The 63319-nt window shown below is 35.3% G+C and overlaps 4 protein-coding genes and 1 pseudogene across 5 annotated transcripts in view; 2 read left to right on the top strand and 3 right to left on the bottom strand.

Moving 5' to 3' along the window:
- Positions 1 to 3887: 3887 nt before the first annotated feature.
- On the bottom strand, positions 3888 to 6875 carry LOC143565019 (monothiol glutaredoxin-S10-like). The gene is made up of 5 exons (XM_077052128.1): positions 6609 to 6875; positions 6450 to 6523; positions 4939 to 5013; positions 4253 to 4279; positions 3888 to 4089 (listed from the first exon to the last, which is right to left on the bottom strand). The coding sequence occupies exons 1-5, from the start codon at positions 6860 to 6862 to the stop codon at positions 4025 to 4027; spliced, it is 495 nt and encodes a 164-aa protein (XP_076908243.1). The 5' UTR covers positions 6863 to 6875; the 3' UTR covers positions 3888 to 4024.
- A 1836-nt stretch (positions 6876 to 8711) lies between these two features.
- LOC143565008 (uncharacterized) lies at positions 8712 to 17207 on the bottom strand. The gene is made up of 13 exons (XM_077052120.1): positions 17082 to 17207; positions 16961 to 17018; positions 12184 to 12273; positions 11337 to 11414; positions 11186 to 11260; positions 11049 to 11101; positions 10670 to 10820; positions 10460 to 10570; positions 10264 to 10390; positions 10068 to 10168; positions 9270 to 9408; positions 9134 to 9186; positions 8712 to 9012 (listed from the first exon to the last, which is right to left on the bottom strand). Exons 1-13 carry the CDS (start codon positions 17156 to 17158, stop codon positions 8932 to 8934), a joined length of 1194 nt encoding a protein of 397 aa, XP_076908235.1. The 5' UTR covers positions 17159 to 17207; the 3' UTR covers positions 8712 to 8931.
- Positions 17208 to 18393: 1186 nt separating this feature from the next.
- On the bottom strand, positions 18394 to 23959 carry LOC143565002 (receptor-like serine/threonine-protein kinase ALE2). Its single transcript, XM_077052115.1, has 9 exons — positions 23513 to 23959; positions 21852 to 21941; positions 21211 to 21324; positions 21033 to 21137; positions 20577 to 20945; positions 20205 to 20471; positions 19745 to 20134; positions 19408 to 19648; positions 18394 to 19324 (listed from the first exon to the last, which is right to left on the bottom strand). The coding sequence occupies exons 1-9, from the start codon at positions 23583 to 23585 to the stop codon at positions 18622 to 18624; spliced, it is 2352 nt and encodes a 783-aa protein (XP_076908230.1). The 5' UTR covers positions 23586 to 23959; the 3' UTR covers positions 18394 to 18621.
- Positions 23960 to 54765: 30806 nt separating this feature from the next.
- LOC143565005 (WD repeat-containing protein WDS homolog) lies at positions 54766 to 60003 on the top strand. Its single transcript, XM_077052117.1, has 5 exons — positions 54766 to 54820; positions 55983 to 56725; positions 56870 to 56971; positions 58412 to 59047; positions 59622 to 60003. The coding sequence occupies exons 2-5, from the start codon at positions 56081 to 56083 to the stop codon at positions 59790 to 59792; spliced, it is 1554 nt and encodes a 517-aa protein (XP_076908232.1). The 5' UTR covers positions 54766 to 54820; positions 55983 to 56080; the 3' UTR covers positions 59793 to 60003.
- A 1596-nt stretch (positions 60004 to 61599) lies between these two features.
- Positions 61600 to 63319, top strand: part of LOC143565004 (uncharacterized) — a 6182-nt pseudogene continuing 4462 nt past the window's right edge. The window contains exons 1-2 of the transcript XR_013140983.1: positions 61600 to 61816; positions 63087 to 63251. The product of XR_013140983.1 is annotated as an uncharacterized LOC143565004 (transcript). The remainder of the gene's footprint in view (positions 61817 to 63086; positions 63252 to 63319) is intronic.

Genomic DNA, 63319 nt, shown 5'->3' with positions numbered 1-63319 from the left:
CTGTATCTCCCGTTCCGACATAATCTAACACAATCTGAAACCATTCTAGGATCCGTCACTTAAAATAGTGGATCACCTACAAACCTTAATACATTTTCTCTTTTCTAGAAACAATTTGAGTCCATTAAAATATTAAATATTCTCATTTTATAAAACTTGTCTATACGAACCCCAAACATGAAAGAATCTATTTGTCGATGAATTAACTAATTTAATAGAAGTCAAAATTAAGAAAGAATCAACTCCTTTACGTCTTGTTCTTGAGTTTTTAACCAAGGAAAGAAAAGGAAATGAGAGAGAAGGATAAGAAAGGGAAGGGAAGAGAATGAATTTTTTTTAATTAGGTGTGTTTTTGAGTTTGAAGGAAATTAGAGGAAAGAAAATGATAACTATGTTAAAAAATAGTTATCCTTAGTAATCATCCCATTTTTGGAAGGATAACTTATTGGGAAAATACATTAATATAATTCATCCTAACTCCTACTACTCCTTTCTTTTCCATTCTAAAAAAAATTCAAGAACATCCATTTTTTAATTATACTTAGTTTTTCTAGCCTTTCACTCCTTTAAAAAAACTCAAGAACAGGACTTTAGGTATTTCATATTTGACATAGCTTCTACAGTGTGACAATGTATATTTTATAATGATCAATAAAAAGTTAACGCATATCTTGTGCAATCACCACTTGATTTAGAAATTTTCATTAGTGGGGCTAAAAACAAGTTTGGTAAAAAGCAATCTGACTTTAACTGTTACATTAAATCAAAACAAATTAAATAGTTTGGGTTTACTAGTAAAGTTTAATTTTTAAAGGACATCTTGGTAAAATTGTACTAGCATAGATAATAAGATATATATTATTTCCACCTCACTTTTGTGAAGGTTAAATACTTGTGTTTTAGAAACTAGACTTGTTCACTACAATATTATAATACATGCAATATTATTATACATGAAAAATATATTTTTAGTAAAATGTGTTATTTTAAACTTACAGAATTTATATTTGAGAAAATAGAACAATTTATAAGTTTATAAAGGCATATGAAAATCCCTTTTAGAATGGCTAGTATAAAAAATGGATAGTCACATTGTTGCAATACTTTTGTTGTTATAGAATATTTCCAAAATAAAGTAATTTACAGTTTTACACAAAATTAGATAAAACCATTAGACTATGTGTTGTGGTCTTGTGGAGGGGCTTTACCGCCCATCTACGTCACCGCCATATAGAAAACAAGCCTTTAAAGCCCTTTTCTATAAACCCGGCCCTCATGCAACCGACACAATGTACTCTTGTTATTATTGTCATATATTTTAATTGCATGAAAATTAAAAATAAAATATTAATAACAAGAATTTAAAACTATAAATGGATGGGTTGGTTACCAAACCTTCATATTTTGTACATTTAGCAATTTAAAAATAAAGCATTGTTGTTTAATGACAGTGTGCATGGGCCTTTTCATGGTCGGGTCTTTGTCACAAAATAGTTTTTAGCCTACCCTTAAAATAAGGTACACCGTCCTTTGTAATTATTGAAATTATGACCACTTCTACATGGTTAATGAGTGACCAACAACTGTATTATAATATTAATAAATAATTAATAATTAAATTTATAAAGTCAATCTTATGCTCGTAAATTGTGGGTTAAGATGTGTCATAATTAGGATGGTCGTTGTAAAGAGAATTTAAAACCCAAGTCAAAGTGTCATATCATGTTAAAGACTTATTATTATAGCATTATCGTGTAGTGGTTTAAAACTCATTAAAGTCTTATCCTTTTAGCATTTGGGCCCTACCATATGTTGAAACTTTTCATTTGTTGTTCAGTAATACGTCGAAGCCCCTCTCTTTAACGCCCTGACTTGGGTGCCAGGCTTTAAAGATATGACACATCAGCTTTTGAAACCCTTCTACAGCCAACAACAACAAACCTTAAAATTTTTCAAGGCAAAAAGATTGTAAAATGTCATCTTTGTTTTCAAAATTTTAGCAATTTCATATTTTTTTTCTTCCCATTGTTTATAGTTTTAGGATGGGATAATACCATAAAAAACCAACATACTTTCTGTTTTTTCTCGTTAAAGTCTCTTAACAATTTTTTGCACGTTAAAGTCCTTGTACATGTTATATCTGAACAAAGAAATGGCATAACTTTTATAAACAATATGAATTTTTTTTTTCCGCTTATGGAACTATACTAAGATTATTATTAATAAAACTAAGCATGACAATGTAAGTGATTGTAAAAATATTGTCATTCATTTCACAGTAAGAATAATACTCAAAGCATTAAGCAGTTACAAATCAATTGTTTAATTCAAAATCAATAGCGGTGTTGTAGAATTTATATTCTTGAGTTGATAACACTAATGATTAAAAAAAATGAAAACTCTAACCGATACAAAACATATGAAATCTGCAATAAGGACAGTTGGTAGCCTATTACTCGAGTAAACCTAAGAAACGCTATTTTATTCGGTTCTTGGTGACTTTGGCTGCAATAAATGGGCATTGTGTGTTTGTTGGTACATGTATTAAAAAAAATCTCAATAGTGAGTGTCGAAGAGAACTGCACTTTAATTTGGAGAGATGAGCATATATGGGAAATATATAGAAAAACCAATATGTCAGTTCCATATTGTTTTTATAAGTTACGTCATTTTTTTGTTCAAATTTAACATGTATAGGGACTTTAACGTGCAAAAAATTGTTAAGGGACTTTAACGAGAAAAAACAGAAAGTATGTTAGTTTTTTATGATATTTGTCCTTTTAGGATCGGTAAAAAGTCGTCTTTCTTTGGTTAAGTTTAAATATTATTATTTTTTATTCAGTACTATGTGTTCTAAGCATAGAAATTCCTTCCACTTACCTTTGTGTTAATAGATCAAACTCAATAAAGAAAGTTACAAAACCATATTTAACATAAGTTACAACAAAGATCTAAAAAATTAAAGCAATTTCAAATTGGTTTAATGCAAATTATAAGAACATAGGATGAATGTGTTACTTTTTTAATTAATAATGACATTTTTTTAAAATTTATTTTATTAACAGGACTATCACCAATACTCATATCAGTCGATAATCCATCACTAAAAGTAAAAGATAACCCTTTTTTACTCTTAATTAACTAAGCACATACTACACATGTATAAACAATATCGTACGACAGCATATGACACTGTAGAACGCCGTACCAGCCCATACATTACATAAATGCGTATTAGTTTGATGTTTCCAAGCAATATTATGGGGATACCGGTTCCTATGAGCACTTTGATATCAGGATCCTGAGGGTCTAGTTGTACTTGTGTGCGATTCAACAAAGTCAATTATGCAAATGTATCAACAAACAACAATGCAGGATGAGATCCAGGAAGTTTGATTGATCAACCTCTTGGCCTTTATGTTACCATTGTAGAATTCTAAGTTACTTTATTACAATCTGCAATGTTTTGTAGTGGGTTTATAAAATAGTTTCTCAAGTGCCTAAACTTAAAGCAGTGGCGGAACTGGAACTACTCAACCGAGAGCTTACAATGCATAAGCATTTATATCTACTCTAGTTCAAAAACAGGTTCATGTTCCCTTGCTTAACAAGTCAACAGACATATATAAACCATTAAATGAATGGAAATACGGTTGAAATCAACTCAGGCCATAGAAGCAAACATTACTACCATGAGTGAAACTATACGCGAAAAAAATACACATTTAGCATCTTTTCGGTTTGACCATTTAACCTACTAGCCCAAATCGGCATATCATAAGTAAACAGGTCAAAACTACCACCTTTGATGTGTAAAACATCGTAATAGGAAAAAAGATTCGTCAAATGACTTACGCAGAAAGTCATTATTATACCAATTACATCTTTTTAATCTAGATATGACATACATTAAAATAAAGGTTATCATTGTTTGTGAGAACTAAAACAGTTGAGCAGTTAAATTTGTGAAAAAAATCATGCAATTATTTCTTATTAATACAACACATCTGGAGTAACAGCAGAATTATGTCTGTTTTGCCTCGGCCAGCAATGCTTCAAGTTCCCCTTTCCTATGTAACTTGACGGTTTCTACACCAAATCACAAAATGAGGTTACACTATTATACAACCTCCTAAATCGCTTTATCAAAATACCCGCTATTATTGGTACCAATATAGTTTTGTAATTATACTAGTAAGCCAATGGAATAGTTAGTAGATAAAGAAGCAAAAAGATATGGTAAAGAAGGTACCTGAACAACCGCCTATGTGTTTGCCCCCTGTTATCAAAGAGATAAATGAACAAATTATTATTATTATATATATATTAATTTTCAACTTTCTTAAGCATAAAGGGTTGTACCTCTAGCTTAAGAGGTTGTACCCACTTTCTTAAGCTTAAAGAGTTGTAACCCTAGGTTAAGGGATTGTACCTTTACTTCACGTATACAAAACACAAACATTTTTTTTTATAAAATTTACATTTCAGTTTAATATTTGCGCGTAAACACGCCGCAACAAACGTGCATGACTGAACGTTTTACATTTAATTTTCATTAGGTTTAAATGCAAAGCGTGAGTCCGCCCCCTTTTAACTCACAGCATGAATAAAAAGTTTTAACGTTACTTTTTCATGGTTTTACGCTCCCCAACACAACGCGGGGGCTTAATACTAGTTAGAAATTAAAGTAGACATAATATACATTAAATGCTAATGCAAACCAATTTTATTTCTATTTTTCATTTCAAAATTTCTTGTTTACACTTTGCACAATTTTAACCCGTTTGACTTGTTCCCTTTCAATGATGCTCTGTTATTGACCTGTTTAATTTAAAACATAACCCAATTCGACCCATAAATATTTAAACAACTGGTTAAATTCACTAATTTGATGTCTTTTATTGCACGCTAGAGATTCTTAATGCATTTTCAACATACCAATAAAAACATTCGGAACAGTATGCTGGCCAGTAAGCCGTTCAAGAACCTTCTGTAATTGAGGTCCTTGTGCACCTGAAAAAGTAAAAAATAAAAAAAAATAAACTTCATTCAGATATTGCAACTCCAAAAGTGAAAAACTAAGTATATCGTATAATAATTTACATACATATAGTTATGTAGACTCCATTATAACAATCATATGGCATGTGAGGCTTGGTCAGAGAATCTTGACTACAAATATGTGCACATTACAAACACTTTAAACAAAGTAGATGATGTATATACCTTTAATTTACACTTGTGTAAAGACATGCTTACCTAGACCAAAAATCTCGAAATTAACTTACTGATACAGTATAAGTTCATAAAAGTTTACAATGGTTTCAAAAGTTAACTGCATATACTAGAGAAAAAGTATGTATGTTGTATAATACTTTACGTACTCAGAGTTAGATAGACTCCTTTATAATAGATATATGGCATGTGAGGTTTGGTAAAAGAATCTTGACTACAAAGTACAAACATGTGCATATTACAAACAATTTAAACAAAAAGTAGATGATGTATATACCTTTTAACTTACACTTTGTGTAAAGAAATTTCTTCCTTATACCAAAATCTCCAAATTAACTTAATAATATGGTATAAGTTTTTAAACCTTCAAGACTCTAATTGATTTTTCAAACATCATTTCTATTAATTATGCTTCAAATAATAAAACTTAACAATTTAACATTCAACAAACCCTAATTACAAGAATAAAATGCAACAAACTCTCTAATGAACTTTTAAACCTAACCTACCAGATCAATTTAACTTCTAATTCATTAATGTGCCTAGGGCTGGCAACTTTTGAAACGACATGTTAAGTTGTTAACACGAAACGACACGACACGGATATTAACAAGTTTGGGTTTGAGGCTTTGAGCTTAACAAGGTTCGTGTCTTAAACAGGTCAACCTGTTTAAGACATGTTTAATCTTCGTGTCTTAACATATTATATTTTTAATAAAAAAAAAATTAAATATTTTATTAAAGTATGTTATGTATTAATGAAGAATTTTATGGATTTTTGTTTCAAATATGTTAAGGAGTACTATATTGAGGTTATGCATTTAGGATGATAAGTTAATAAGTTTCCTTATTTTACCTCCTTATAACTTTTGGGATGATAAGTTACTAAGTTACAAAAGTTAAAAAGTCATAAGTAACCCAAACACCCTTTTATTAAGACTTTTATAAAGTTTTAGCAATTTTTGTTTTAATATATATGTATTATTTATCGTGTCTTTAAACAGGTTCCTAACCAGGTCATTTCGTGTTAACCTGTGTCTAAACTAAACAACAAGTTCATGCTCGTGTTTGAATAAAATGACACGACTAGTTATACTTCAGGTAATGTAACCGTGTCAGACATGTTATGCTAGCCCTAAATTTACCTATTCCCCAAACATATATGCAAACAACTTCCATCTCAAACATAAAATCCCCAAAATTACACCACTTACCCATTTGATCCAATTCGACAACAAGCGGCTCCACACCGAGCCGATTAAACAACGATTTCACCTCAGACGAGTACCTTCACAATCCAAATCAAAACAATTAACAATTAAATAATTAAATATTAATAATTAATCAAATAGTAAACCCTAAGAGTGACATACGAGCACCACGTTTTGGAATAAACAACAACGGGATTGTCAGTGAGTGTTTTCTTAACGGTTTCTTCTAATCGAGATCCGAATGAAGCGGTCATGGCACGGATCTTAAGACCGCCGTGTTGTTTTCTGAACGTTAGGGTTTTGTGATTGGTGGTGGTGGTGAATGAGAGAGTTGAAGGAGAGTGAGAGAGAGTGGTGGAGGATGAGAGTGAGATAGATGTTGTGAAGGTTGTAGTGAGGTGAGCTGATGATGCCATTGATGGTGGTTGATTGGTTATTTGGTTGCAGGTTTTGGTGTCTGTGTTTTGATGTTGCTGTTATTTGAAGCTTTTCTTTGCGTAAAAGGAAACAAAAGTTATAATTATTTTTATTAGAAAGTAATGATAGTTTTTTATAAATGCTTGCGTGGTTGAACAAAGTTTGGATATTCATAACTAAAGATTTATATTAATACAAAATTAGGCTAAAAATGATGATTTATGTAACATACGTGTTCAATAGAAATAATTTATATTGTAAAAATTATTATTTGTTTTAGAGGAGCATAGTCTAAATTATGTGAGTGTGATTCTTCATGTGTTAGATGTGGTTATACGTGGTTGTAAGAGGAGAAAAGAGAAAAGTTACCGTTCATGAGTAAATTTGAAGAAACAATGTTTATTTGCTATAATTTATTAATGTTTTTTTAAGTGGCTGTGGGTGGAGGAGAAAAAAAATAATGATAAAAATATAAAAATGTATTATTTAATTGAAAATGAGAAAGAAAAAAAATGGTGTTTTTTGTGTAATTATAAATATACGAATGGAGAATGGATTGTGAATACTCTTACAAATCTTTCTTTGATTATTACATAAACTATTTTGGGTCTCTCATAAGACTGATGGTTAGGCAGGTCAAGTCGTTATGGGTTGGCACAACCCTCCATGTCAGCCACCATACATATCGTCATCCCATTCAACCCTTCCACCATTAACTCGTTGCTGCTCACCATAACGCCGCCCAACAACAGAGGCATCTCTTATGGGGGCGGGAAGGGCGACGGTTTTCGGGTCGATCAGCCAGACAAATCAAAAGATTGTGAAAAAGTATATATATATTATATACACATATTTAAAAAGCCGTATTAAAAAGCCATATTATTTATATAAAAAAAACGGCCCATTTTTAATGAAAGAAATCACCATTACTAATGTATTATTTACTTTTTTTTTTCTTATATATGAGTTATCGAATTTTTATTTTACCTAAGGCCCAAATTCTTATTTGTCTTCGACCCAAAAAATTTAACCGATTCTCAGGGGCTACACTGACCAACAACGCCGCCGTCATTGCAAAAGTGATGTCACATTGGCAGCCATGTGGATTTAACATCAGCGACATGCCGCCTCCACAACAACCAGCCTTATAGTTAGAGAGTAGAGGGCGCCAATGTCAAAGTGTTTTCCACATCACTCCAAAATCTTTGTAAACTGGGGTAAAGTATTAGAGTCCATTTTCTTACACCAGGGTAATGTGGGTTAAATGAGCGAAAAAGTTGCAACCCAATCAAATGTTGCCATATGTAGGGTGACAGCGCCATTGCCAGTTATTGTAACACTCGTTCCAAGAGTGGAGTTGTGGCTATGGCCTATATGGTCACGTGATGTCAAGCGGGAACACTAACTCGCCTCGTTGTCTAACCTAATCTACACATTGTGACATTGTTCCGGGTCCTTAGCCTACAGGAGCATATCAAACTAGTCATGCCTGCAAGTGTAAATTATCATGTGTCTACATCATGTAACCAAACTAGCCTTATTCACTTGCCAATTGCTGCTTCCACCGGTTACATTTCAACACTACCAAACAGGTTGTCCTCACGAGTTGGCGGGTTAAACCCAACACGGACATAGGAATTTTGCATGAACTCGAATACGACTCGTGTATTAGGAGCCCATGAACATAGCCCAGTTTTAACACAAACTTCTTATATAATGTTTTACATATTACTACACTGCAATTAAAAATTGACATATTTCTAACTTCTGCATTTTGACATAAAAAATACCTGTAACATTATTTAAATAAACGGGTCAAGACACAAAAGTTAGTCCCTTACCGTTCTACGTAAACACTAATTAAACTAGTACTTACAGAACATATCGTTCCAGATGTATTAAATGTTGTTTCAACTCAAGACAATTTCCCATGCGAAAACATTATATCTATAGCATAATATTCCCGTCCCGGTGTTTATGTACAACTGTGAATGCGTTGATGCAATATAAGTCAACAATAAACTGAAACATATACCAAAATATTAAACAAAAAATAGTGAAACCGTTACTATGCAAAAGGCGCTAAACGAGGATCTGTGACATGTGGAAGACCAGCACGGGCTCCTAAAGCCCGACATGCCAACGCTGCCTGTAATCATCATACAGAAAAAACACTGATGAAAACATCTTTATATGTAGATATTGAACATTGTGTAATACTATAAATCTGTAATATATAGAAATTGAACCATAAACTTAAATGTACTAACCACTTGAGCTGCAAAAGGTAACATCTGTTCTGGTGGCTTGTTGGTGCAAATGCCTACAAATTACATACAAACAATTAAAAAAAATAATTTAAAGAATTTATAAAACGAATTGATTATATGGCTTATAAATACGCACCGTACAAGACAGCTCCTATAAACGCATCCCCAGCACCTGTCGTATCCACCAGCTCCGACTGTGGTGTCTTTTCAGCTGTACCCAAAAATAATTTCCCACGCACGGTCCCAACTCCCTTTGCCTGCAAATTTATAACGTCCTGAAACACAAAGTAAATTGTAAACTGTTATTATCGTGATAATTGTTATTAATACTATTAGGCTGTGAGCCCCCCCCCCCCCCCCCCCCCCCCCGCGATAAGAGGGGCGACATGGTGTGTGTGGGGGGGGCGATGGGTTTTTGTCGCCGGTGTTGTTTGTTTGAATATTATTATAATATTTGGTATGTGTGTGATATATATAGGGTCGAGATACTGTACAATAATGCCTTAGCGTACGATAGGTACGCGAGACGCTCAAAGGCAAAACCTAAAACGCTCAGCCAAAACCTAAAACGCTCAAAAACAGTTTTCGTGAAAAAAGTAAAAAATTGATTGATTAACGATCCAAAACTGTTTTTTTTCGGTGAACCAACGATTAATTGGATATGTATTGACGATTCCGAGATGTTGGGATGTGATTTCATGGATCGATTTCGTGCAAAAAGGGGAGTCGCATACCTATTGTACGATAAACTATTATTGTATTGGAAATATATATATATATGTGTGTGTGTGTGTGTGTATATATATTGGGCTACCACACCACTACACCCCTGAAACAAAAACCACTCATTTGCTGACTAGGCACCACATGGCACAAATCGCCCCATTTTGTAGCCCCTCCACTACACATAGCCTTATATTTTAAATGTAACTACCGATGAAATGCATGATGGGGCAGGTGTGCTGCTGTCAGATTGGCGCTTTAACTTCTCTACTAAATCATCTACATCTATTTCTTCAGCTTGAACACTCTCTCCTGCAAGTGAAATTTATATAAAAACTTGTGTTATACAACTGATACTGTAATGAATATTGGTTTGCCACCAAATATATAATATATTATATACACACCTTCCACGCTTCTTTGAAGCATTATACAACCATCTGCACCTAAAGTTACAATCACAAACTTGACCTTAGGTAACCTTAAAAGCATGGAAACAAGTGCACTCGGAACTGATGGAGCTCCAGTCCATGTCTGTAATAGTAAAAATGAAAACAATTAAAAGTAAATACAAAAGTACATACGTAAGCATCATTAACTTACTTGAGGAAATTTTGCAGAACACACGACATAATCTGATAAATTTAGAAGATCATCCAGTCCTTCTCTTGGTCTTTCAGCATCAATTAAAATAGGTATTTTTCTTCGAGTTGCCTGCACTGATGAAATTGAACATGGATGGTTCATTTCTATTTACATAAAATCTATTTAAATGAACAGAGTTAAAAATGTCAAATATCACCTAATATTTACCTCATGTGCAAAAAGTAGAGCAGTTTCAGGCAAGCGTACATCAAAATAAACAAGTTTTACTCCTGCCAATGCAGCTAACAAGGCTGAATTGGGAATGTCATCGGGAATCATTGGAGGTGAGCCGGGAGTGTGAATACACGTTCGAGTTTTCCTAAAACATATAAACCATTCCATAAATGAAAACACACTTTATAAGTGTTGAAACAGCTTATGAAAATTACCCTGTTATTTTATTTAACACGAACTGCAAAATTTAACAATATTCAATGATAGCTCATATGGGAACAAGTTCATAATGGATTTCTGTTAGCAGAAAAGAGTCAACAGTCAAATACATCCTTCACGGGAGTAACTAGATGAGAAGAGAAGAGATGCATACGTTTGATTGTCCACAATCACGTAGGTAAATGGGGAATTTCCCTCTTCAGAAACCTGCCAACAGGAAATCCTGAGTTACTGTATGCAAAAGAATTCGCATAAATGTTACAAGATTGTATTTTTATACATGTTCATTACCACAAAATAAGATACATCTACACCATCAGCTTTTAATTCTTCTAGTATTCCTCTTCCTTGAGCATCATTGGCAACCTGATAATGTAACAATGAAAACATCAAAAACCTTCATAATAGCTAATGTAAATTCATTAGCATATTGCATGCATACCTTGGATATTAACCTTGCGTTCAAACCCAAACGTGCTGCACAAGTTAGAGCGTTTCCTGCATTACCGCCTCCTTGTACCTATTAATAAATTGTGGGAACTATTAGATGGTATAAATTTTGAAAGATATGCCAGTAACTTCTAGACCACTGATAGTAACAGGATGTACAAGTACAAAATATATTATTTTCCAAACACATTTCACATCACGAAAAGCAACTGTTTCATTTTGAGTAAAGCAGCACACAAACAGCTATTTTGAGAATTCAAAATCATCAACAATCCTCTAAATATGATGAACTGCCATTTTAAACCAAGACTGGATGTAAATGTTATAACCACAACTGATAAAACTAGACTAAGCAACCTCGGGACCACTACAGAAGACAAAAAATCAATTTCCATACATCAATTTTTGATGACAACTTAACTGATGATAAGCATAAAATCAATCAAATAGGAAAAGTGACGGAAAGGGAAATGAAGAAACAGCATGATCACAAGGCAATTCTCAATCATAGTGATTTGAGTTAAGCTTGAGGTGTTGATATATTAGACACCCCATATAACATTCCATTGCATAGTTATAAAACACATTTCACACATTCTTGACCTCTTTGTTTACTCTTGACCACCGAAGAAATCACCAATTGTTGATGGAACTCTTGACACAGAGCAACAAATCATGATCTACTCTCTTTTAGCATTCATAAATCATAAAGATAAATGATCCATGCTATATTGAGATTAATCAATCGAACTACAGAATCAAGCAAAACCATACCACTACTCTAGGAATAACCTCCAAACACAAATTGATATGATCATCTACAGTAAGTCAGTAAGTACCTTCAAGCTGGTGCTCCGAATTTTATCATCTGGATTAGGGAAAGCAGCCACAGTAGCCAAGAGATCCACTCCCACACCACCAAATCCAAGTTGTATTGGTTACACACAACATAATGTTTTACTTTCAGTTATACCATCAATCGTCACCAAGGGTGTTCGACGAATCGAATTTTAAAGCTGGATTCGAATTCAAAATAGATTCGACAAATTCGAAATAGATTCGATTCGAGTTGGCAGTTACAATTCGAATCGATTCGTATTCAGCGAATAAAATAATTTAGTTTAATTTTAATTTCAAAACTACTGCAAACTTGAATTTTTTTAACAGCAAATAATCCATTCAAAGTTGCAAAACATCCAATGCATCCTACATAGTCATAATGGAATCATCCATCACACTCAAAGTGATAACATCCAATTGCATGTTCATACCAATTGACAAAAGTACTATGAATTAACAACCATAAAAATGAACTTCCGTTTTAACTAAAAACAGAAAGTTCAACGGGTCGTGCATAGTAACTTATCGACGACGAAGAACTATGACTTTGTTTTCATTAGGATCGGTTTTGCACTTTTGCCATTCAAAAGGGGTGGTGGCGCAGTTTGTTGCCAGCTTACATGCCTTTATGTTGTAATTGGATCCTTTTGTTCAATATTAAAGTAAACAATTAACTTGTTCTAAATAAAAAAATAAAATGTATTATTCAAATTCAAATCCTATTCGTTTCTGTTAGAAGAAGGGTGTTGTAGTGAAACATCTATATATACAAGTCAAACCCTAATTACAACCCATAATAGGCCCATGGGCTTTAACCAACTACATGGGCTAAAACCCTAACAAATACAACTAACACTCCTCCGCAAGTTGGTGCATAGATGTTAATCTTGCCCAACTTGTTACAAATAAAATCTATCTGAGTTTTCCGAAGAGGTTTGGTGAGAATATATGCGAGTTGAAAGTTTGTCTTGATATGAATTGGTTGAATGGATGGAGGATCTGCTTGTGTGCCTACTACTCGGTCTCTGATAAGGTGGCAGTCAACCTCAGTGTGTTTCGTTCTTTCATGGAATACTTGATTCTTGGCTATACGGATAGCTGATTGATTATCACAGTATAATCGCATCAAGTCTTTAGAAATAACCTCGAGTTCTATGAGAAGACGACGAGTTCATGTTATTTCTGATGTTACATCTGCCATAGCTCTATACTTCGATTCAGCGCTCGATCTAGATACCGTGTGTTGTTTCTTACTTTTCCATAATACAAGATTTCCTCCAACGAACACACAATATCCAGTGGTAGATCGTCGTGAAATTGGACAACATGCCCAATCTGCGTCTGAGAAACCTGATATCCGACCATCTCATTCTTCCGTGAAAGCACCCACTCGACAATGACCCTCATCAGAATATAGGATGCCAAGGCATGGGGTGGCCTTGAGATATCTTAAAACACGAAGAGCAGCATCCCAGTGAACGGTGCATGGTTCAGCCATGAATTGGCTCAGAACACTTACAGTGAAAGAAATATCGGGTCGTGTGACGGTTAAATAATTAAGTTTACCAACCAACCGTCTGTATCGCTCTGGATCCTTCATCAGATCCCCTTCTTTCGGGAGGAGCTTATTTGTAGGAAGCATCGGAGTATCAACTGGCTTGCAGCCTAGTAAGCCACATTCAGTCAACATATCAAGGACATACTTTCGTTGACAAAGAAGTATTCCTTGTGGAGAGCGAGATACCTCTATGCCCAGAAAGTACCTCAGTCGACCTAAGTCGCTGACCTGAAACTGAGACTAAAGAAACTGTTTGAGTTCGGTGATCCTGACCTCGTCATCACCTGTGATTATAATGTCATCCACATAAACAACTACAATAATCCGTTTCCCTTTCAGGTGTCTAAAGAAGACAGAGTGATCGTAGGCAATACGAGTCATCCCAAACTGTCCCATAACGCTAGAGAATCGACCAAACCATGCCCTGGGAGATTGTTTAAGACCATATAGAGAACGGCGCAGTCTGCAAACTTTCGAGGCCTCCTCCTCAACAATGAACCCTGGTGGTTGTTCCATATATACCTCCTCCTCAAGAACACCATTAAGAAAGGCGTTCTTGACATCAAGCTGGTGGAGCGGCCAATGATTAATGACAGCAAGGGCAATACAAATACGGACATATGGCATTTTAGCAACCGGCGAGAAAGTTTCATCATAGTCAATGCCATATGCCTGAGAGTACCCTTTGGCGACCAACCGAGCTTTTAGGCGATGTAAAGAACCATCCGATGAAGTTTGACTGTGAACACCCAACGACATCCAACAATACGCTTCCCAACAAGAAGTGTTTCAAGATCCCATGTATGATTGGATCTTAGAGCCCCAATTTCATCTTCCATAGCCTGTCGCCATCCTGGGTGAGTGAGAGCCGTGGCCACATTTTTGGGAATCGGGTAGGAATCAAGGGTAGTGGTGTATGCATGAGATTCAGTAGAGAGGTGAGAATAGGCAACATAATCCTGAATTGGATAACGAGTGCAATGCCGGGGTTCTTTGCGAAAGGCAATAGGTATATCGGGCAATGGTGCACCAGGAGGGTCATATGCAGGTGTATCAGGGGTAGTATCCGGTAAAGGTGTAGTATCGGGTAAGGATGTATCAGTTAGGGGTGTGGATTGCTCGGATGTAAGCGAAGGATCCGGGCTATGATCTGGTTGTGAATCAAGTGTCTCTGTTATTTCACCCTTACCTCGTCTAGCATATGTGAAAAGTAATGGCGGAGGTTCTGTCGGTGGGTCAGAATCAGTAGAGACCGGAATTGTTGCTTCAGAGACCGGATGGGTAGAGGGCACAAACACAGGAGAGGTGGGGATAATATGTGACTCAGGTATATCAGTCTCGGGAAACAAGTCATAAACTAAAGTGGAAGGCTCGAGAAAGTAAGAACATGACTGATAGAAGGTTACGTCAGAACTCGTAAAGTATCTTTGAAGAGAGGGGTTGTAACACCGATACCCTTTCTGGACACGAGAATAACCAAGGAAGGCACAACGAATGGCTCGAGGTGCAAGTCTACTAAGACCCGGATGATGATCATGTACATACGCTACATACCCGAAAATTTTAGGCATGAGTGTAAAGGGAGTCCCTTTAGGGAACAAGACAGAAAACGGGGTTTGACCAAGAACAGATGAAGGCATGCGATTTATGAGATAACAAGCTGTAAGAACAGCGTCACCCCAAAATCTATCAGGAACATGAGACTGAAACATGAGTGTGCGTGTGATATCCAGTAAGTGGCGATTTTTCGTTCAGCAGCGCCATTTTGTTGAGACGTGTACGGGCAAGAAGACTCGTGAACAATGCCATGCGTTTTAAGGTATGTAGAAAATTCATTTGAGAAGTATTCTGTTGCATTATCAGTGCGTAAGGTTTTAATGGATGTGTTGAACTGGTTTTGGACATAAGAATGAAACTCACGAAAAATGGAATTAACTTCACTACGAGCTTTCAAAAGATAAACCCAAGTAGCGCGGGAATAATCATCAATGAAAGTGATGAAGTACTAGAAACCCGATGTGGATTTAACACGACAAGGACCCCCATACATCAGAATGCACAAGTTCAAATAAAAAATCGGTTCGTTTTGACACTTTAGGGGGATAAGATCGTCGTTTGTGTTTACCAAGTTCACATGACTCACAATGAAAATCATTAGAAATAGAAAGATCTGGTCTCATTTGCCTCAAAACCGCTAAAGAAGGATGGCCTAACTGACAATGAGCCTCCCTGACAGTGGAATCACATAAGTTTGCTATAGGGTGTGATGGTTGAGACATACGATAGAGACCTCCCGATTCAAAACCGGTACCAATTACCCGGTTTGTTCCTAGTTCACGAAAGATGCAATGAGTTGGGTAAAAGGTTGCATAGCAGTTGTTTTGTTTAGTAATCTGACTAACTGAACAAAGGCTGGTAGAAAATTTAGGAACGAATAGGACAGAAGACAATTTTAGGTTTTTCGGATTACTTATGGATCCTATACCGTGAACGGGGCATGAAGATCCATCGGCAAGACGAACAGGTGAATAATTAACATTATATAGGTCGGATAAAATACCTCGATTCCCAGTCATGTGATGTGTTGCTCCAGAATCGATTACCCACGATGAGTCGAGGCTAGAAAACGTACCCGGATGTGCTGAGTTGGTTTGAGGAGGATTCAACTGGGAGGCAAGAAACCGTTGAATCAGGTCATACTCCTCCTTGGTAAATGTATACGTGTGTTTTTCGTCTCCCATGGTAGCATACAGAAGACAAAATCTAATGAACAGTGACTTCCGGCGCAGAACAGTAACATCCAGCCGATAAACATTGATTTCCGGCGGTGAACAGTAATTCCGGCTATGAACAGTATTCCCCCCGGCAATGAACAGTGCTTTCGGCGTGAAAGAGATGTTTATTACTTAATTATGTATATTACAAAGGGAGATACATCTGTATATACAAGCCAAACCCTAATTACAACCCATAATAGGCCCTTGGGCTTTAACCAACTACATGGGCTAAAACCTTAACAAATACAACTAACAGTATCCGATTACTGAAGTCAAATCAACTCGAACTATATTTGAATAGAATTTAGAGTTTTTCGAGCCAATACACACACACACACGTAATTAAGCTCAAGAGTTTCCTCGCATAATCAGCCTACCTTACCTAATTCTTCATTCTCATTTAAAATATAACAATTTAAATAAACGCGGATAAATACATACCACGACTGGACTGTCAAGCGGCGTCATCGTCGCCGAGGACGACATTTTAGCCCTAAATCTGTGCACAATGACATAACACATATTTAACAATTCATTAATAATAATAATAATAACAACAGACCTGGTTGTAGTGGTTACGGAGGTGATACGCGATGGAAATGAGAGAAAGGAAGTGGTGGTATGGAATGTGGCTGCCATAATAATATTTGTTTCTGCACAATGATTGCGTCCGGTGACTACTGTATTATTGTTATTACCAATGATGATAACGGATTGATTGTATGTTTATTTAGTTCATTGGGAAACCGTGGGGTCCACCATGTATATTATGGAAATCTAGTGGCTTTTAACTTTTCGGTTTCGCATCCCAACTGTCAAGAGGTTGCTTTAACACTAGTGATAAACTGATACATCATCCACAATACATCATCTAACATGCCATATCGCATTAAGAGAGTGATTTCCATGAAAAGCGAAAAATAGCAGGGCCGTCTCCGAGAATTTAAATGCCTAGGCCGAGCTGAAATAAAAAGGTCCGTAGGCTCTAACGAGTAACGAAATAAAATGACCCGTAGGCCCATTATCTCAACTGGGTTATGGGTAAAAAAAGATTGCACCTACTATCTAAAAAAAGGATTAAGATTTGTACCTATTTTATTAAAAATATATATATATATATATATATATATATATATATATAAATTTATGTCCCCAAAAAATATGTGCCTCGGCCGGTCGCCCGGGTTGCCCAACCCAGGAGCCGGCACTGAAAAATAGTTAAATGGGGTTTGTATAACTTAATCATACGGCATGTATGATGTGTATGACTGATGATAAAGAAATGACTATTGTGGTCACTGTTAAAGTTATGCAACATGTTAACCGGTTTTTCGTCATTTTCATCCTATCATATGGCATGTATGATATGACAAGAGTGAAGGTTTGCAACATAGGGACAATCCATGGTGATAAATTTGATTTGACATGAATGATGTGATCTTCACAACGGTATATACTTTTGGGACGGTGTTTGTCTAGCAACACACTTTCAATAATGATACATAAGTATATATCATTATACCTTGGTGTTGTAAGTTGTGTCGGGTTTGCTAGTTGATTGATTATAATGGATGAACTCAAATAAGATTCATGTGGTAACTTATGCTAAAGATATCAACTTTAACCTAGAACACTTAAAATCATATCGTGTTTCAGGTTGACCCATGTAATATTTATTTATTTGTAGTAATCCATGATGGCATGATTAGTAACAACTTAATAAACGGGTTATCTGATTTTTTTCATATGCATCAAGTCATGTTAATAGATGGAACCATATATTCACAAATTATTCTGTTTTTTCTTTAATAGAATGAATATAGTAAAAAAAAGATCTTACCAATGATTTAATTTATAAAAACAGATAAGTAAAAACTGAGCAGACATGAACATTATATATACATCACAACTACTATGCTATCCAGCTTCCAATTGTATTATAATTAAATCAAGATTGTCAAAACCTACAATCCCTAATTCCACCCCAATTTATAATCATCATCAAACACATCACACAACAAACCCTAATTTCAAACCCAATTCCATCACTTTCTAAACTTCACCGATCGCTTCTGTACACTTCACTCTTCAATCTTCATCCGCTAGAACGAAGCTTCGCTCCAGAAAGGCTTCGACAGCAGTCCACCGTGTTCACTCATACTCCCCTTTGACCTATAAAACAATGGTTTGCTCCTTACCGTCCGAAGCGGGCCCGACCTGTTCCCGTGACTAATCGGCACCCGGTTATCGAAGCTCGAAGCTGAAAACGGTCTGTTTTCCAAATCTTCAAGCGGGCCCGAGCTGTAATCCATTGTTATGAATGATGAAGCTTGACCGTAAGTCAACCGTGGGGTGGCCCCGCCACCTGCATTCCACCAACTGCTGTCTGACGGGGCGTGCTCCCCCTTGAAGTCCGAGTCAACCACTGACGAGTCTCGTTGAGTCGAGTTGTCACCACCTACTTCGTCTTTGTCGTTGTATATGAGTTTTAAAGCTTGAACCACTTCACCCATGAATGGTCTTTGTGTGACCTCCGGGTGTACACACATTGAAGCGATTGCAGCTACTTTTGCCATGTCATCGAAGTCGTAGGTCCCAGATAAAGTCGGGTCAACTAGCTGTTGCAAACCTTCTCTGGTTGTTAGAAGCGGACGGGCCCATGTTACTAGGTTTTCTTCGCCGGGTGGTTGTGACATGTCAACAGGTTTCCGTCCCGATAGAAGCTCTAACAGCACAACCCCGTAACTGTACACGTCACTTTTCACTAGCAGGTGACCTGTCATTGCGTATTCTGGGGCCACATAACTGCAAATCAAATACAGGGTCGGGTCAACACTCAACAGTCAACTTATTCGTAAGACTATCAATCTATTACGTGTAAGACGTACCCGAAAGTTCCCATGACACGAGTGGAAATATGACTGCTTCCTTCTGTAGCTTCTCTTGCTAACCCGAAATCTGATACCTTAGGGGTAAAATCGTCTTCTAGCAAAACGTTACTCGCTTTAAAATCACGGTGAATTACACGTGGATTAGAATCTTCATGAAGATAAGCGAGTCCTCGTGCTGCCCCGAGAGCAATCTTTAACCGTGCGTCCCAGTCAAGAGGTCCTTTTTGTTTATCCACACCTGAAGCATCCACACATTGATCTTTATATTATTTACATTTTAAAATATTAGTAAACGGTTCAAAACTGCCACATTGTTTCAGGAGAATTGTCATACCATGCAAATGAGACTCGACACTGCCATTTCGAACAAGCTCATAAACCAAGCACCGTGTCCGTCCTTCAATGCATATACCAATGAGTTTAACGAGGTTTCGATGATGTAAGCGGCTTAACATCTCAACTTCTGCAATGAACTCACGGTCCCCGTTTTGATTATTATCTCTATTAAGCAATTTCACAGCAACTTCACCTCCATCTTCAATTGTCCCATGATACACGCACCCAAAACCGCCTTCACCCAATATTTTTCTTGAACTGAACTTTTCAGTGGCCTTTTCCAGCTCAGCTAATGTGAAGGTTTTCACTGAGAGAATGGATGTTGGCATTGAAGAGAAAACAGATAATGTTGAGTTTGATTGATCACTTGATAACATTGCTCCAAAGCCTAAAAAAGAATTGTAAAAAGTCAAAATGGTTGTCTAGTGAAGTATAACAGATATAAAGTATAGACTTACCGCGTCTCTTGCTAGTTGGTGTTGTGAAAACAGGGCCCACAGCATTTGATGATCTACTTATCTTTCTGCATTTTATGAAAACAGAAATTGCTGCACAACAAACAACCAAAAGTACTACTGCAGATAAAACAATCACAAAGATGGTTCTAGGGTTCATTTTCTGGCTTTTTCCTACAAAAGTCGCAGTGATAGGATATTGTCGATTCCCAGGACTTCCATTTGGTCCATTTCCAGGAAGATTTCCATTCGGTGGTGAAGAAGGAAGCCCTGAAAATAATAATAATAATAATAATAATAATAATAATAATAAACTGTATATTTTAAAAAACAAGAGAAAAAATGGTAAAAAAAAGGTTGTGCGTTTTATTTTACCTGGATAAGTAATATCTAACACTTCATAATCTCCGAAAAGGGTTCGGTTTAAAGTAAGTTTTTTTCGCCATAATCGATCATAGGTGAGTAAAGCTGTTGTGTTATCAAATTTTTCTCCAAGTGGGACGAGATTAATATCAACTTCTGTTTTATCCTGGTCTTGACTGTCAGCATTGGCACCTGTTATGACTACTTGACTTTGTGTCAAGTATGTGCCTGTTGCAATCTCGATCTCTAGCTCGGTAACAACGGGAAATACAGCGTAGACAGATACGTATAAAAGTAGTCTGACTTTCATAGGTAAAACACAACCGCAAGGTGAACCAATGGGAGTTGAAGTGAGTGGGTCCACACATGTTTGGTCACAACCTGTCAGAGATTAATAAAAAGAATTAATAATAAAATGGGTCAAGAAATGCAGCATCTTTATTCTGATTATTATATAGACTCGTATACCCGGTAGAGGGGATGGGGATGGAGGGATCACATGAGTGATCTTCCCACGATGAAGACGATGGTGATGTCGCCGTGACTTGCCAACAGTTGGACCCGCGACAGGACCTAAATTTTATAAGAAAATTTTAGTAAACATATAACTATAAAAAATCATAATTAACATGTCACTTGCAAGTACCTTGAATTGTTGGAGAAGAAGCAGGTACAATTGAGGGTTTCGTAGAGGGCTTAGGTGGATGTGCATATGATGTTGTAACCGGAACAACTGATGAACTCATTGACATTATCCTAACTGTATTAGGCAAACACCAAATTCATTTATTAAGACAACTTGACAGAAAATAAATTCTTAACAGAAAATGCAACAGACCTAAAGAAATAAAATGGAAAAAGCAATATATGCTACCAGTTGCACAAAGGTTGAGTAAGAATATATTTCTTAACAAGATTTTCCAAATGTTGGTTAAGTATGATTATGTAGGCAATTAATGGTATGTGTAACATATGGACACCAATAAAATTGATTTAGATTAGCAAACCAGCCCTTTGATAAATACCCAAAATACCATCATACGACCATATCAAAATATTAACAAATGAAAGCTTTGCTTCGTTCATTTTAAAGGTATTCCGAATTTATTTTAGGTTGACATGCACTTTACAATAAGTGGTGATTCAGCATGAAACAGCCCGTTTATTAAGCAGATTGAAACAAGACTAAGAAACTAATGAAAGAGTAAGAATTATAATAATTCTATTAATCTATTATTCCAATCATAATATTTCCATCTTTAAATATGGTATGTATGAAATCCTTACCTTTAAGATGATCAAAACCATTTCTTTTCGCAAAAATAGGTTGGGTTGTCAGTAGGGAAGGAGACAGATTAACGTTCAAGAAAGGAATGCCTGAAAAGTAAGTAGGCAGATTATTGCAATCAGATAATATAGCGAGTACCATCAGTGTGATGAAATCAAAGTAATGAAGTATAAAGATCTGGTGACTCAAATGTAAGTAATTAGCCATTAAACATTACAAGAAATATTAGCTACACATTTCATAGAAATAGATGGATCGTTTTTTAAGGCAAGTAATTTATACTATAATCTTTCCCGTAACCAAATAAGTAAAGAAGAATCTACCATAGACAATTTCTACAAAGGAATACCGCCATGGAAAGAGTGTAGAGATTGAGGATGAATCAATAATTTGCGCATACTACAAACAAGCAAAACCGCAGACATGCACAGACAAATACATACATATAACTTTGTGTTATACAAATGTATGGTAATATCCATGCTAACTTTTATGTTTATAACAGTTTTGAGTTTCTAAGGCAACCAAATTGCATTGGTTTACCATAATTAATTTACTTATTGGATTGTGCATACTGGTATGTAGAAGGGAGACGTTAGCAACTAGCAAACAATACAGTGAATACACATAAACTTGCCAGCATGGAATTCATGGTTTAAATAACACCACTTTTTGGGACTTTGAAAACTAAACACTCTTAAAGTAACTTTTTCATCATCCCAAATTAAATCAACTTTTTCAATGCTACTACAGCACATTGAAAAAGGCAAGTCTTATGAACTTTTTCAACTTCTTTTAGTGATCCAACTATCCAAGAATACAGGACTTTAATAGGAAAATAATCAAATATCACATGGAAATAAGTCAATAACCATGTTAATATACAGTCAATCCTGCTAATATTCCAATTAGAGGTGGGCAAATAAACCGGTTAACCGAACCGGTTTGAAACCGATTATGTAGAAATCGGTTCAGAACCGATAGAAACCGTAGGTTCGAAACCGGTTTGTAATTTTCTCCACCATAACCGGTTCCAAACTGGTTAACCGAACCGAAACCGGCGAAAACTGGTCAAAACCCGAACCGAAACCGATCGTAACATGGTGAGAAACCGGTTTCAACTCGAACCGAAACCGATTATAACCGGTTTTGACTTTTGTTGACCAAACCGAACCGGTTTCAACCCAAACCAGTTTTGACTTTTAATCCGGTTTGTGCACCTCTAATTCCAATGAACTTTGAATTCAAAAGTCAAATTACCCTCTCAATCCACAACTCATATTGAATTTCATAACACTGAAATAAACACTTAAATAGCTACTAATAAATAGAGAAACATTCATAATAAGTCAGGCATCAAAACTACAACATACAACAACAACTTTAGTAAACTAATCATACAATTGATTCCATTTAGCATCAAACTGTATCATATTCTTACTTCTAGTGAAGGTAATATATAATTTCCATATTAAACAGGTCTCAATACACACAAAAACAAATAACCCTAGATTTTCGCTAGCATACAGCCAATCCACAGTCAACACTCAACACATCCAAAACAACAGTCAAAATACTCAAATCCTAAATAATTTGCAGAATATAAAAATATACACGTATCATTAAATCAACTTCAATTCATCTTCATTATTATTATTACCGTAACAAACTGTAGCTGAACTGATAGCAAGCAAACGAAACACAAACAACAGCATTAGCGAACTAATCATCATCTTGTACTCAACCACATAAACACCATCGTCAACCTCAACTCATCATCACCTAGGGTTTCAGCTTCACACTCGCACCGACACACGCCTCCGTTGCTTCCGTCACCGTCACGTCAGCACACCGTCACCGCCACCTCCACGTAAGCAAAACTAACCGTGAACATAGCTCATTCACCGCAATGCAGATCCATAAACTACGGCAACAAGCTGAAGCATGTAATTGAGTGAGGTAGAGAGAGAAAGTGAAGATCTAGAGAGAGAAAGTGGTTAGATCTTGTACGAATTGAAGAGCTAGGGTTTACTGTGTGTAGTGTGTAGTGTGTGTGAGAGAGATGAAGAAGAAGTAAAATGACAGCATGAAGAAACAGGGGAGATGAAACTTGAAGAGATGGGTGTGGGGTGGGTATGCGAGTGAGATGGGATCGAGTTATTTTATTTTCATTTTTATTATTATTATTATTATTATTATTATTATTATCATCATTATTTTTAACAGAAGCGATTGGAACTATCAGCTATTTTCGATATCTGAGTGAGTCTTCTAATAACATTCGTAACATGTTGTGAAACCCAACGTCCAGATCTACGTGGCGTATGACGGACGAGGTGGTTACAAATTTCCTTGTTATGGAGCAAAGTCCTCGCAACGTAGAAAGATGGACAATTTTTTTTTCTCTTTACTCTCACATACACGTATAAATATATTATACACATGGGTGGTTCCCTCCCTCCCACACACACGCATTTTTTTGCGTAGTAGCGTAAATGAAAACCAACTACTCGTATAGTCTCTCATCATCATCCTGTTGTTGTGGAATAAATAGTGGTTTTTAAGAAAATTTTGAAATCTGACGTGGATCTAATGTGACGGTTTGTGAATGTTTATTGTTGTAGATGCTCTAAAACAAGACGTCAACTGTTCATACTAACGTTGACGCTTCAATCGACTCGTCTAAAGACACCATCAGAAAAGAAACTCGCCACCATGTTTAGCTTTCGAATAAAGTCCCTCAAACCTTAACCATCATCGTTGTCTCGTTGAACCAGAAGGCTAATTGGGAGGTGGGGTCAGTTATTATTGCACGCTCCAAGTCGAGCAGAGTGTATGATGGGTGTCTGGTGTACGCGAGTTGGTCAGCGCGTGTGTGTCACTGCTGAAAGAGAAAAGACTGTACGGGGGTTAATAATAATAATATTGTTTATTGTTAATGGAAAGAATAGAAGGGTCTGTTTTTTGTTTTTGGTGATAAGTTGTTAATTTTGCCTTTATGTATATCATAATGCTTTTGTTGACTTGTTTTTGTTTGTAACAGAAGCAATATATAATCACTACTTAATTAGTATAAAGATTGTGCCTTGTTATTTAATTGAGTTAGTTGTATGTGTAAGTAGAAAAGGTATACTTTTTTTGTATTTCATTAAAAGTGTAGGTGTTTTTTTAACTTTTTTTATGCTTGTAATGATACAGGGGAGCCTCATAGCAAGGCCGACTCTAAGAACGTAAAAAATTATGGATCGGAGGCGAATATTCTTTTTGACTTTAACTATAAGGAGTATTTTGTTGGGTTTAAACAATTTAATATTTATATGAACTTAATTGGTTATAATTTGGGTTATATAAAAAACTTTTGTATAAAATTAAAATTAGACATGTCTCAACTGAGACTAGAACCTATAACATTTGGTTGGAAATAGTATATCTTTGTCACTAGACCAAGCTAGCGATTGAGTTTAAACACTAAATATACACATTTAATTTAAAAAAATAATTTGTGCCTAGCGGGGTGTCAGGCATGTGGCCATCGACTACCCTGCCACACTTTATGGTCGGGCTTCTCATAGAAGGTGCGAGGTGTGCGAACGTCTAAAACCCAGGACACCGCTCTCTTGTGAGGCTCACGTTTGTTATAAAATAGTTTATATATTTTATATACTAATTTATTTAAAAAAAATATACAGTTATGGCTTTTTAATAGGATCTCGACATTTTTAGGGGTTCTCGTAAACGGTCATTAATGATACCTTTGGGGGTAAGGGAATAAGCGATGCTTAAATTGGGATGAAAGAAAATATGTATACGAAGTATAATTAATTTTTAACACTTGTTTTAATAGTAAAGATGAATGTCTAGGGTAATAACAACTTGTAATTAAAGATGAATGTTGGAGATAATATCAACTTGGAATTGTAAGCGCTTCATGTAGTATCATCATCATCATCATCGTACTCAGTATATCCCACCAATAGCAATGCTATGGTAGGGTCTGAGGAGGTAAGATGTAGACAGCCTTACCTCTATCCCATAGGGATAGAGAGGCTGCTTCCGGTGAGACCCCCGGCTCGATAGTAGTTTTGCATCAAGCCTTGGACATAAGGCACATAGCACTCAATCATCGGGACACCGGCTGATTGGTGCATGTGCCCTTGTCTTTCGGCTATCAACGCCACCACATGATGCCTGATTAACCTTCCGCCACTTTTAACGTTATTTTCACGAGATTAGTAAAATAACGTCAAAATTAGTGCAATTTTACTTTTGCCCACCCGAGGGTTCATGTAGTATGCTTATTCTAAATATGTTTCTTACTCGATTGTTACAAGCTTGTCTTTCAGAGTGATTCGGTTTTTCTATTTTCTAGACTTGTGTTTTATATTGAACATGTTATTGATATAATAACTAATTTGTATCCAGAATATTTATTGTACTCCGTAATTATTTTCTTGTAACTATGAGTTATGGTGTTTCGTTATCTTTTGATTTTTGTATAACTACATCAATTTACTTTATAAATAATTTTGATCAATAATATACACTATATTAATGAGTTTTTCTTTATTGTGTTTAGTATTAAACCTAATAATTGATCAATAATTTACTATACATTAAAACAAGATTTAGAATTTGGTGACCACATTTTAGAGCATGGTATTTGATTGGTGATGTTATGCTGCGTGTGATTTAACATTTTGTTTTTTTGAAGGACAATATTATTAAAACGAAAAGGGAAAAGACCCAAACAAAACAAAGACAGAAAAATAAATAACAAAAATCTATATCGCCTTTGTTATGACTTAGAAATTTTGTCATCATTTGTGAAAAAAAAAAGTTTTTATTTTTTTAAGTAGGCCGTACCTCTTACTATCACCACCACTGCATCACTCGCTGTCACAATTGTAGCTCATGCCACCATGTACTCGACAATTTGAATTATACTTTATTGTGTATATAGTATTTTTCTTTGTTTTGTTATCATTATTATTGTAATTGTACATGTAATTGACCATAATAAGCAATGTTACGTTGTTTCCACAATTCCACTATTACATATTACGTGGTTCTAACAGTTTTTTATGCTTTTTGAACTATTTCTTCTTGCATGTTGGGAACTCACTCATGTCGAGTATGTTGTAACCAAAATTCCACAAACGCCCTGCGTGGATATATATACCGTTAAACGCTGTCATAAATACGATAATGTTTTGTGAAACTAATTATATTTTTACGTCTATAAAAATTAAGGCGGAATTACAAGGATAATTTGTGCTCATGTAGCTAGTGGGCCTCAACCTGGTGGTAGAAATATACAATCACTTTATAAGTCTTTCATTCCTTCATAACACTTGACTCTCTAACCGAGTATATAAATCAGTCAATCAATCATACTCAATAGATATACTTCACCTATAGTCAAGCTATTAGCATTTAGCACTAGCGGTGTCTAGAATCGATGGTTAGGAGGTAAGCCGTATTTGTAATCGAGTATAATAATACTTAGTTTATTATTAAACGTGACAGGGTACACCGTATACAATGTTTATTATTAAATAGAAGTTTGAAAGTATCATATTATTGATTTGTTGGTTGGTATTTCTAATGAGAACAACAAATCTCATTAGTTGTTTGCTTGCACCCACTAAGATTTTCCGCTTGTAAAGTAATGAAAAACAATTAACGTAATTAAATATATAGTTTAAGTGGGACCAGTTTATACTAGTGTTTGTTTTTGGCCATCTGGTCGGGTTAGTTTTGAGTTTGACCACATGTCCAAAGATTCTTGAATTATTAGTGTAAATATATGTTAGAAAACTTTAAAAATATATTTAATAAACATCTTTTTATTATATAAAAGTGGTTGAAATTAGTGTAGAGTATAACCAATAAGTATTAACCATCCATCTATTGGGTATTTTTGTAACATTCCATAATTTTGATATAATATATTTAGCATTCATAGCATTGCAGCAACTTGTGCATCGTATCCACAGAACTTCACAGTTAAGCGTGCTTCGTCTAGAGTAGTACTAGGATGGGTGACCCCACTGGGAAGTCTTGATTCTTTTATTTTGCCATCACCACTTTGGTGGGATGGTAAAGGCTTTGGCCTTTTGGTGAGAGGTCCAGGGTTCGATTCCTGGCATTGGCGGTATAATGTAAATAGTAGGAGGAAAGCTTGAATGTTCAAAAATATATATATATATATATATATATATATATATATATATATATATATATATATATATATATATATATTTAGCATATTATATGTTGAATAAAATTGTTAAGTGTTATGCCGATATGAATTTATTCGGTTTTCTTTATGTATATAAAAAGGGAGCTTGCTAGGAAAAGTGGTACAATGAATCAAGAGGGAACATCCAACGAAAGAGGAGAATCAAACAATGTTGATCCTGATCATCTGATCGACTAATCGCCCGGTCGTTTATGAAAATTTTTTACTTTTTATACATGTCAAACAATGTTTTCTTTGTGTATATAAAAAGGGAGCTTACATATTTTAATTTGTTTTAATTGACCTTTTATACATGTGAAAAAGATAATCATTTTTTACTTCTTTTTATAAAAAAATAATCTTCAAAGTTCAAACATCTACTATAAAACCGATGTATGTAATCTTTTACTAATAAATTAATCCATGATTATATACTATTTCGGTTTTATATATCGTTTTATTTAGGGAGTGTTTAGGATTCCATTTTACTTATTTATAAATTTTTATTAAGTTAATAAATTATAAAAGTGTAACTTATGGAACTTTCTTTCTCACAGTATAAGTAATTCTAAACACCTTATTACTTCTCAAAAAAATTATAAATTATAAGTTAGTGAAAATAAGCAATGCCTTAGGCCCTTAGTAGATTAAAAGATAAACAATTTGTTAAAGTAAAATTAAACAATTATTTATGATCAAACAATCTGTATATTTTAATAAAATCCTACCATTTTTGCCAATTGTCAATCCTATAGCACTCCTCACCTTTTTTTCAACCAATTTTTATATATGGTCCCTATCTTTTAAGTCATTTCAATATATGACATTAAAATTATACGTTTATTCCAACTACATATGATAAGTATTCTCTATATGGATTGACAAGAGACGATTAGTGAATTTGGAAGTTTTAATTTAAAGTGTTTAGTATGGTTTATATTCAAAATAATAAATAATAAACATTCGATTCATAATATGTGGAATGAGAACGATCGACTTGGACTAAATCCTGATGACGTGTTAGTGCACGGTTTTGCGTCTAGAGTCTTTGTATTTATCATTAATGTTTATTTGATATTTAAATGTAATATTTAATGTTTATATTTATCTAATTCGTTAAAGTTATGTCTAGTTCGCTAGGAATGTTAGCGAACTAAGACTAGTTCGTGAAGATTGAGTCTAGTTCGCTAGGGATGTTAGCGAACTAGGACATTATAATGTATTCCCTCCTGATTCGTTAGGGGATGTTAACGAATCAGGGGGTGGTTCGTTAAGTTAAATTATGTAACGAAGGGGAAGCTGGTTCGCTAGGGGATGTTAGCGAACCAGGTCACCTTCTATATATAGTGAACCACTGTTCACTTGTAAAAAAAAATATAAAGAGAGAGAAGTTTGGAGAGAAATAATATTATTAGGAAAAGTTTAAAGTATTTACTCTCCCTCAAGCTTCAATTAACATTATAATTATATACATACATACTGATAATATATACTACATACTAATAGCAATCGAACTAAGGTATTAGAGAGTTAGATCCGGATAATTAATATTAACATATAGATCTAGATTAGATCTAAGCATTAGATATTGATTAGAACGAGATAAACGGGATCAAACAAGTGGTATCAGAGCTTTCGGGGCTCAATTCGCTTGGTTTGATTGTTGTTGTTATAGTTTTCGTGTTTATTTTCTATTTGGATTGATTTTGAATCAATTTGAGTTGATTTGGATTGAATCTGGATGGATTAGAGTGAATCTGTTTTGGTTAAGGTATTATTGGTGTTTAGGTAAGTGGAATTGGATTGTGGATTGGATTTGTGATGATTATTGTGTTTTCGGTTTGAGTCCGTAAACAGGGGATTGGTTTTTGTCGAAATTGGTTAGTGTATTGTGATAATCGGTTACGAAATGTGTTGAGCAGGATTCGCGTTGTGATTACGAAGATTTTGGTATATTATTTGTTAGATTTGGTTGACAATTGAGTGTGTATTACGGATCTGGCATTACTACGTTTCTGGGTTTGATCTTCATAAATCCGGAAAAACACGTTGAATGTTTGAAGATATGAAGATGCATGCGATTCGCTATAAAGTTCCAGGCGATTCGCTATGACAATTAATTTGATTCGCTATCAGTTCTTGCCATTCGCTGATCAGTTCGCTAACTGATTCGTGTGAGTTAATCAATTCGTGTTATCTAGTTCGTTAAACTAGATAACTGATTCGTTTGACACGTGTTTGTCTTGGAATTTGTGTCATAACAACCTTTGCCACGTGGCATAAGGTGTCAGAGTTTGTTACAAACGGTTGTAACAACCTGATTCGCTATAGTGTTGATTCGTTATCAACTGTAGCTGATTTGTTAAGCTTAATTCGCTAAGTTTATCTAATTCGTTGAACTGATTCGTTATAATTCGTTTGATCAATTCGTTAAGTTGACTTGGTCAATTCGTTTGATCAATTCGTTAAGTTGACTTGGTCAATTCGTTTGATCAATTCGTTGGTCAATTCATTTGGTCAATTTGCTAAGTTGACTTGGTAAATTCATTTGGTCAATTCGTTAAGTTGACTTGTGATTCGTTAAACCTACATTTCATTCGTTATCTGTTTCGCCATTTCGGTGATTCGTTAACCTTATTTGTGATTCGTTAAGTTGACTCGCTAGGTTGACTTTTGATTCGCTAACACACTCACCTCATTCGTTAAGACTCAATTCGCTACACTATTCACAGTTCGCTCAACCTTGTTCATTGATTCGTTAAACACAGTGTGTAGTTCGCTATAACTGTACACTTGTTTATTTTCTAATATGGCTGGTATGTATGCATTGGCGTCTCAAAACATGTTGATGCAACAAATGTTGCAACTTGATACTGAAATCGGTTCACATTCCAAATGCCCTAGATTAATGAAATTCAGTGATTTTACAAAGTGGGAACCTCGATTTCGTGCTCATTTAGGATCAGTTCATCCTGATTGTTCTTACTGTTTAGATGAGGTTTACACTGTACCTATGATTGGAGATGAAACTACGGGTTTTACACCAAAGGCTATTTCACAATACTCTGTTGAAGAAAAGAAAGCATTAGAGATAGAAATAAAAGCTTATTCTACTCTAACCATGGCTTTGCCTGAAACTATCTTTCATCAAGTGGGTAGTATAAAAAGATGTGCTGCTTTATTTCAACATCTCCGCATGAGAAGTATGGGTAACACAGCAGAGAGTAAAAAGGTAATGCTTAAGTTTCAGTTTCGAAACTTTAATTTATTGAAAGGTGAAACGGTTGAAGAAATGACGACAAGATTCAATCACTTGATCGCTGAGATGGACAAGATGCAGATTGAAGTTCCTGAAAGTGATAAAATTGATACTATCAAGAGTATACTTCCAAGTTCTTATTCCACATTCTTGATGGTTTTGAAGGAAAATAATTATTTTGCAAATGAAGATCTGACTGCTATTGAATTTATGCAAAAAATTGAAGCCAGAGAATATGATTTGAAATGTCAGAAGTCTTCAAAGGATAGTCATGATCCTTCATTCTATGGTGGAAGTATGCCTCTTAGCTCAACCATATCACCATTAACCGCTTTTCTTACTCAAGCTGCCGCAAGTGAAAATACAAATGCTTCGTTTAAAGATCCACAAGCTTGTTTCTACACTGCTGGAAATGTATCTGGTAATTCTGGTTCATCTGGCACATCGGGAAATTCATCTTCTACTAAACAATTCTCATTTCAACCTAATGTAAACATAAAGGAGGCTGAACAGAATTTCGCATTCTTGTCTGCTTTTATGTCTTCCTATGAGAATCTGGTGAGTAGTAAGATTGCTACTAGTGATTTAACCGATGAAGATTATGATCAGATTGATTCCGATGATTTGGAACTCATGGATCTAAAGTGGAATATGGCGATGATTGTTAGAAAAGTGAAGAAGTTTATCCAAAGAACCGGCAAAGATCTTCCTTCATTAAGCAAGAAGCTTGGGTTTGATAAATTAAAGGTGAAATGTTACAATTGTCAAGAATTTGGGCACTTTGCAAAGGAATGTGATAAACCTAAGAAAGACTACAATGGTTCAAGAAATCAAGATCAAAATGATACTGAAAAGAAATCATATTCTTCTGGATCACATGCTGTGTTAGCTGATGGAAGTGATTGGTCACAACGACTACTATGCAATGATAATCAAGCTAATCTAGCTATGTTTGATTTGTCTAAATATACACAAGATGTAAGTGGAAGTGAAGTTTCTTCTGACGCCGAAACTGAGTCTGAATCTGATATTCAAAGTGAAAAGCTTTCAACTAACTTTGCTTGTATGGCGAAGATTAGTGATTCTTCTTCATCTGCTTGCATGGTTAAACAAAACGAGGTTAGTAATTCTAATTCTAACTCATCATGTGTTGATTGTGATTATAACAAGTCTCAAATTGATTCATTAAAACTTCAAAATGACAACTTGCAGAAAGAGATTGTATCATTGAAAGATACTTATAGACAATCCTTGAATTTTCAAGTTAACTCAAGAGAAAAGATTGAGGCTTTGACTATAAGTAATCATGATTTGAAAGCCGAATTATCTGTGAAAATGACAATAAATGACCAAAAGTTTAAAGAAATCTTGAAACATCGCTCTAAGATAACTGAACTTGAGAATGAGGTTCTTGAGTTGAAGAACAAGTTGGGTAAATTTCGAAATTCTTCATTTTTGTTGAATGAGATTATTGAAGTTTCTGGAAAACAAAAGGATTCTAAAAAGGGTATAGGTTTTGTAGAAATTCCTCCACCATTTCACAACGACTATAAAATGAATCCTTTTGCTAGAAAGGAAGAAGAGGTAATTTTGAAAGAATCTGTAATTTCAAAAAATGTTGAATCTGTTAAATCTAAAGATGTTAAAACCCAATCTGTTCCTCAAAAATCTCATGTCCAAAGCAAAAAGGTGTTTGTTGAACACAATGATGAGGTCATTATCGAGGATGTGTTTGAACCAGAGATTATACACAAGAATAAGAACATTCCTAGTTCTAATCATATTCTGTGCGAACCTCACGAATTTGAGGAAGCAGTGTATGGTTCACACAAACCTCAAGAGAAAAAGGAAAATTCAAAGAAAGTGAACTCTATGAGGGCAAAGAAGTCAGTTAAACCGAAAATTTCTGATGAGGATTTAATGCGTTTCATTAATCCTTCTAGTTCTAAGCCATCTGCTGCTAGAGCTTTTAAGTTAAAGGGAATGGACACAATGTTCACTGAAAAAGATATTCCAATTAGTATCATTAAGCCTGAGCTAATTGAGAGTGTGTTTTACAATGAAACTTCCAAGGTTCGTGAACTTGAACGTGTGTATGCTCAAGCGAAAACATCAGTCTCATCTAATCCATTGACTAAGGCAAACAATTTTTAACACAAGAAAAGAAGATTAATTTTGTGAAATCAACTGGAACAGATACACTAAAAAGCTTTTCAAACCATTCTAATTTAGATTTCTATTTAAAGAAGAAAGCTGAATTGATTGATGAGTTTGCTAACTGCATGACTAAAAATGTGAGTCATCATCAATCATCTATTCCAATTTCTTCTAAACATCATCATGTGGACATGCGAACGTGTTTTTTATGCAGTCAACAAGGTCATGTTGTGAGAAATTGTAATCAGCAAAACTTTCAAAATCTTCATCCTTTTATCAAGGACAAATCTAAGCCAATTCCAGTGGTTAAGGAGATTCTGAAACGACCTGTGTCGTATGCTGATGATACTCATATTTTATTCTCTGATGTGAATCCTCGGAAGGTGTTTCATATCAATGAGACACACGGTCAAGTGAAACCAAAATTCATTCCAACTGAACCTATATGTCAAAACAGGAATTCAAACATTGTTCAGGAAGCATACTTAAGACGAAAGTCTAAGTAGCCTGTAACTTATTCACAAGTGGCTGAGCAACAATTGAAAACTGTTAAAGTTAATGATCAAAGAGAAAACCAAAAGGTGCCCAAGACTGAGGCCTGGGCTGCCTTTTTGAACTAATCACTTTTGTTTATGTGTAAGGTCCATCCAAGACTATTTCTGGTGAAAACTGGATCATGGATAGCGGGTGTTCTCGTCATATCACTGGAAATCTCGACCTATTAACCAACGTAAGAATTATTCAAGGGGGTTATGTAGCGTTTGTTGGGAATTCTGGGGGCATGATCACACAAGAGGGTGTTGTTTCAAATGGTCATATTACATTTGAAAAAGTAAATTATTGTGACAAGGTTGATCATAACTTATTGAGTGTATCGCATATTTGTGATAAAAAGTACACTACAATATTTACTGACAAAGAGTGTCTTATCTTGAAACCGGGTTTTATTATTCCCGAGGACATGGTTGTCATGCGATCACCACGATCAAATGATATTTATGTCTTAAACATGAGTTCTAAGATATCAAAATCGATCGAAACATGTTTTGTCTCGAAAGCAACTGAGAAAGACTCGATTCTATGGCATCGAAGAATGGGTCACATTCATGATTAGAAAGATGAATTATTTAATGACAAATAATTTAGTTGAGAGTGTTTCGTTAAAGAACTTTAAGTTATCTGATCACTGTGTTGCATGCAAAAAGGGCAAGCAGAAGAAGAAGACACATCCTTCAAAGTTATTGAATTCCATTAATACTCCTCTTGAACGACTTCATATGGATTTGTTTGGTCCAGTGAATCGTGCGAGTATTTCTGGAGACTGGTATTGTCTGGTAGTGACAGATGATTATTCAAGATATTCATGGGTGTTATTTATGAGTTCAAAAGATCAAACACTTGTTTTGGTACAAAACCTTATTACTAAGATAGAATCACTGTACAAACAAAAGGTGAGGAGAATCAGAAGTGATAATGGTACTGAATTCAAAAACACTATTTTGGATTTCTTTTGTATTCAAAAGGGAATTCACCGAGAATATAGTGCACCTTATGTACCACAACAAAACGGTGTTGCTGAAAGGAAAAATATAACTCTGATTGAAGCTGCACGTACAATGCTTGCTGATTCAAAGCTTCCTATTCAATTTTGGAATGAAGCAGTGAACACAGCTTGTTATACACTTAATCGGGTTCTAACAGTAAAACGACTCAAGAAGACAAGCTATGAAATATTAAATAACAGAAAACCTAATTTAAAGTACCTGGAACCATTTGGGTGTCCGTGTACAATGTTGAAGAATGAATCGGGTAAATTTGATGAAAAGGCTATCGAAGGATATTTCTTGGGATATGCGTCTCCAAAGAAAAGAGTATTTAATTTTACATCTGGCTGTGTTGAAGAATGGTACCATGTGGACTGTCAAAAGTACACAACTCCTCCTCAAGGGAAAGGTCCAGACTGGATGTTTGACTACGATAGTTTATTTAATTCTTTTACTCCTTCGGCTGAACACATCAATGAAGATCTGGTTAGAGCATACTTTGAAGAACATTTGAACATTCCAAGCTCTTCAAGTTCTAATGCAGTTGAAGTTCAACCAGATGCTCCAACTGAAGAATCTCAAGTTGTTCCTCCAGTTGTTATTGACAGTGCTTCTACTTCTTCTGATGATGATCAAGCTGAGATTTAAGTTATTGATCTTGATAGTGATAATGCTTCATCTCCTGAATTGGGTGAACATTACACTAATTTATTTGATAATGTTGTTGTTCCTGAAAATCCTACTCTTCGGATTCATGGATATCATCCACAGGACAATATCATTGGAGAACTTGATGTGGGCGTTCGTACACGTCATCAAGTTGCTTCGTCAAGCGACAATAACGTATTGTGTGCTTACACTAATTTACACTCTTCGGGAATTGTGAATATTGCTAAATTCAATTGCTTTCTATCTCAAGTTGAGCCAACGACAGCTCGTAAGGCACTTGATGATCCTTCTTGGGTAGAAGCTATGCAAGAGGAATTACAACAATTTGCACGATTGGGTGTTTGGGTATTAATAGACAAGCCTGCTAGAGTCAAGAAAGCTATTCCGACTAAGTGGGTATTTAAATGTAAAAAGGACGATCGAGGAGTGATTGTCAGAAACAAAGCACGTCTAGTGGTGCAAGGTTTTCATCAGCAAGAGGGTATTGATTATACTGAGGTATATGCTCCAGTTGCAAGATTAGAGTCGATTCGAATCTTCATGGCTTATGCTGCTTACAAGAATATCAAGGTCTATCAAATGGATGTTAAAAGTGCTTTTCTCAATGGTGAACTACATGAGGAAGTGTTTGTTTAACAACCACCTGGTTTTGAAGATCCTGATTATCCAGACCGTGTTTACCGTTTAAACAAGGCCCTGTATGGTCTACATCAAGCCCCGAGAGCTTGGTATGGCACGCTCGCCGACCATCTGACTGATAATGGATTCAAACGAGGAACTGTTGACTGCACTTTATTTCATAAAACTGTTGGTGATGATGTTCTTCTAGTCCAGATTTATGTTGACGATATTATTTTTGGGTCTACAAACGACACTTTATGTAAGGAGTTCAAGAAGTCCATGCAAACCAAGTTCGAAATGAGCTCGATGGGAGAGATGAATTTCTTTTTAGGGCTGCAGGTTCATCAGTCTGATAAGGGAATCTTCATTCATCAGACTAAATATGTGAACGACATCTTTAGCCGATTCAAGATAACTGCCGGAAAAATCCCTTCAACTCCTCTTCCAGTGGGTCACAATTTATCACCGGATGAATTGGAGGATACCGTTGATCCGACCCTTTATCGTGCTATGATTGGTTCTCTAATGTATTTAACTGCTTCTCGACCCGACATAATGTTTGCTGTTTGTGTGTGTGCTAGGTACCAAGCTAGTCCCCGAGTGACTCACCTGGCAGCGGTCAAGTGTATTTTGCAATATCTACGGGGAAATCTTGACATCGGGTTATGGTACCCCAAAGATAATACTTTCGATTTTACCGCCTACTCAGACTCAGATTATGGAGGATGCAAGATCAACTTCAAATCAACGACTGCAGGATGTCAATTCTTAGGAAACCGGCTTGTTTCCTGGCAGTGTACGAAGCAGACAACGGTCTCTACTTCAACCGCCGAAGCTGAATATGTTGCAGCCTCGAGTTGCTGTTCCCAGGTTCTGTGGATACAACAACATCTTCGCGACTACGGTTTGAAGTTTCTTACTACTCCCATCTTGATTGATAATTCTGCTGCTATTAGTATCACCAAAAATCCCGTACAACATTCTAAAATGAAACATATCGAGATTCGATATCATTTTATACGGGATTGCTATGAAAAGAAATTAATTGATCTTGAGAAAGTACACACAGATTTTCAAAAAGCCGATCTATTTACCAAAGCGTTTGATAAAACACGTTTTACTTTTTTGCTTGGTTTAAATGGATTGAAGACCCTTGCTGAGATCCTAAAATTAAGATAATTATCTTTTAATTGCTTTATAGATTTAGTCTTATTTTTTTTATGTTTTAGGTTTTAAGGGGTGAAAATTCTAGAAAATACAAAAAGAATGTGTTTTTAGCTTGTATAGATAAAATCCAAAAACATTAAAAAATTTCAAAATTCAAAAATATTGTGATTTCTGTTCTTTAATGTTTTTCCTTTAAAATTTTGAAAAACCAAAAAGAATGTGATTTATATTTTGTACAGAAAAATTTTGAAAAAGACAAAAATATTGTGTTTTAAAGTTTGTATTCGAAAAACCAAAAAGATTTTAGATTATTTTCTCGCTGAAAATTAAGTCGGTTATTTAAGTTTATGAAGCATGCTTGCATGTCTTGGTCCAATGATTCACTCGTGAATTGTTTGTTAGCCATTTATTTAAACTCTTAAGTTAACTAAGGCGATTAAATTTATTTTTTCTTTATTTTTTTTATGCTCCTCAAAATTTTGAGTTTTTGAAGCAAAAAGGGAACATGATAGTACATTGATTATCTTGACCCCAAATTCAGTAAAAAGTAAGCTTAAAAGACTGTGTGCTTAATTGCATTGGTGCATTGGTAGGTCTTAAAACAACCCAGTAGAGTAAAGTATGTGATATAAACATAAAGAAATGCCAAATTGAAAGGGGTGTTAGTCTCTAGCAAAAGTCTTGGTGAGGATGGCAGAAATGTAATAACCATTCATACTCAAGCCTTATATTTGTTGATCACCCAAAACTACAATAAAGCAAATAACAAGCATTAGGATTCTGGACACTGTGAGTCTTTATGCGGCTTAACCATCTGGGTATTTGTAACATCCTAATTTCGATTTTATTAATAGAATAAATATCGTCTATTTTATAGTGGGTCGTTATCGGTTAGAGAAATAGAATACGAGTTGGGCTAGTGTTGGGTTAAATGGATATGGATTATGGACTTGGATTATGAAAGAAATGGGAAAGGACCATGGGCCTAAGCCCATGATCCATAATTATATAAACCATTAATCCCTCATTTAATTCATTCTCACACATTTCATACACCACCCAAAACACACACTTAAGATTCTCTCTCTAGTTCTCTCTCTCTAAACCGATATCAAGAAGGAAACCGAGAACCGACCCGAGGTAATGATAGTATTTTATTGTTTGAGCTTAAATCCGTTAGATATAATCATGAAACGACGAGCCGACACCGTTAAACCGTTTAAGTCACGAGATCCGGGTGGATTCGGGTATAAACCGAACCTATGATGAGCTTAGGAGTCACCCTAGCTCAGATCTGGATCGAACGGGACGAAAAACGGTGAAAAAACGAGCCAAAACCCATTTTTCCGGTGAAAACGGGTTTTTCCGGCGGCTTTCTGTAACATGCTAAAATTTTAATGTTAAATAGAGAAAGTTATGTTTAGTGATTTCGCGTTATTAATTATTGGATATCGAGTAAGGAGCGGATCATGGACTCGGATTAATTGAGATGGGTTAAATGAGAATGGGCCTTAGGTCCATGGGATTTAAGGGATATAAATATCCCCTAAACCCAAAAATATCTTTCATTCCATCACACTCCAAAAAGAAAAACACACACACACACCTCACACAACTTCGCCGGTGGCCGAAGAGAGGGGCGGCAGATCCGAGAGAGAGAGAGAGATTAGTTGTGGCTAACAAGTAAGCGAGATCCAAACAAGCTCAAAAAGGTATGATTCTTGATCTTTGAAGTTTAAAGATCCAAGTTTTATAGTGTAGATACGACCGAAAATTGTTGGGAAACGTAGTGGGTGATGTCGAGCCATAGCAAGGGTGTTAAAATCGCTCGAAATGCTGGTCAGAAACTTAAACAGCGGCTGATCTGGGCAACTTCGCCTGCATCTGGGCAACTTCGCCTTCAAAGCGATAACTTCGCCTGAGGCCAAGTTCGCCTAATTGATAACTTCGCTTACGGCTAAGTTCGCCTGATGACAACTTCGCTTACTGCTAAGTTCGCCTGATGACAACTTCGCCTAGAGCTAAGTTCGCCTGAGGCTTAACTTCGCCTAAAGCTAAGTTCGCCTAAGGTTTAACTTCGCCTAAAACTAAGTTCGCCTAAGGTTTAACTTCGCCTAAAGCTAAGTTCGCCTAAGGTTTAACTTCGCCTAAAGCCAAGTTCGATTAGGAAATAAATTAAAAACCTAATGAAAAATGTGTTAAGACAGTTAATGGAAATAAAATTTTCAGCTCGACCCCAGCCAGGGGCTCTGCCCCTTGGACCCTGCTAGGGGCTGCCGCCCCTAGACCCCGCTGCCAGGGGCGCTGCCCCCGGACCCCCGTTCGTTGTGGGTAATAGTTAAGACTGGAAAGATGATATGAGTAGTGATAGTTAATTGATACGTATACTTGTTATACAGTCAGCCGTGCACAACTGAAGAAAGGGATTACGATTAACGGTGAACGTAACCGTGTTCAGGTGAGTTTCTAGCCCCATTTATGTGTTATGTTTTCGGGGCTGTGTGCATACTCAATATGTTTGTTAATACGCTTATCCTAAGAGATGAGTGTATGCCTTATGTGGATAATGTGAAATGTATGAATGATTGCTTGATGGTACGTGAACGATCTTCGGATATTGCACGTACTGTCAGGTTGTAACGCTATGTATAAGATAAGTATGATATGTATGCTTATGTGTATGAAAATGTTAAAGTTAATAAAAGAAAGAAATGACGGTTGCATGGTTGTATGGTTACGAAAAGGGTACCGAGTCCTAATAATACTCGAGGTATGATGTATGGTTGTATGGTAACGAAGAGGGAATCGAACCCTACTAATATTCGAGAACTAGGGAACCGAACCCTACTAATATTCGAGGAAAGAGGGAAACCGAGCCCTAATAATACTCGTGGAAAGAGGGAAACCGAGCCCTAATAATACTCGTGGAAAGAGGGTACCGAGCCCTAATAATACTCGAGGAAGGAGGGTACCGAGCCCTAATAATACTCGAGGAAGGAGGGTACCGAGCCCTAATAATACTCGAGGAATGTAGGGCGTAATGCTCTTTATAACGTAAGATATGAAGGTAAGTTAATACAAAAGAAAGAATGAAAGTATGAAAGTATGAAAGTATGAATGAAAGAATATAAGTTTATGTGTATTGTATAGTGTATGATTAACTAGAACTCACTCAGCGTAGCTGACTTTTAGTATGCACGCAGGTGAGTAGGATGAGGCAGCTCGCTTGAGGAGACACGTGGCATTGAACAAGAGCCTGGCATCTGAAGACTTATGATGTTTTAATTTTAATGCGTTAATGTTGAAAGACAAAGGATGTTTTGAGACAAGTTATGAATTATGTAATGTTTTATGAAAGTTTTATATTCCGCGTAAATGTTTTAATTAACTCTGATGTGTAGAACTGTGTTTTTGAGTAAATCCAACACGAAAGTTGGGCTACCGGTAACGGGGCCTTACACTTTCCGGCAATGACGGCGCCGGAAAGGCGGCGCCGGAAAAGGTTGGTACGAGGTTAGCGATGTCAGGGAATGTTCTGACATTCCCTGACCTAACCCTAATTCGCTAAGGGTAATTAGCGAAGTAGGTGTGATTCGCCCGCTGATTGGTTAAGGAAGATAACGAACTAGCCTTAGTTCGTGTCCTGATTCGTTAAGGAAGATAACGAACTAGCCTTAGTTCGTGTCCTGATTCGTTAAGGAAGATAACGAACTAGCCTTAGTTCGTGTCCTGATTCGTTAAGGTAAGATAACGAACTAGCCTTAGTTCGTGTCCCGATTCGTTAAGGGAAAAGGGTAACGATTTACCCTTGATTCATTATGATTAGTTCGTTAAAAGAAATAACTAATTAGAAGATCCAATTCGCTATATGGACTGATTCGTTAAGAAGTCCAGTTCGTTAAGGGTTCAATTCGTTATAAGAACCAGTTCGCTAGGATAATCCAATTCGCTATGAACCAATAACGAATTAGAAGTTTAACTGAATGACAATAACAGTCCCTGGACTTAGAAAAAGAAAGAATTAATTACAATTCACCCCTTGAGCTTTTAAGTAGCATATTAATTAATGATTGAAAATGCTAATGGAAAATGTGTTAAGTCAGCTTAACCCCAGCCAGGGGCTCTGCCCTATGGACCCCGCTAGGGGCTGCCGCCCCTAGAACCCCGCTGCCAGGGGCGCTGCCCCCGGACCCCCGTTCGTTGAGGGTAATAATTAAACTAGAAAGACGATATGTGTAGTGATAGTTATTGATACGTATAATATTATACAGTTAGTCGCGCACAGCTAAAGAAGGGGATAACCTTAAACGGTGAACGCAACTGCCTTGAGGTGAGTTTCTAGCCCCACTTCCTTGTTATGTTTTCGGGGCTGTGTGCATATTCGATGTGGTAGTTAATACACTTATCTTAAGTGGTAAGTGTATGCCCTGTATGATTTATGTATGATGATTGCTTGACGGTGCGTGAACGATCTTCGGATATTGCATGAACCGTCAGGTGGTAGTTAAGATATGATCGATAAGTATGATGAAAGATATGATGTGTGTATGAATATAAGATGTATACATAATGTATGTATGTTATGATGATGGTACGTGAACGCTTTTCGGAGATTGTACGTATTGTCAAGGAAAGTATGTATGAACAGGTACGGTACAGTTACACGAACAAAGGGACCAGACCCTAATAATATATGTGATGGTTGGGACCAGACCTAATAATATCTGTGATGGTTGGGACCAGACCCTAATAATATATGTGATGGTAGGGACCAGACCCTAATAATATCTGTGATGTTGGGGACCAGACCCTTATAATATCTGTGATGTTAGGGACCAGACCCTTATAATATCTATGAGGTTATAGGGCGAAAGGCTCTTTAAAACGTATGATTATGTATGTAAAGGAAGTATGAAGGTAAGAATGAAAGTATGTGCACTTACGTGTGTATGAAAGAAAGTTAAGAGGTTAAGTATGAAATGTAAAAAGGTATTGTATGATTATGTGATTAACTAGAACTCACTCAGCGTAGCTGACTTTTAGTATGCACGCAGGTGAGTAGAATGAGGCAGGTAGCTTGAGGAGGACACATGGCAGAGTTGGACGAAGCTGGCATCTGAAGATTTTGCTATGATGTTTTATTTTAAAAGACTATGTTTTGTTTTTAAATGACTATGAATGCTCGATAAGACCAGAATTATGGTTATGGAATGTAATGGTATGAATGTTTTTAATGTTCCGCGAATGTTTTAATTAACTCTGATATTTAGAACTGCGTTTATCAGTAAATCCAACACGAAAGTAGGGCTACCGGTAACGGGGCCTTACAGTATTCATATGCATGAATATTTCACTCGCTTTCTAGAGCAAACCCAAAGTCATTAAACTTGATCACCACTGTACTTCGTACAATTTAAATTACTGACTTGATCAAAATCCACTGTTAGTCATACAATTGTTCCTCTCTTGCGTGCGTCTTAATACCATTAAGAAACGCACCCCAAGGGATACAATGTATGTAAGCCGACAGATGGACTCGTGCATACTCACTCACAGTAAAGGAAATTTGATGCATTGCTCAAAATTTCTACAATTGGTATCAAAATTTTGATCAACAATATAATGGTTTAAGTCAAGTTGGGGTGATTTGGCAAAAATCAATTTAAGCTTGAACCGAGATTAGAGGCTGATAATTTCTGATATTCTGTGCTCTAATTGAACTATTTAATCATATCACAAAAATACTTGAATGTGTGTTATTAGACTTATGTGGACAACAATACCAATGACCGACTTATCGCCAGTCATAATATCGCTGAAATATAAAACTGTGATGGAAAGGCAATTTGGTCAATATGATTCTCTGCTCAAACTCAACAAAATTACAAAAATATGTACTGCTTTTGATAAAATCATTGAAAAAAAAGGATTGTCTATTTTTTTAATAGTTCAGATATTCTTCTGTAGATACATTCTTTAATTCTCTAAATTTTTACAAAATACCAAAAATATTTTCGTCTTCTTTATACAAAATATTTAAATAAATATTTAAGTTAAGTTTCGGAAATCTGAAACAAGTTTAATGTATTTGGTTGTCGGGATAAAAGGGTTTCTCGATAATTTACTTAATTCTTTTATTTAATTTTTATTATTATTTAATTCTTTAATTTATTCATTTAATTATTTAATTTAAATTAAATAAAAGAATTTAATTCGCTAAACTCCCGTTCGTTATTTATGGTTAACGAACTAGGTGATTCTTTAGCGAACTAGCTTCTGGTTCGCTAACCTAATTCGCTTCCGCACTCTGTAACGAATCATCCCTTCGTTATACATATTTTACGAATCATGACACGAATCATGTCTTGATTCGCTATCTTTAATTTAACGAATCGCATTGTGATTCGCTAACATAAGGTAACGAATTGAGTTAGCGAATGGGCTAATTCGCTAACTTTAAGTTAAACGAATCGTCTGATTCGTACAAGTTGTGCCTAGGGTTTCGTGCACTGCTATATAAGACAAGAAAACGAATAGTATTCCACTGTTCGTCTTCTTTCTTCATCTTTAAGAAACTATTCAAATTCTCTCTGATATTTTCGATCTTTAAGTTTGAACATTTCAAAGATCAATTTGAGTTTCTAAGGTATAAATGTTCTTGGCGATATCATTTTCGTCAAAAATGACAATGAATTAACTGTTGAATTATGTAATTTTTGGGGTTAATAGGTTTTGAACTTTTGAAAACCATTGATGTATAATTTATGCTCATAACTGGATGATTTTAATGTTATTGTGATCGGATTCACATTTCGATACCCTTGGTGGACTTCAATCATGTTTGATTGTTGTTTGCCGGATTAATTATTGTTGTGTTATTGTTGTGTACTGTTGGTTCGTTTTACCCTCAGTGCATATAGGTATTGAGTCTCAATCTCATCCACCTATGCTTACCAGTGTGATTCCGAGCTCAATGAGCTGTTTAGTGTGATGATTCGACGTTGGTCATGGCCTAATTGTTTTTGGGTTTATGATGATTGACTATTGTTGTTCATCTTAATTTTGACTTTGACTATCAGAAGTCAAAGAATAAGTCTTAATTATGACCATTCGTTAGTCTTAGCGAATTGGAACTGTTTCGTGTCCAATTCGTTAAGATTTTACATGAACTAGCTTAGCGAATAAGATGTCACATGAATTAGAGTTTGATTCGTTTAAAATATGACGAACTAGAGTTTAGTTCGTTAAAATTAATTAGTGATTCGCTAGGTCCAGTTCGTTAAGATATTTACTTGATAGCGAATCGCCTGATTCGTTATCTTTGTATAACGAATCAGTGTGATTCTTAACGAATGACATTAAAAAAAAAACATATCTTTTGATTATATATTCATTTAATTTAATTAAAGGATTTAAATCGTCTAATACGCGTAACTAGATTAATTACACAAATCTTTTGATTATATATAGTGATATCTATTCTCATATTCGGTTTTTATTTATATAGTTAAACATGGCTGATCAAGAACAACAAAATCAACCACAACAGGAACAACCTCGTCAAGAACAACCACAACAACAAGATCAACAAGCTGACATGATTTTATTACCATCTGATAAGAAGCACAACATCTGTGCTTATGTTGATCACGACGTGACTGATTTAAGGACGTTCGGAGCAATGTTGACTTTCTTACGCCGTTCGAAGATTTATTATGCAATCACTGCTAAACCTAAGGTGTATCTTAGTATAATCAGGTAGTTTTGGAACACGGTGATATATGTTGAGGAAAATAATTGGGTTCAAGCTACAATTAATCAGATTCCTGTCACGATTGATGTTGAGGTCATTCGTCGGGTACTTCAATTTGACGATAGTGATGATTACCCGAGTGAATTTGACAGGACGTTGGTTAGGGGTCTATTCACAAGATTAAATTATGGGGGTGATATTCGTCGGTCTATGTTGAACAAGGATGGTTTGTGTCCACCTTACAAGTATTTGCTGCATGTCTTGCTTCACTGTATGAGTGGACGTCGCGGTGGTTTCGATGAATGCAGACTAAGCTTGCACGGCATTTGTAGCTTTAATTCTGAACAAGCCCTTCAACTATTCAGAACTCATCTTTGATCATCTGAAAGAGCAAGTTCAGCAAACTCTACCGTCAAAAAAGTTTTTAATGTATCATCGCTTTCTACAACTAATCATTCAGGATTTGATACCGAATTTGGTGATTGATCGATCATTGGTGAATGATGTTCTTGATATGGAACATATGAAAGCTGAAACGGTGCATTGTATGTTAATATATAGAAAAGACAAGCCACAGGACAAACGGATGATTGGTCATGTAATCAATCCGGATTACGTATGTCCTCCTAATGAGCGCTGGATCCATGATGATTCGGATTCCGAGCGTGAAGGGGGAGTAGGTGGGAACAATGATGATGGAGATGATGATGGTAACAATGGTGATGGTGATGATGGAGCTGGTGAGCGAGCTCTGAAAGAACAACAAGATGCAGTCGATGCTGCTCTAGCTGCCACCATGAAAGCTCAGCAAGAAAGAAAACGAAAGGGTAAAGCTGTAGCTACTAGTGAGCCACCAAAGAAGCCCCGTGTGTCTGCTGGGGCTGGAGTGATTATTGGAACACCACCACCACGTCAAACAACTACTCAAAGCTCGGCAGTGCCGCTAACTACTAGCATTCTGATGCTTACTTTGACCACGACGATGGTGTCACATGAGAGGCTCGTCTTAATTCCTCAAATGGCGTTGACCGAGATACCGAGGCCTCCTGCTGTGTTGTCTACAGTATCTTCCACCATTTCAATGAGACCTCCTCCTCTGCCAACAACTACTCTTCCTCCACCTCCGCCTAGTGATGTCTCATTCATGAGAATCACTCGGCCTCAAGGACTGTTCAACCTGTTCATCCATCTGTATACAACTTGCCACCAGGTCGACAAACGAAAATGCTGCTTAATCTGCTACATTTATATGAAAATCAAATGGCAGCTGACCGACAAACTCAAGAACGACTCATGGAGAATCAACGAAAGATGATGAGTTATATTTCTTTATGTCAAAAGGAGACCAAGGCGTTACGTACGATTGTTGAGTCTCAGGGGGTGAAATTAAAAGAACAAGATGAGTTAATTTTACAATTAACTTGTAAAGAAGATGCCCTCAAGAAACTCAAAAATGATGATGATGATCCTGATGAGTCTGATGCAGGAGGTGAGCCTAAACAATCGCACGGTTCATCCTCTGGTGCTGGTGTTAGTGGCACTGATGATTCGAACAAGCAGATAATTTCATATCAAGATCCAACAACTGCCAAGCCAATAGAAATGATTGAGGCTAACACGGTGATATTTATTGATGAATTGGGGATGGTTAGAAGTATGGTGAACAAAGATGAGATACAGATCGGTGAGTTTGTGGTTAGATCTTTGACAAGGGAGCAGATTTCGATTCTGCTTGGGCTAAATGACGATCAGCTGACTGCATTAGAGACTGAGCCCGATGTCGAAGTGATCAACGAGGAAGAAATGGATGTTGATCTATTATTTATGAATACATATTTTATTCATGAGAACGAGGAGATTGAGATGGAGGATGTTACAGCTGAAGAGTACCCGGACTTGTATCAACACGCAAATGCTGATCAAGGTGCTCCGGTATTTCATGAAGACGTAATTAAAGAGACTGAGGATGATCTGGAGAAGATTGTGCAACGGACTGTTCCTTCACTCAAAGAAGTGACTGATGATGACATTGAAAAATGGTTCAAACGCCAGAAAGTGGGTAAGATCATCAGTGCTTTTTGGTATGTAGATAAAGAAAGAAAGGATACCGCTGCTGCTTGGATTGAGGCAAATCAGATGACTACCTTCAAGACTGTTTCTAAGGTACATGGTGATATTGTCTCCTGGCTCTATAATTCAGACCTTAAGGTATGTATTGTTAAATGGGAAAAACGTGTCCAATATTACGAGAGGATAATGGATGTTTTAACACTACCGCGTTGGGATGTACGCACCTTCGCTAGACGTCCATTTATCAATCGTGGGGGTAACCGAACTGCTGAGTGGTTTCATCAACACTTACTGTTCGTGGTCAATCATGGCTTCAAATTCTTCAAGCCCCAGGTCCCAAGACGTAAACGTACTGATGAGATTGATCCAAGGACCGGCTGGAAGAAACTTGTCTTGAAAGTGAAGCCACCAAAGACAATGAAAAGGGTTCCTGTGAAGACAATGCCTCACGATATTTATCTGTCTTTCAACCGTTGGTACTATGACAATCGTACTGGCGAGGCCGTTATTGTTCATGGCCAAGGACTACAGACTGAGCTCATCAAGATAATCGATCCGATGTGGTTGGTTAATTTATCAGAGACAGATAATGACGTGCTACACAGGAAGCAGATTTTGTTTGAACGCCAAGAAAATTACGAACTGGCTATGCAATTCCAACGTGTCGTTCGTGTATGCCATGAACATGGGATTCATAGTTGCAGAGATTGGCAGACAAAGCGTTTCAAATATGTTAAAGACAAAGAGCTCAAGACGAGGGGGTGTCTGTTAGTGCACGGTTTTACGTCTAGAGTCTTTGTATTTATCATTAATGTTTATTTGATATTTAAATGTAATATTTAATGTTTATATTTATCTAATTCGTTAAAGTTATGTCTAGTTCGCTAGGAATGTTAGCGAACTAAGACTAGTTCGTGAAGATTGAGTCTAGTTCGCTAGGGATGTTAGCGAACTAGGACATTATAATGTATTCCCTCTTGATTCGTTAGGGAATGTTAACGAATCAGGGGGTGGTTCGTTAAGTTAAGTTATGTAACGAAGGGGAAGCTGGTTCGCTAGGGGATGTTAGCGAACCAGGTCACCTTCTATATATAGTGAACCACTGTTCACTTGTAAAAAAAAATATAAAGAGAGAGAAGTTTGGAGAGAAATAATATTATTAGGAAAAGTTTAAAGTATTTACTCTCCCTCAAGCTTCAATTAACATTATAATTATATACACACATACTGATAATATATACTACATACTAATAGCAATCGAACTAAGGTATTAAAGAGTTAGATCCGGATAATTAATATTAACATATAGATCTAGATTAGATCTAAGCATTAGATATTGATTAGAACGAGATAAACGGGATCAAACATAACGTCACGGCTAAGGCTTAGCCTTTAATACCTAAAAATACATATGATTTTAAAACTAAAATTTCGGGTTGTCCCGAAACCTAGAATTCGGACCCAAGAACCAACCCGGATTAGTTTGGTTCAGGTTCGGGTTTTCTTGGGTTGGGTTTCATGTTACGAATAAAAGTGACAACCCTACTTTCAACGATATAAATAAGAATCACTACCTTCACTTTATGCAACTTTAAATCTTCTAATATTCTTCTAACTCAGAATAATCACTATTATTTGAACATGGTTTTAATGTTAGTGTGTATTTTTCATTTTCCTGTCAATTGCATTCATATGAAATAAACATATCATTTTGTTATATTTAAATTTTCGATTTCTATGTTGCTTGATTATACAATTTTTAGTTGTAAAATATTAAGTCAATTAAAAATTTGTCATACACAGAATATTAATGACAACAAATTTATCACGAGCAATCAATTTCAAATTGTAAAGATTTTAAGGATGATTATATCATCAACTCATGTATATGGTTATTGAAATAATCATGTTTTTTTGGATAAACATGAGCAGATGTTCTCAAATGATACCATATTAATTGATTAAAAGTTATGATATTTTATGTGTATGAGTATTTTTTTATTAGTATCATGGATTTATATTATAATTTATCTAGAGTTTGTATGTATTTGGAGAACCTTTTTTTGTCACAAGGACAACTATATAGCTATATCAAGAGTTATAAGCATGCCTAGGGGTGAGCAAATTCACCGTTGTTAACCATAAACCGAACCATAATCGGCATAACCGAACCGATTTTAACCGATAACCGCTATAATGGGTGGGTCGGTTTAATGGTTACTGACAACCGCCAAATACGGGTCGGTTTTGGTTATTGATAATATCAAAACCGCTATAACCGAACCGCCCCGTTTATTATACTTATGAATCGACAAAGAGGTTTGAATATTGGAATTAGTGCCATAGCAGTAGACATTCTTTTGACTTTTTAGCTTTAATTTCTCTTCCTAATTTATCTCAACAAACTACATCTATTGAAACGTTAATAATGGTGGCTGCCATATTGATATTCAAAATCAATATTTCAATATTGATTAAATATATTCCATTTCCATCCATAGTTTCAATTCCATAATCGGCCGATTTCAGATATCCATGTATTCAATATTATATATTAATCAAACAACGACCCATTCATAATCAAAATCTTGTCATCGGCTTCATTGTTAAAGACGACGATCATATCTTTTTGTGTTTTGGTTCATTGTTTCTTATCGAATTAACTTGAATTTTATTGCTGGGTTATGTCATGGCGTTTCGTTTGACTATTTGGTATTAATATTATGGATTATGTATTTTGTTGGATCGGGTCATGTCTTTTTTTGTTTTTTGGTAATATTTGGTACAAAAGTTTTAGGCCTAATTATATTTGATTTGATCACGGTTAACCGACCCATAACCGACTCGTTATAACCATCAAAACCGATTAACGAAACCGCCATAACGGATCGGTTATGGTTATGGTTTTCTATTAACCGCCATGTTGGTTATGGTTATGGGTTTTACCAAAACCCGCCCCAAACCGACCCATACACACCCCTAAGCATGCCTATATGTTACTTTATTAAGAGTTACAAGCAGACATTAATAAAAGATTTTGATTTTTGATAAACAATGAATACCTATTAATACAATCACAAATGTAGTGTAAAAGGAAGTTTTTACCTATATGTAACATATTTGTGTAATCTTAGTTATGCAATTTATGTGATTTTAATTTAATTGTAATTGTATTAACAATATATGATCAATTTTTGACTGTATTCCACTTAATGGTTAAAGTTTAAAATTTTTAACAATTACCCGTGTAATAAACGGGCCTCAAACTAATACATTATATACCGTAAGAAAAGTAGAAGTGACGTATTATTTGAAAGATATTTTTAAGAATATTGAGTTATTTTTATTTGTTTTAATAAAAAGTATATCATGTGATAACATGAACATGTATTTTGCAATAAATTAAACTGCAAGAAATGAAAAATAATACCATATGCATTATTTTTATTTTATCATGTTTTAATAAAAAAAATCCCTCATGTGATAGCATAAATGTTTGCAATAAATTAAACTGCAAGAAAGGTAAAATAATACTATATGTTCAACTACTTGGAATTATAAGAACTCAACCTTACTTTCAAAATTTATATATTTCATAAGTTACAAGCCCTACTATACTGAAAATATTAAATTACAAAAAAAAAACAAAAACAAAAGCAAACAAACAAAAAACAATTTAACCAATCTTCAACTTGGTAGAGCACAATTTGTCTAAAGTTCTTTTAAAATCAGTTGTTTCGCTAGATCCAAAGCACTTGTTCTATTTTTGCAATTACTTAACACAATAATATATTGAAACTTTGTTGTTTTTTAAGGTTTTTATATTTGTGTAACGTTTGATGTTGTAGCTTTATGATATAATTAACTTTGGAATTTTGGATCAAGGCGCTGAACTACTTAGCAATGTCATGCTGACTTGTCGATGCCTCATTACATGGAGATATTTGGATTCTTCGTATTTTATAAGAATTCGTTGTCCAGTCCATATAAGTTCGTTATTGAAAATTGAAATGTCGTCTTGATTTCTCGGGCTTGGTATGAAGTTGTGGATCGATTTGAAGTGCAATTGTGTGATGAACTAGTTATTGAAATGTTAAGACGAGCCACTTTACTTGCATAAAATGTCACTCCAAATATGCCAAAAACTACATAGATGATTATTCTAACGAGACATGATGATCGTAGATGGTGACTAGCAATGGGATGCTGGACATAATAAGGGGGTGTTTGGGATTGCTTCTTAAAAGTGCTTATGACTTTTTGGAGAGGTAAAATATCCAGAATGTCCCTCCAAAAGCACCTAAAAGCTGAAAAGCTTTTAGGTGCTTTTGGAGGTTTCAGCTTTTAGGTGCTTTTGGAGGGACATTTTGGATATTTTGCATCTTCAAAAAGCCATAAGCACTTTTAAAAAGCAATCCCAAACATGCTCTAATAGGTTGGGCAAATTAAATAAATTTATTAAATAATCACAAAATTTGTTTTGAAAATTGTTGTATAAAAACAAACGTCTATCTACTCAAAGTACTAATCATGCTACATCTGATTAAACAACTGGAACTGTATCTTATTTTTTTTTTAAAGTTAGGACGAAAACCAATATTATTACTATATATAGTGAAGTTAACTTTGATATTTTATTTAACATCCATAAATAATAATGTTTTAACAAAAGTAAATAGCTTTCACACATAGAAAGAAAATAAAATATATAAGTTTTTTTTTAATGTTATAAGCTAACTATCATGTGTGATTTACCCTGACTCCTAAGTATACAGGCTCTCACACATTTCGGTCACTATAGTAGATAAGTTGGTAACTACAATTATTGTTTCTGTCATACACAACCATTTGTTCATCCTGTCATAAAAGTAAAAGCAATTATAAAGTTCATTTAAACCAAATGGACCAGAGGGGCAAGGTGTTTTGCTCTTTATATAGTATTGGAATGTGAATTTTAACTTTGTAACTTTTTTTTTGAACAGCGACTTTCATAGTGGTTGAATATTCAGTCACAGTTATCTGAGAGAGCCCCAACCGCCCCACTCGGGCCAAGACTATGTTGTCTTAACGGGCCCAGGCTTGGCATCCGAGTTTGACTAGGCGTTCCACGAGAAAATTTCGAGCCCCCTGCCACTTGACAGGAGTTGTCCGCCCACAAGAGCAAGCTCTCTGGGAAGGGACACTCTAATAGAAAACTCGTGTCACCATCAAGATTTGAACTTAAGAGGCCAACCGGCATAAAGCTCTTACCCATCATTTGGCTGACCACTTGAGCTAGCCAAGTGGTTAACTTTTTAAGTAACTAGCCTAGAGTTGTTTCCGACAATTAAAAACAAAATCAGGTCTGAGACATGATTTAAAAAAAAAGACGTTAAATAAAAGCCTTTATTACAACCTTTTCTATTTTCCTTATTTTTTATACAATTTTAACTACTGGATACATATTCAGAAGACACAATATAAGAAAATTAACATAAAAATTGAAACATGAAACTAGAAATTGAACTAGTGATGTGTCCCTTTAGACCTTGGTTTGCTGCCGCCTGCTGACTTCGCTAGACCAGACGACTTGTAAAATATAGTACGGATGTGAGATCAGACTCAAATACGAGAAAAACGAACTAGTGAAGGGAGACCGATGGTCGCCTAATGTCTTTTGTGTTTGAACCCTTTTAACTGTTGGTTGTTGCGTACCTAAGCAAATGTAGGACCGTTTTTTATTTTGTTAAATGTAAATGAGTTAGTTGCTTTTAAAGAAAAACAACTAAATGGGCCATTTAAAATAAAGTGGGTTTAATTTTAATTTTAAATGGGCAAAAGATGCATTGGGTTTGAATTGAGTTTAACGTACGTATGTATGTATTAAAAAGCTTCGAGCCTCGTCGAGGAATGGGCCCGGGGTTAAGAGAACTCTTATCACATGTTCATGCATGCTTTGTCGCACATCTCTAATGATAAAAACACTTACAACTTACAAGGTTTCTGCTTAATACCTGATCAAACGGGTTGGGTCATCGACTATGATCAAACTAATTTATTATAAGTTTACAAACTTTCCTTGTAATCACTCCATACATTCGTATCATATCATATTTTAGATATCTTTATACCATACAACTACATATTACTAGATAAACAAAAAAACACAAGTTAATTGTTATCGAACTATTATTATATAATATAAAAAGGCAAGTAACAAACTTTCATTTGTTAACTCTTGCCACAATACTTTAACACATATACTATTTTAGCCCCTCAACATAAATTACACTCTGGTTCATTATAATATTGCTAAAAAAATGTTTCACAAATGTAATTTTTGACCCATCAATTTTAGTTTTATATATTTACTTTTTTGCCTCTCACTTTATTAATAAAACCTCAGTCATAAAACATTACAATAACAAATCAAATCAACACCGACCGACTTTGAATCGCGTACCTACCGCCAAGGTTGCAAAAGTAGCTAGACGTTCCTAGGGCGGTCGACTACGGAGTTGCGAGTACTCGGTCTAGGCAGGGTATACTCTGACATGGTATTTTATAACGAAATTAATTTTTCAGATATTATATATATACGTGAAATATCAAAAGTTTACTAAATATTTTATAAAATACAAACAAAAAATACAAAAACAATCAATAAAACTTACATATTAGTTCAAGAACATATCTTAATTGATGAAACACATACCTCAATCGAACTTAAGTAAGAGGTATGCGAGTTTAGAACTACGAAATGGATGATAACAATGGTAGTTGTGAGTTTAGAACTGAAATTAGGTTGCGTCTTAACGTGAAAAGAAAAAAAGCACTGGTGGGCTCTTGGAGAATTGAGATTTTTTTAATAAAAGTCAAAATTTTGTTAAGACCGAGTTGAACCGCCTAGGACTGAAGTGGACCGCCTTAGACATATTCCGATTTTTTTGACCTTAGAGAAGAAAAGTGGTGCAGTAAAGTGCCGAGGAGCGCCTAGGCGTCAAGTACTCGGCCGCCTAGGCCGAGTTTTACCACACAGCCTACCGCAACACGTGGTCGCTTTCAAACATGTAATGCATTTAACTCGCTCCGCTGCAACACGATGTAATTTACTTGTTTAATTAAATTGTTAAAATAGGCCGGGTCGGGTCGGGTCTGGTCGGGTCATATATAAACCATATCCGTAACAAGACCCGAATGGCCGAATATGATACGGGTTGCAATATTCACACTTGTGACTAGTTAAATAATCTAACCGTCCCTATCAAACAATAATATCATTATCCAAATAATAATAAAAGTAACGCATCTGAAAAAAATAATAATGAAGGGTTACGAACAAAATTGATTTAACCCCCTTTTCATTTTCAATTTCAACTCCTCTGAATATTACACCATATTATTCTCGTCTATTTGAATCACGACTCTCACTTAGGGTTTCACTAATTCCATTAATTCATCGTTAGTTTGCAATTTCGCACGTCCAACGCGATTCAATCGAACCACAGGTACTTCAATTTGATTCAAATTTTGTGTATATCGGTTTGTTTTATCGATCGATGTGGTTATTAGTTTACTGTTTGGTTTTCACGGTGTTAGGTTTGAATTTTAAATAGTAGAATTGGTTATTAATGCAATTAGGATTAACTGAAGTCAACGCAGTGTTTTGGTTTATATATTGTAGCTGTATTAGAATGGAATTGAGATGATTGATTGTAGTGTTAGTGTGATTATATGATGTCAAATTGTCAGAGGCATGAATAATGTATATGTGTTAGGAGAATTATTATTGTTTTAAACTTTTAATTAGAAACTTTTGGATTTAATATGTGTTTTAAAGCAAATACCTCATGGTTAATGGATTACCGGTTATATATACGTTATCGGATAATGTTAGCAAGATATGACTATATGAGTGTAATAAGTAATGACGGCCAAGAGAGTGAATGAATGAGAGAGAAAAGAGAATGATTACACACAGTTAAGGTTTTTACTGTTAAAAAAGTTATGAATGAAATTAATGGACGCGTTACAGATTTACAACGCATATGTATACATATGAGTTGCTTTGTTAGGCCGCGTGTAGTGGGCGAGAACTTGGGACGATTTTGGATGGGAACAGCCCCCCCCCGGGCGAAAATAGGGGCGATGGGGGGGGGGGATGAGTTGTTGTCGCCCGTTTGTGTGTTTGTTATTATTATTATTATATTGTGTGCGTGTGGGATATATATGTATATATATAGGACTACAACACCATTACACCCCTAAAACAAAAACCCACCCTTTGCTGACTGGGCGCCACATGGCACAAAACGCCCCATTTTGTAGCCCCTCCACTACACATAGCCTTAATTACATGTACAATCGCATCTATGATGACATCAGGTAGTGGTTCCTTTACGGGACCACTTGATGTCGCTATTTAGGAGTTTTATCTTTGGCTTTTGGACCCACTAATGATAGTGACTGCCAAACTGTAACTTATTCTTGGGACCACTTGATGTTGCTGTTAATGTTGATGCTGCGTATTTCCGGATTGCTTTGTTGTTTTGAGGGTGTTACCCCTACAATGTGTAAACTTGCAAGAAACAATCATGTATAGAAATTTAACCTTTTATACCTTTTATAATGTATATAAAATTAAAGTTTGTTTTTTTATTGTTCCTGCAGTTTTTAGTATCATAATGACGGTTGAGTTGCTACATGTTTTGGTTAATGGCAAGTGGATGATATGAGAATCTTGGACCATAGAAAGAATCTGTTTAGTAATGGAGAATTTGACGACAATGATTGGCTCAAAAGGAGTAATAAAAAGGCATGAATTTGCAAGGATTCTTATTCAGTGCCTATATTCTTTAGGATTCGACAAATCTGCAGCTTCTTTGGAAATAGAATCCGGGATTTCATGCAAATCGTCAGAATTTAAGCTGCTTGAATCATTGATCCTCGGTGCTGATTGGGAAGGTTGTGTTGATAACCTATATGGGATTAAAGAAATGACAGATGAACAAAGGGACACTGCTTTGTTTCTTGTTTCCAAACAGTACTTTTTGGAGTGTTTGGGTCGAGGTGATGATTCTTTAGCTTTATCCGTTTTGCGTAAGCAAATTTCAAATTTGAAAGTGGGCAGAGAGAAAGTGCACATGCTTGCTTTTGGTCTGCTTTCACTTGATTTGAATAAAGTTCATGATGACAATGATGTTTTTCAAGAATTAAGAAAGTTTCTTATAAGTGAACTGGGAAAAGTGATTCCTCCACCAATCACCTTGCCTGATAGAAGATTGCAGCATTTGGTTGAAACGGTGGCTGGTCATCAAATTGATTCATGCATCTATCATAATTCTCTTGATCCAGTATCAATCTATAAGGACCATCGATGTGGCCGGGATCAAATCCCAACAGAAACTGTCCAGGTGTGTAACTTCAGTCTAGAAACCACATGTTTTATGATAGAAATCTCCACCAGTTTATATCTTGTTTATTGTGTAAATTTCGCTAGTGGATATTTAGTTATTAACTTGTGCATGAAAATCAGTTTTTCTTTGAAAATGTTTCAGATTTTGTCGGCTCACAAGAATGAAGTTTGGTTTGTTCAGTTCTCTAACAACGGGAACTATTTAGCATCTTCATCAAGTGATTGTACAGCCATTATATGGAAGGTAACTATCACTTCATTGACAAAATTGATAGTATAAAGATTCTATATGTGCAATGCATGGGAAATTTTTTATATGTTAATAATAAAAGCAAGGAACAGCTAACTAAAATTCTTATTTGCTCATTATAAGTCCGAATGAATCGAGAATATTCCACATGTCTTTTTTGTTGATATCATGGATAGTTGGATATCAGTCGTTCTCTTTTGATACGTGACTACTTGTTTGGTTATAATATACGTCATATTATATTATAGGGGGGGGCATGATTATTCCATCGTGGGATGCCTTTGTTTTAATGAATAAAGTGTGAATGACATGTGATAAATACTAATTACTATCCATGTTTACTGAAGCAAGTTGCTAATATGTTATTCTGACATGTCAGTAAATGATTGTTCTATTGAATTTTAAGAGAATGTGTAATATTTACGTATTATCTAGGTCTTGTATCTCAATGGAATTTGTTTTTTCTCATGTCAGTTGGAAATAATGGATTATCTACTCTAAACTGCATCTACAAAATCAGGAACAAAACACGTGTACTGATATAGCACATTCTTCTCATATCATCATATCTTAACTTTACTTGATGAATCATGTGAAGAAGTTACCATATCAATCGTCTTCTTGACCGTAAATATGCCAACAGTACAAGATTTAGCTCAAGTAATCTTTTGGAATTCAAAACACATATTTCTTATATATAATAGTAAATGTATCCTTTTCTACATAATAAATCCACATCACAAGGAGTTACTCAAAACAGTCTCGCATGGGTGTAGCTATGATGCTATTAACAAGTTAGGTTATGTATTTCTTTTATCTGTTCAAATAGATAACAAAAATTGAATTGCTCTTGTTTCAAAAAACGTTAAATTTGATTACTTAATATAGATAATTACCTGAAATCCTGAATATATATGCATAAATGGAAATGCCACTTCTTTGCGGCTTACAAAACAGTAGTTTGAAAGAATTAATATTATACCTACTTCAACTATCACTTACAACTTGTTGCTATTTGCATTATTGGCACATGACATTTAAGCTATGAATAAATCACCATAATCAAGTTCTCTAAAACTGGGATAATATATGAATGCATCATATATCGTTTCATATTATCTTTTTTCGTTCACCAGTTTTAGAAAACTGATCGTTGTTTAATTGTTCAGGAAATTTAAACTTCTTAAGTATGCACAACAAAGGGAGTTGGGCACTTAATCTCTTGAGTGCCTCCAACTGCCAATTCAGGTGAGACACATGTGTTCAGTTTGACAATTAAGCCAATCTGACACACTGTTATAACCGTAAAATCCTTTAGGATATTTCAATTCGATCAATAAACTAGTTATTTGATGTTTTAAACATGTTTGTTTGATGTATTTAAGGAAAACGTACCTCTTTTTCTTAACCGTTATATTTGAACCGTTGATGAAGGTACTAGAAGATTCCAAACTGGCGCTAAAACACACATTAAAAAGCCACCAAAATCCCGTTTCGTTTGTATCATGGAGTCCAGATGACACAATGCTGCTGACATGTGGCAACTTAGAAGTCCTTAGGCTTTGGGATGTAGAGACAGGTGTATGTAAGCACACATTTGGTGACGACAGCTTCCTAGTCAGCTCATGTGCATGGTTTCCCGACTCAGCCCGACTTGTTTGTGGTAGTTCCGACCCGAAAAAAGGCATATGCATGTGGGATTGTGAAGGAAACGAGATAAAGGCGTGGAGAGGAATACGAATGCCTAAAATTTCAGATATCGCGGTTACACCAAATGGAAAGTATTTAATTAGTATCTTTTCAGATCGTGATATTCGGATATTAAACGTGGGTTTGAATACCGAACATGTTATTTCTGAAGAGCATCCGATAACGTCTCTTTCTGTTTCGGGAGATAGTAAACATTTGATTGTTAGTTTGAACAGTCAAGAGATTCATTTGTGGGATGTTGAAGGGTGCTCTGAAAAACCGTTGAAGTATAAGGGGCACAGGCAACATAAGTATGTGATACGTTCGTGTTTTGGTGGGGCCAATGGGATGTTTATTGCCAGCGGAAGTGAGAATTCACAGGTACGCTATACTTTGGTTTGTAAACGAACCAAACGAACACAAACAGCGAAAGTTTGTTTTCGTGTTTGTTTGTTTAACTTAATCAAATAAATGATCGTAAACGAACATGGTTTTGTTTTTCATGTTTGTTCGTTAAGTATAAATGAGTAGTTCACGAATATAAACGAAGGAATATAACTGAACATACATGAACGAACATAAGTGAGCTAAAACTAATTGAAATAATGTGAAAAACAATGTCGTTTACTAACATAATTGAATGACCTAGACATGTGCTCATGTTTGTTCGCTTAACTAAATGAACATAATTTTTTGTCAGTGTTCGTTCGTTTATTAAACAAAAAAACATATGATAAACGAACTTCTCGCCAAGTGATTCACGAACTGTTCACTAACATAAATGAAGGCAAACAAAGTGTTTTATCTAAAGCATAAATCTTCTAAAGCATTTTATTCAAAAGTTTATGTTATTATTATAGAAATGAAAGAAAAATGAAACATTTTGGACAAAGAGTGTTTTTGGTCATATCAAAATAGCCTGCTTTGACCTTTTGACCTTTTACCCGAACTGCAGGTTTATATTTGGAATAGGCGTATATCTGATCCAATCGAGGTGCTTTCTGGCCATTCAATGACTGTAAACTGTGTGAGCTGGAATCCCAAGAGACTTCAAATGCTAGCATCTGCCAGTGATGATCAAACGATTCGCATATGGGGCCCGCAGTCATGTATCAAAGAATTATAGTTAGTCAAAAGTCCATGTTTTGTTTTCTTGACGTCTTTTTGTTGATACACAGTATATGGGCATCCATATGTTTTTGACTTCCTGCACTTTTGTTTCTTGTGTTCATAGTACAGTAGCTGTTTCTGCAATTGATTTGTAGTTTGCTGCATATTTTTGTTTGTTTTATAGTCAATAAATGGGTGTATGATTTTGTAGGGGATGATTTTGGTTTATAAGATTAATAATTACTGTAAATATTAATTTTGGTTTATAAGATTTGATATGTTTATTTTTTACTAATATATATTTTCTTGAATGTTAAATGCAAACATTATAGTGGAACAACATAAAAGCTTAGGTGATGTTTCGGTGAGCTTTTGAAAACTGCTTATTTGTTTTTATGATAAGTAATAGCTGTTTGGTAAACATGAATTAATATGTGTCGAAAAGTTTTAAAATGGAGCTTTTCCAAACTGCTTTTGTTTTTCAGAAAACAAATAAACAGTTTTCAAAAGCTCAACCAAACATAATATGACCGAGACTTATTCACATATGGAGCCAATGTTTTAACTTTTAAGTAGTTCAACTAACCGTATCTCAATAACTAAAATAACCAAATTCTTAGTTATAAATGAAACCAATCAGTTAGGAAAATTAAAAACCTAACACCAATAGACAGTAATAGCTTCCAATTGACCCACAACTAAACCAAACTAACATATTTTGTATTAGATAGTGATGTAAAGTAGTAGGGTCACATAAGGAGTGTTAACATAGACCATTCACCATTACCTAATGACATCGCCTCGTAAGTTAAGGGCGACATAGATTTAGCTGATAATATAAAACACGTGGACTTTTGTTGTCTTGCTTATACCAGACCCAACCCAACCGCCCTATCGTTATCTTATTGTACAAACATATCATGGAGGGGTGTCAATTATGTTGGGTTGGTGGGTTGATGAGTTAAAACGTGCAACCTGATCCGACTCATATTATCATTCTTACTTGATATTTTAACCCTAACCCCAACACATTCAAATTCAGGTCGACCCGAAAACAACCCGCTTAACTCATTTATCAAAAAATTAAAAGATTTAAAAGAACAGATATACTTAGAGTCAGTAGAACAAATGAGTAATATGCATTACTTATTTTGAAAATATTAAAAATAGGACTCTACACTATAAAACCACATGAGTATATTCGGAAACATGAAAAACATAAAAAACAACATAACTATAAAAGTTTCTTTTTTTTAAATTTAATTAACTAGCTAAACGGGTTCTCCAGTGAAGTTAACTAATTGGCAATGAATGATTTAAGCTAGACATGTAAAGATTGTTAATTTGAACCATGAGCCCACCTGTGTTTTCGTCTCACAGTGTGTTACGCCAGAGAAATCTGCTCTTGTGGTAGTACAACGGCTGTCAAGTGACAGTCGGCAGTATGATTTTCTGGGGGAACGCCCAAGCCAAACCCTGAAACCAACGTTAGCCCGGTTAAGACAACATAGACTGGCTAGAGTGGGGCATCGGGACTCTCAAAATTGAAAAGTACGACCGCAGGTCTAAAAACAACTAACTAAACAGGTTAGCATGTCACCACGTTTTTATAGAGGTGAACCCAAACTCGAACCATATAACCATTGTATGTATGTATGTAATGTATGTATGAGAGAGAGAGAGAGAGAGAGAGAGAGAGAGAGAGAGATGTTGTATTGTAATGTAATTCTGACAGCGTCCCGTATTTACCTCGCTCGGTGGCTGTTTCGCTAGGGTTCTCTGTGATCACAATTTCATTCCATCCTTGTTATTATTGTTAATAATAATATTAATAAATCCAATCCAATCCAATCCAATCCATCAGAGAAACCGAGGCAGATTATCGACTGAGGAAGAAGAACATAACAGATTCATTCACAATTCACAATAATAATAATACTACTTCATAATAATAATACATAATAATAATCAATCAATCAACATGAAGACTACACCTACACACGATCCTTCTTCTTCTTCATCCACACCGTCTCATCAGAAGTCAGATTCTATTCTTTTCTTTTACTTCACTCAATTTACGATTCCAGATCTATTCATTAATTCATGCTGAATTTTGATAGCTTAATCCAGTAATTGATTGTAGGATATGTGAATTTGATATGTTGATACTGTTTACTAGTTTGATTCGCTTTAATTTTTAATTATATGCAATTAGGGCAAGCAACTATGTTATTATTATTATTATTATCGCCTTTTTATTTGTTACAATTCTACTTAGATCTGTATAATCCATATGTGATATTTACTCATGCATCTGATATATATATATATATATATGACACACATGTTTTTTGTTTCTATTTTTTTTTGCACCTTTAAGTAAATCTTTTTGTTGTTTTACTGTTAAATTGTTTAGCTTACTGTTGCACCTTCAAGTAAATAGGTCTACTTGGATACTTATTTTGCAATTTTAATTCAATTATATCGGTTTCTTATTGTATAGTTCGTTAATCTCGATTGGTTGATGCTGAATTTAGATATCTTAATCAAGGAATTGAATGTATGATATGCGAATTTGATATGTTGATACAGTTTACTAGTCCGATTCGCTTTAGTATCATGAGATTAGCGGAGCTGCGGAAGTATGTAGTTTTAGCAATTTATTTGTTAGAAATCAAGCTAGATCTTTGTAATTCTTGAATCTGTATGTTAGATCACTGGTTCTGTATGTGATCTTACTGATCATCTGATATATGAAAATGCGTAACTCTAATTCCTATCTTATTATTCTCTGCCTGACACACAGATATTGTTGTTTCAGATTTTGGTTTTCCTGCACTTTTAATTTGTTTCTTTTGTGGTATTAGTGTTAAGTTATTCAAATCAGCCAATTGATTCAGTTGGATACTTATTTTGTTTTGGTTGATGTTTATATAGGCTTTTTGGTCTTTTATGTTTGCATACTGTATGTTATAACTTTGAAACAAATGAATTGCTGATGTTGAAAGCTATTAGAATTAGGCTATGATAAAGTTTGTTATATACTAAGCATCTTACTGGTTGTTTATTCAGTAGTGGAAAAGAATTTATTTAAAGTTGCATCTTTAAATGCCCAATTGGTTCGTTGGATGCTTATATTTGTTTCTGTTTATGTTTTAATAGGCTTTTAGGCCTTTTATGTTCTCATACTGTATGCTATAACTTTTGAAACAAATGGATTGTTTTTTAATGTTGAAGGCTATTATAGTTATGCATTTATGTTATGGTAAAGTTTGTTATATACTAACTATCTAACTGGATAATTTTTCAGGAGTAGGAATGTGTACCAAATGCTGACCAAGAGAGAAATAGCTCCAAGAATAAAAAAGCATATGCCAAGAAGGCAAAAGGGTAGACCTTATGATCTCAACCATCGAGCATACGTTAGGCCCCACAGTGAAAGTGCAAGGGATGCAAGACGTGAACTTCTTTCATGGTACTTATATGGAGCCCAACGGTTTTTTTATGCTGCTTATGCTGTTATAAGTAAAGGTTACAGTTATG

The sequence above is a fragment of the Bidens hawaiensis genome, unplaced genomic scaffold (assembly GCF_021521415.1).
Source record: "Bidens hawaiensis isolate Kalapana, Puna unplaced genomic scaffold, B.hawaiensis_p1.1 tig00022235_1, whole genome shotgun sequence".
NCBI lineage: Eukaryota > Viridiplantae > Streptophyta > Magnoliopsida > Asterales > Asteraceae > Bidens > Bidens hawaiensis.
This window is presented reverse-complemented; position numbering and strand designations above follow the sequence as displayed.

Coding starts and splice junctions, on each gene's coding strand:
- LOC143565019 (XM_077052128.1), bottom strand. CDS start 6,862: ATGGCATCATCAGCTCACCTCACTACAACCTTCACAACATCTATCTCA. Junction 4,280..4,938: donor TGTTCCGAATGTTTTTATTG/GTATGTTGAAAA, acceptor CTTTGATAACAG/GGGGCAAACACATAGGCGGT. Junction 4,090..4,252: donor ACACATAGGCGGTTGTTCAG/GTACCTTCTTTA, acceptor GATTTGGTGTAG/AAACCGTCAAGTTACATAGG.
- LOC143565008 (XM_077052120.1), bottom strand. CDS start 17,158: ATGGCAGCCACATTCCATACCACCACTTCCTTTCTCTCATTTCCATCG. Junction 12,274..16,960: donor CGCTTGACAGTCCAGTCGTG/GTATGTATTTAT, acceptor TAACCAATACAA/CTTGGATTTGGTGGTGTGGG. Junction 11,102..11,185: donor TAGATGTATCTTATTTTGTG/GTAATGAACATG, acceptor TCCTGTTGGCAG/GTTTCTGAAGAGGGAAATTC.
- LOC143565002 (XM_077052115.1), bottom strand. CDS start 23,585: ATGATGATTAGTTCGCTAATGCTGTTGTTTGTGTTTCGTTTGCTTGCT. Junction 19,649..19,744: donor TGTCGAGTCTCATTTGCATG/GTATGACAATTC, acceptor TGGATGCTTCAG/GTGTGGATAAACAAAAAGGA. Junction 19,325..19,407: donor CGTGTCATGGGAACTTTCGG/GTACGTCTTACA, acceptor TTTGATTTGCAG/TTATGTGGCCCCAGAATACG.
- LOC143565005 (XM_077052117.1), top strand. CDS start 56,081: ATGGAGAATTTGACGACAATGATTGGCTCAAAAGGAGTAATAAAAAGG. Junction 56,726..56,869: donor TCCCAACAGAAACTGTCCAG/GTGTGTAACTTC, acceptor AAAATGTTTCAG/ATTTTGTCGGCTCACAAGAA. Junction 56,972..58,411: donor GTACAGCCATTATATGGAAG/GTAACTATCACT, acceptor CCGTTGATGAAG/GTACTAGAAGATTCCAAACT.